Source organism: Callospermophilus lateralis, chromosome 4, assembly GCF_048772815.1.
Source record: "Callospermophilus lateralis isolate mCalLat2 chromosome 4, mCalLat2.hap1, whole genome shotgun sequence".
In the NCBI taxonomy this organism is placed as follows: Eukaryota; Metazoa; Chordata; class Mammalia; order Rodentia; family Sciuridae; genus Callospermophilus; species Callospermophilus lateralis.
The window spans coordinates 95,724,173-95,796,261 of record NC_135308.1 but is presented as its reverse complement, the minus strand read 5'-3'; the positions used below and the strand labels follow the sequence as shown (position 1 = coordinate 95,796,261).

General features: G+C 33.7%; 1 protein-coding gene across 2 annotated transcripts; it reads left to right on the top strand.

Annotated features, from left to right (window-relative positions):
* The first annotated feature begins 31,250 nt into the window (after positions 1 to 31,250).
* On the top strand, positions 31,251 to 71,109 carry Ergic2 (ERGIC and golgi 2). Of its 2 annotated transcripts, none has more exons than XM_076854244.1 (14): positions 31,251 to 31,330; positions 40,553 to 40,695; positions 42,006 to 42,060; positions 43,995 to 44,041; positions 45,584 to 45,654; positions 47,628 to 47,668; positions 50,839 to 50,940; positions 52,158 to 52,253; positions 56,939 to 56,994; positions 57,873 to 57,971; positions 60,813 to 60,910; positions 65,665 to 65,827; positions 67,468 to 67,550; positions 67,726 to 71,109. In XM_076854244.1, exons 2-14 carry the CDS (start codon positions 40,590 to 40,592, stop codon positions 67,786 to 67,788), a joined length of 1,080 nt encoding a protein of 359 aa, XP_076710359.1. In that variant the 5' UTR covers positions 31,251 to 31,330; positions 40,553 to 40,589; the 3' UTR covers positions 67,789 to 71,109. The 2 variants fall into 2 exon arrangements, with proteins under 2 accessions (XP_076710359.1, XP_076710358.1); XM_076854243.1 differs by having other exon boundaries at positions 41,952 to 42,060.
* The last annotated feature ends 980 nt before the right edge of the window (positions 71,110 to 72,089 follow it).

The following is a 72,089-nucleotide window of genomic DNA, read 5'->3' as shown; positions in this document are numbered from 1 at the left end:
GTTGAGGTGTCCCAGGACCCAATCCTTAATTCTCTTTTCTTCTCTCCCTATACCTACTAAGCGATGTCACCTAACTCCTAACTGTACATGCCAGCTACATTCAAGTAGCTCCTGAATTTATCTCTGGCCTTAACTTTTTACTGAATCCTGGCACTGTATGTCCAATTGCATCCCTTTCTACACAGTTATCCACTGAGTATCTCAAACTTAACATCACTAAAATTGAATTCAATTTCCTACCTTTGCCTCCAGATTTTCCTTCCACTAATAGTTCTATATCAGTAAATAACAACTCCATTTTAGTAATTAATTGCTCAAGCCATTAAATTTGGTCATCTTTGACTTCTCATAGTCCCTATTAAATGTAGTCAATGTGTGAGTCTTTCAGCAAAATAGATCTAGAACCCAACCACTTCTTAACAATTCCCTTACATCATTCTGGTACAAACCTTCCTTTAGTCAACAGACTAAAATATTCCTCATAATATTCAATTTGATCATTTTAAATGGGAATAATTCAGATCATGTTACTTCTCTGTTTAGAATCCCCAATGTTTTCCCTACTGATTCACAGCTAACGTTCTTACAATGCCTATCCATGCTATATGATTTGGCTCTTGACTGCCTCTTTGACGACTTCTCCCAACATTTTCCCCCAAATTCTCACTCTATACCAGCCATGCCAAACTGGATTTCTGTTCAGCCACACCAAGCATGCCCTACTGTTGAATCTCTGAAATCTCACCTATGCCTGGTAAATAGCCAGTGCTTGATATATAGTTGTTTGAATGAAGGAAATAATGTTTCAATTGAGGTTAGGAGTAGAGAATAGGAGGTAGTTTCTTAGCTAAGAAAATCGGTGAGAAATGCACTTAGCTTATGTGAATCCCCTGACTGCTAAAGCATGAGTTAGGAGTTAACTCAGGAAAGAGATTGTTACTACATATATTCAAAAATTTTTTTTTCAGATAAACATAGAAAATCTTCAGGGCAGGCAAGGTGTGGTGGTACCTGCCTGTAATCTCAGATACTCAGGATGCTGAGACAAGAGGATCACAAATTCAAGATCAGTCTCAGCAACTTAGTGAGACCACATTCAAAAATAAAAAGAGCTGGGGATGTAGTTCAGTGGTAGAGTGTTCCTGAGTTCAATCCCCAGAACTGGGAAAAAAAGAAAAAAAAAACCTTCAGTGCAGACATGTTTCTCATGACAGAAGAAATTATAATGGACTTAAAACCCCATGTATGAGGTTTATTAAAGATCTGAATTGTTCATATTTTTAGAATTGCAGATTAAAATATGCATTAAAATTATGGTATATCTGTGTGAATAAGAAATAGATGGGACTGGGGTTGTGGCACAGTGGTAGAGTGCTCACTTAGCACGTGCGAGGCCCTGGGTTTGATCCTCAGCACCACATAAAAATAAATTAATTAATTAAAGGTAATGTGTCCAAGTACAACTAAAAAATAAATATTTAAAAAAATAGAGCCATTAAAATGTATATGTAATTTTATTAGCATGGGAAAATAGTCATAATAAAGTAGGGGAAAAGGTTATAATAGTGAAAAATAGTATACAGTGTTTAAAAAAATGTATATATAAAATAGGAAAATGCCTTATAAGATTTACTTAAAAAACACAAATATTCATTATGTAAAGAATGGGACTACAGGAGACTTTTTATCTTTTTTGAAATCTATTTTCAAAATTTTTCTAATTAACATGTGTTAACTTTATAATCAGAATATATATAATAAATTTTATGTAAATAAATTAGATGAATTGACTCTGAATAATCTTATTCTAGATTCCAAGAGAGTAAAAGTCAATGGTAATGATAAGGGAAGACAGTAGGAAATAAGAAATCCATGATACAGAATTTGACTTGGCTTTGGTTACCTGTTTTTATGGAAATATAGTTGGGACTATCCCTGCAGGTATACATCATCTAGTAAGTAGTGTGATCTGACTTTTATCAGAAACTTTCAAATGTTTATGGCCTGAAACTTGTTGCTTTATAGTAAAATAGGAACTCATACTAATTTTCTTATCAACTTCGGGGGCATTGAAGACCTGAGGCAGATCAAGGAGTAGAGAATAAGTACTAAGTACATAGCTCTTTTATCTAGTGAATGGGTAAAAAAGCTCCATCATTTGGCCTACGGGAATCTTTCTATTTGAAGTCTGTTCATTGCTATGCTTTTCTTATCTCTTATACCTTTCAGATTAGCATACAATGTCTTTTTTATTTTTTGTTGGATCATTGCATTATGATAATTCAGGTTTTAAGATTATAGTAAGTAAGTCAATGTTTCAATTGGGACTAGCCCAATATATCACTGAAGTATTCAATTATCTTTCCTGGTATGGTTGCCTCTTGGCACTGTGAACCGTAATATCCTAGTTTCAACTGTCTGTGAGAGATCTAAAATTTCATTACCTTATAAATGTTAGAAATTTGAATTCTACATGCTGTTTTAATGGCCACATGCTGTGAGGCTGAACTTTACCAATGTGTGACTTAACCCAGGGAATGAGTTCAACCAAACACTGAGATCTACTTCTCAGCCTTCTTTCCTTATTCTCTACTCATTTCTTGATATTGAAGTTAGCATTTATTGCATTTGTGGTATTTGCAAATTTAGGGAAATCTTAAAGGTCTTAGGACACATCTGTTGAATGTCAAGTGTTCACTTATCTTTAGACTGAAGATAATATATATTTCTCGTGATTATGAACATTAAATAATACAGTGTATTAAATATGAGCAATAAAACTACACTGAAATATAGATGTGGGGTGATTTATGATGTGGGGCCACAGTCTATGAGTTAAAGTCAGAACTTGAGATTGTTTACTTTTGGGACATGAGTGTGTCAGCTTTTCAATAAAATTCAAATCCAGTATCAAAATACAGAAGGAACTGAATAATGGGAAAAGTAATAGAAATTTATAAAAGAACACTATTGTTCTGGTTTTAATAACCTAGTTGTAGATATTAAAAATAGACACAAGAAGGATTTCAACTTGTTCATGGGGTATGTGTGTGTGTGTGTGTGTTTTCATTTTTGCCTCAAGGATCTCCAGTTTTGTTGAGATCATTGTCTCCCAATTATCCTAATGCTGTTTTCCCAACATGCTGATTATATTTGGACTTTTTATTCCATGTCAGGATATGAAATGAAGCCTTAATGATAGAAGAATCTTGGAACTGTGAATGGGATGTCAGTACTTATGATGGACCAGATCAATAATCAAGATTATTTGGTAAATTGATCTTCCTTAAATCTATATTGTGACACTAGTAATTTATAACTTATATGTATATAACTTATATGCACCTATATGGAAAATGTGACCTGTTTTCCTTGAAAACAATACCATTTATTGTCAGTGATTCCAACAATTAATCAGTTTCCTTCATTAGAACCCCAGAGCATCTTGAGCACAATGTGATAAGCATAAACTCACATTTGCTGGATTTAGACCCCCTAATCCCAGCATAAATTTTACTCTATGTTATTTTATTATCAGTAGGCACTCTAATTTTGTTATTCTCAAGGTCATATGTTTAAAGAGGTTTCACTTCCTAAATTGCATTTTTAGGTAACACTTTGAAAATTTGTTTATTAAATGTTACCAGTATCCAGTTTCATTCTCAAAGAAGAGATGGGCCTTTTTAGACCCAAGATAACTTAAAAAGGAAAAACAAATAGACTAATTAGTTGAATAATCTTTGGAAACTTACTGACTACATAGAGTCTATCATGCTTGGTTATCAGGCAGTATTGTGTTCTGAGACTGATTCACAGAAATTTTTCCAAAAATGTTGTAATCTAATGGTATCCTTCTCCAGTTTCTTCCTGTTTCTGCCATTTAGGACATCATCTAAATGAGACAGTATCTCTCACAAAGGGCAGGTTTTTGATGTTTTTTCCAAGGACCTTGATCCCTCTAATAGTATTCCAAGATTAGAACATTGATAAGTTCATCATTTTTTTGAAGTTCAATTCTTTTTAGGGATTCTAAAACAATTAGAGAATAAGGAAGAGGAAGATACAAATGTTCAAGCTATTAGTTTACCTTAAGGTCTCCTTAGCATCAGATTTCACAACCCCAGTTCTTGTCGGTGGTCAACCTGAGGTTTATTTATCACTTCTGGAGAGAAGGAGAACACACTCTATGGAACACTATGGGGAATCTCAGTTAGAAGGTGCCAGAACCCCTTATAGGATTTGGGCTTTGGAAAATTCTGGAGAGGATCTAAGGAAATGAATTTTGAGCTAGTATTGGCTGTTATCAGGAAGTGGATCAATTTTATGAGAGGCTATCTCTGTCATAGGGAGACCTGATTAGAAAAGACAAATCTGTAGTTGCTAAAGAAGTAGTACTCCCTCATTTTAGCTGAGAGGGAGATGCTTGGTATTTAAATGATTATACACAACCTTATTTTTAATTTCACCTTATCATGGACCCACAATGTCTTATCTGATGTTGATGTTCTGTGAGATTGTGTCCAACAGGAGAACAACATGGTCTAGCTGTAAATATCAGAATGATTTCTGTAAAAGTCAGAAGCTACTTTTCTTTATTCTATTAAGATTCTCCAAGATTCTATTAAGATTTCACCTTAAAAGTTTTAATAAATCAAAAATTTCATAGGTATTTACTTATTATAAATGAGACAAATTGCAGTTCTATAATTATATAACTCCATGGATTTAGAATTTATTTGTGAGTTCATGTAATTTTATTTCAAGTATGTGAATTTCTATAATAATTTTTGAGGTATTGAATATTGAGCCTGGGGCTACCCTCCCAGCTAGTTAGAAAATCTGTTATCTTGTCAGTCTGTTCAGTCTAGTATAACAAAATACTATGTACAAGGGGACTTTAAAAGAGCAAATGTTTAATTCTGACAGTTCTAAAGGCTTTCAGTCCAAGTCTAGGCAGTGGCAGATTAAGTGTCTGGTGAGGGCCTGCATCCTGGTTCATAGGAAAGCTGCATTCTCTTGGGGTTTATATGTCAGAAGGGGCAAGGCAGCTCTCTGGGGCCTCTTTTATATATAGTTGCTCAGATTAATGAAGCACATTCATTTTCTGCCCCCAAGGAAACCGCAAGTTTCAATTCCTAAATCATTTCAAGTGTCTTATTCAAATGTTTTCTTATATAAAGCCTCCCCTATCACATGACCTAAATAGCTTTCCTCCTTCACCTTTTCCTGGCATTTAGCAAGGCCTGGAAAGCATACACAGATGATCCCCATATATTTGATGGCTTGACTTATGATTTTTTTGATGGTTTAAAAATGATAGGCATTCAATAAAAGACATGCTTTGAATTTTGATTTTTGGCTAGTTATTTTTTTAATTGACACCTAATATCCCAGGTTAAGACGATCTCTTGCAAGGCTATGCAGCAGCAGTAAGCTGCAGCTCACAGTCAGCCCTTTGATCAAGAAGAGGGTAAACCACCAATGCTCTATAGCATCGTTAGGCTGTGATGATTGGTAAGGCAGGTGTTTCAGATATATTTCTCACTTATGATATTTTCAATTTACCATGTCATGACCATGTGATATTTATGCAGTTTCCCCCAGCGAGGGTGATGAGTCAGATTAGAAATATTAAAGATATGGGAAATTTAAGAAATAAAGACAAGATACAGAAATAAGTGAAAAGTGGGATCTGATAGGGAGCAGCTCTGATGGAGACTGGGCCTAACAAAGAACAACAGCCCACGTTTTATAGGTAGGATCATCAAAGGGTTTCAGTGTGACAGGCTTCTTGATGAAGATGGGAAAAACAAATGTTTGGGGCTTGGCAGGTTATGTCCACCTCCTCTGTACCTCACCAAGGCTGCATTTGAACCTACGGTTGTCAGAGCCAAAGCAGGGTGTCTGTATAATATGATCAGTAGAATTTCACCAAGAATTCCCAGAAAAGCAACCCTCTACCTTGTAATGGCTCAAACAAACCTATAATTTGTACACAGCCTCCGACATGACCATGCATGGGTTTATCAGGACATGACCCATTTGCATGTAGAAAACACCTTTATTTTGGGGACAATGTGTCTCCTCTACCAGAATGAACTTTCCTGAGCAGGATTTGATCTTTTTGTTGCTACATCTCCAGTGTCTAGAGCACTGTCTGCCAGTAAATATTAAACTAAGAAAGAGAGAGAGAGGGAGAGAGGGAGAGAGAGAGAGAGAGAGAGAGAGAGAGAGAGAGAGGGGGGGGGGGGGGAGGGGTTTTGAATGTGGGAAGAACTTGGCAGTTTAGGGACTATCAGAGGTGAGAGGTCTTGGAGGTTGAGTGAGTAGAGACCAGGATGAGGTGAGGTGGTGAAGGGAGGGTTTGCCATTTATGCAGCTCATACTAGGGTCATGCATTTGGATTTGATTCCAGTTCAAGAGGTGGTCATTAGAGGTTTCAAGGGCAGTAATTTAGGGTTGCTTTATGGGGCAACAAAATAGAATGCATCCAGAGAGTATAATGACCAGAATGCTGAAGGGAATGGAAACTGAGAAGAGAGAAGACAAAAAAAATCATAATTATTCTTTTAAAGTGTTTATGGAATTTCCATGTAGAGGCTTTTAGGTTTCATGTATGAAATAATTACTAATAATTATTGAATATTAACCATTATTCAAGTATAGTTCAAAGAATTTAGAGCTCCTGATCCTTGTAACAATTCTATAGTCGCATTACCCACAATTTCAATAGGAAACCAAGTCACAAAGAAATTGAATAACTTATCTCCAGTTAAATAGCGAATAAGCAGAGAAAGTAGAATTAAAACCCAAGTACTCTGTGTTCTTGGCCTCCATACCAATCATGTGGTATCATCACATTTAAGCCTTTTGACTCAATGTGAGGAAGAATTGTACAGCAATTGAAACAGTTCAAAAGGAGAAAATGCACATAGATCCATGCCATATCTTCAAGTCTCATAATCATTTTTGGCATATTTTAGGGGGACTCTGTTAGACGTCAGTTTGAATCTGTATTTAACCTAGACCCTACCTTTTCACCTAACCATCCATCTTAAACATATGTATTTTATAAATGTGTTATCTGTATTTATGTATAAATCATTAGCAGAATATTGTATTTGGAAGAACCAAGGATAGAATCATTTCTACATCATTAAGATCTTCTCCACAGTTAACATTTCTTGTATAGTTACTAAATCAGCTGTGAAACTTCTAGTTATATAATTACTTACCATTTTCTGTTAACAGGGACATCATAAGATGCTTTATTAAGTGCTTCACTGAAGTCAAGATTCATTAAGTTTATCCTATTCTCCCTGCCATCATCTAATTAGCTCTTTTAAAAATGAAATTAGGTTAATTTAATATGGCATGTTAAGGATCCCATGTCAGCTTCTCATGATCATCACCAATTCATTCTCCAAGTGTTCAAAAGCCATCTGTCTAATAATTTGGCTTTAAATTTTTTGAGGTTTAGTTTTATTTAACAAATATATTACTTTGTAAATTTCCAACTGATTTAATACCATAAGTGTCGCCATTTTACAGGTGAAAAAACTGAGGCACAGAGAGAGGTTAAGTAAGTTGCCCAAGACCATAGATTTAATAAAAGGTAGAGTTTGTCCAAACCAGCAGTTTGATTATACAAAATGTGCCAGTGTGTACTAAGTTATGTTCCTTTACTGCTTTATGAATTTGGAAATCCCCTATGTCTCCTTATTTTCTATTTTTCTGCTTTTGAGGTACAGAATGAAAACTCTCTAACTCCTACCATCACTTCTCTCCACCAGCAAGCAGGCAGTTCCATAGTAGAAACCAGTTAGGCAATCATCCTCTAGTTCAACTCAATTCTGACATTATCAACCTGTAAATAGAAATAATCATTACTTTGAGGTAAAATGAAACATAAGCCTATTTTGCTTCATGTTCAGTATCCCCCCCTAATGAGGATCTGTCATTGTTGCATCTGGACAAACCCATTGAACTAGCTCAGCATGGGTAACTCTCTTCCATATTTTGAACTTTTCTCATATAATTTATGTATTTCATCTTGTATATATACTTTTGAAGTTAAACAATTATTTCATAACTTTTTTTAAAATTTAAGCTACTTTCTCTGAAAGCTGAAATAACTTTCCAGAAACACTTTTATGTGTTTTTAATTGATGGAGGGCTATACAGGATTTCAGAGAAATTCATTTTTAACTGTATCCTGTTTAATCTTGAAATTCTTTGTCATTTTAAGGTTACTCCAAATACTTGGTACAGGAGTTTGTACATCAAATGTTCAATTTTCTCTACCTTCATAATTTAGCAAAATCTTACTTTTGTTTAGTGATAAATTAACCCAAATGTGAAATTTTTGTGAGGGATTAAAAATCCTGCCTCTGTTGCATAAAATAGTCATGCAATATTGGGCAGGTTATTTAACTTCTATCTGCCACAGCTCTATCATTTGTAGAAAGGGAATAATAGTACCTAGTTTACATACTTAGCACAGGGGAGCCTTTAGTGAGAAAGCGTATTTGGGGAAATGTAACAAAGCCTCCCCACTCTCCTAGTCATACTTTTCCACTGAATCACAAGGCTCTGGAACAGGCTTCTGCTGCCTTCTGCCAATAGCCTTGCCTCTTTATTTTTGTCTTAATACTTTCATCCTATTAACCCCAGTCATGGTTTAGCCCATCATTTGCTTTCTGTGCTTTTTAATCAAATGAGTGAGAGCATCAAGAAAAATGCTTACTCATGGCTACATATTATAATCCCAAGCTGCTTAATCTCTCTCTCTCTCTCTCTTTCTCTCTCTCTCTCTCTCTCTCACACACACACACACACACACACACACACACACACACACACACACCCTGCCTGCATTTTGGACTAATTAAATATGAATCTCAGGACTGGAAAATTTTGGCATCAACATTTCCCCACTTCTTAACTTATTCATGTATTTTAAACTTTTATGTTAATTATAAATTCACTCATGGTTTAAGAAATACTAAGAAACACCCAATGTATCCTTGCCCACTTTCCCCCATTGATAATATCTTGAAGGCTATTGACATTGATGCAATGAGGACACAGAATGCTTATATTACCACAAGCATCCCTAGTGTTGCCTATACCCACTTCCCCAGCACCTCCTTACCCCACCCTCCCTCCAAGACCTCTGGCAATCACTAGTTTCTTCTCTATTCCTATGTCTGGTCATTGCAAGTGTTATGTAAATAGAATCATATAGTATACAACCTTTTGGGATTGACTTTTTCCACTTGGCGTAATTTCCTGGAGATACCACAGTTTAACTATTCAACTGTTAAAGAATATTCATTGAATAATCATTCAAGTATTAAAGAATGGACAACCTTTTGTCCATTATAAGTAAACTTTCTGTGTACATTTATGTATAAGTTTCTGGGTAAACATGAATTTACCTTTCTGGGTAATAAATTCCCAAAAGTACAATTGCTATGTTATATGGTGGTTTCATATTTAGTTTTACAAAAACAACTGTCAAAGTGTTTTCCCAGACTTGTATTATTTTACATTCTCACCAGCAATGAATGAATGATTCAGTTTTTCTGCATGCACATTAGTATTTGCTATTGTCACTATTTTTTTTATTTCAGCCATCCTAAAAAAATATATAGTGATACTGTATTTCCGTGTTGGCTGCTGATATTGAATTTTTTCACATGCTTATTTGCCACTTTTAGAACCTCTTCTGAAATGACTCTTCATGTCTTAATCTCTTTTCTAATGGAATTGTTTACTTATTTTAGTTTCCTTAGCAAGAAGAGTGAAGCTGGTGGCATTACTATACCAGACTTTATACTGTAGAGCAATAGTAATAAAAACAGCATGGCATTGGCACCAAAATAGACTGGTAGACCAATGGTACAGAATAGAGGACACAGAGTCTAACACACACAACTACAGTTATCTTATATTAAACAAAGGTGCCAAAAACGTACATGGGAGAAGACAGCCTGTTCAACAAATGGTGCTGGTAAAACTGGAAATTCACTTGTGACAAAATGAAATTAAACCTGTATCTCTCACCATGCACAAAACTCAACTCAAAGTGGATCAAGGACCTAGGAATTAAACCAGAGACCTTGCACCTAATGGAAGAAAAAGTGGTTTGAGATATTTTAGATACTAGTCTTTGTCAAATGTATGGACTGCAAAATTTTTTTCCTAGTCTAAATCTTGTCTTTTTTATCCTCTTAATGGAATCTTTCCCAGGCAAAAATTTTAATTTTGATGAAGTCCAGTTTCTCCCTTTTCCTCTTATGGAAATGTTTTGGTGACAAGTCTGAGAATTCTTTGTACTTCAGATCCTTGTTATGTTGTGGTATGGATCTTAAATGTCCTTCAAAGGCCCATATGCTAAAGACTTGGTCATCATCCTGTGTCACTGCTGAGAGGCAGTGTAACCTTTAGGAGGTAGAACCCAGTGGAAGGAAGTTAGGTCATTGGGGTATGCCTTTAAAGGGGATATTGAGACCCCAGAACCTTTTCTTTTGCTTCCTGGCCACCATGAGGTGAAGAGTCTTCCTCTGCTCCATGCCCTCACTGTCATGATACACTGAGTAACCACAGACCCAAAGGAACACAGACAAGCAACCATGAACTGAAATTTCTGAAACCGGGAGGCACAATAAACTTTTCCACCATATAAGCTTTTTATCTCATGTATTTATCACAGTGACCGAAATGTGACTAACATAGTCCTGAAGATTGTTTTCCTTTGATTTTTTCTGAAAGTTTTATAGTTTTAGGTTGCTTTTTCCCCCACCTGGCATTAGGCTATCCAAATGCTCCAGTACCGCATGTTGAAAAGCTATCTTTTCTCCATCAAATTGCTGTTATGCCTCTGCCATAAGTCAGTGGAGTCTATTTCTGGATCTCTGTTCTTTTTATCAATAGCACACTGTCTTGATTACTGCAGCTATGTAGTAGTTTTTCTATCAAGAAGTGATTCCTCCCAACTTATTTTTTTGTGAAGACTGTTTTAGCTATCCTTAGGTTTGTGCCTTTTCTTATGAATTTTAAAATATGCTTGCTTATATCTACGCAAAGCTTGTTGTGATTTTCACAGGAACTGTATTAAACCTGTAGCTACATTTAGGAAAAGTTTATGTCTTTATGATGAGTCTTCCAATCCATGAATATTATGATTTTCCGCTTAGATCTTTGATTTTGTTTCATCCTATATGCAATTCCTATGTATATTTCAGTATTGCATTTCTAATTTTGCATTCTATGTGAAATGTAATTGGCTTCTGTATTGACCTTGTATCTTATTTCCCTTCCTCCCTTTCCATTTTCTTTTTGGAGTAGGGACTGAACCCCAGGGGCACTTTACCACTAAGCTATATCCCCAAGTCCTTTTTATTTTTTATAGCAAAACAGGGTCTCGCTAAATGCTGAGGTTGGCCTCAAACTTGCAATTCTCCAGCCTCAGCCTCCTGTGTCCCTGGGATTACAGGAATATGCCAACATGCTGGCTATTGCAGTCCTTCCTGAACCTGACATTGGCATTTTATAAGTTCCTGGAAATTAAAACATGCAAACACAGTTGAGATCCAATGGCTCTTAAGAAATAACAATGATGAAGTTTAGTGTCCTTAAAATTTCATGATTTGTATCTAGAATGTCTCCACAAAAGCTCATTTGTTGAAATCAAGATCCCCAAAGTGGCAAGGTTCAGAAGTGGGACTTTTAGGTAATGATTAAGGCATTGACCTCATAGCTGAAATGACTACTGGGAGGTGGGACTTAGTTGGAGAAAGTTGGTCACTGAGGACATGCTCTTGAAGGGTTTATCATTTACCTGGTCATCTTGTTTCACAGCTGCCATGAGCTGAGCAGCTTTCTTCTTCCACATCCTTCTGCCATGATGTTCTGCCTCACCTCAGGCACAGAGCAATGGAATCAGCTGACTTCGGATAGAGACCTCTGAAACTGTGAGTCAAAATTAAACTTTTGTTCTCTAAGTTGTTGTTCTCAGGTATTTTGGTCAGTGACAAACAGCTGACTTACACAAGCATGCAACAATCCTTGTGTGCTTGCATTATTATTTCTTCTAAAATCTGTAAATTATAAATGACTCTTTTTCTCTAGCCTGTCTGCCTTAGCCTCCATCTTGATCCCTTTTTCCTATTCTCCAAGGACCTTGCTTACTACCACTTAATGTCAAGAACACCACAAAACTTTCTATTCCCTTTCCCCCACGAATACTCAGTATCTTTATATCTGTACCCATACATTTCAAAGTTAAGAGTGAAAGATATCCTTCTTCCCATTATAGATAATCAATTTCCCATTACAGATCTATAATTTCCATGCCTGTACCTACGATTTAGTCGTTTCATATGAACATTTGAGTATATTCATGTATTTTCTATACTATTCTGTGTATTTGTATTGAAATTTTTGCAATAATAAATATTGTATATTTTCCTACTCTGGATTATTTGCATTGCTTTATATTATTAAAGGCTGCTTTAAAATACTATTTATTTTTCTGATGGTACTGGGAATCAAACAGAGCCTCACGCAAGTGTTCTGCCACTGAGCCACACCCCTAATATATAATTTTAATGACCATATGGTAGACTTTCCATAATTCTCATAAAAATACCGTTTCCTTTTCTAAACTTAGTGTTGGATTCACTACCCTTATATATAAATATTTCCAGATTTTGGATTGCCTTCAGATAAATTTCCTAGGAGTAGAATCACTGGATTTAAGGCATGAATATTTTTAATATTCTTGACATTTTTCTAAATCAAGCACAGTAGGGTATAATGCAAGTTGTTGCAACCCTTTTTTCCAAAAATAAGGCAATTTAGCAATATTATTCAATTAAATCATGCCTCATAGTCCAGCAATTCTACCTTCCAGGGAATACTGGCACAAATGCAGAGTTGTAAACTGAGATACTTAATGCAGTTTATAAGAAGAAAAAATAAAAATAGCCAAAATGTTAAACAGTGAGATTTATCTATGGTATGTTTATTATTTGAATACTGTGCTACTAAAAAGAATGACATAGAAGATCTATATGCAGTGATAGTTTAGTAAATGAAAAAAATCAGAATAAGAAAAGTGGCCAAAATATATAATATATTGACATTGGAAAAATTTTATATCAAGGAGATTTGGCAGAAAATATGATAGAGCAATAATCATTTGTGAAAGCAGTACAAATCTTGCTACAGAGTTTATACAATTTTATTAAGATATTACAATAAAAATAAAGAACAAATCATTGAAATAAGTGAACCAACATAGCAGATATGTTTAAACATTTAAATATGTAAACAGTCTGGCTAAAAATGAAGTGAAACATCATTGAAAAGTAAACACAACTTTGTATGTTGTTTCTGGGTGTTGTACATACACGTTGAATACAAATAAAATTTTGGTGATAAGAAAAAAAGTGAATGTTTACACACATAACTATACCTATGTAGAATTAGACATACAAATATCTTAAAAATTTAATACAAATGTGGTTTCTTCTGCATTCCTCATGTAACAACGGTGAATAAGAAACATAATTATCTCCATTGCCACTTCAGATTCAACAATGTGATATCCTTGAGGCACATAGACAAAAAGACAGATGCACTGTAAAAGATGGTCATGAATGAGAAACATCTCCACATCTGAAGGTAGGTCATATGTTCCTATCGTCCCAGGATGGCATAGTAATATCTGGACCACCCTGACAATACGTAAACTGGGAAGATCCCTTATGAATAGTAATAGATAACATCTTTTTTGGAATACTTGTTAAATCAGATTTTTAAAAAGTATAATTTAGTCAAAGTAGATATTCCTAGAGCCATTAGAAGAACAAGCGATATAGACAATATTAATATCAATAATGAATAAGTGCCTTTCTCTTTCAAATCCTTTTAATTAGGAGAGTTTGTATCCCTAATACATTTATCAGGGGAAGATTATAAAATAAAATTACTCTTCAAATGTATGACATGACTGCTGGATGAAGAACAAGTGAACTACAAACTATACTCCCACCTCTACCATTATTAGATTCTAAACAAATATGTGATGTCTGAGAGTATAGTGTTTACTGATTTTCAGTTTTCTCATTTTAGTAGGAATGATAGTAGCAAAAGTTTTTATAATAATGGGTCTAAAGGAGACTACTCAGTTTTTAGGCCATTATATTCAATAATACTAATTTAGTGGTATTGCAAAATCTTATGTATTAGGGAATATGTAATTTTATTACCTAATATTTATATATCTCATTTATATGTAGTTACTTTCCAGCTCCATGGTAAACACACACAGTTGTTTTCATATCAGTATAGATGCTACCACTGGGAAGACCCATACTGGAAGATATGAGCTTGTTCCCAGAGAACAAAGCATTTTTCTGAAATGATAAGATGGTGTAAATAGGTGAGAATATTATGTGAAAATACCTAGCCCATACAAAGATCAAAGCATGACTTTGGTCTTGCTTCCACTGTACTCTACCACTGAGTGGACAAGTTACAAATAAACTATAAATGAAATTTCAATTGTCAGCCTTCAGATAGTACTTAAACATAAAGTCTGTTCAGTAAAAGTAAAGTCAAAAGAATGAGAGGGAGCACCATGAAACTACTAGAATAAAGCACAGACATACATATATATGAAAGAGAGAGAGAGAGAGAGAGAGAGAGAGAGAGAGAGTACACACACACACACACATACATTATATATATATATTATAAATAAAACTGGGGATATAACCCAGGGGCACTTTACCACTGAGCTATAATGTCTGCTCTTTATATTTTTAATTTTAAGATAGAGTCTCACAAAGTTACATAGGCCTTTTCTAGACTGCTGAGGCTGGCCTCCATCTGGCAATCCTCCTGCCTCAGCTTCTCAAATTACTGGGGTTACAGACATGTGCCATTGCATACAGAAGGACTTAAAATTTAAAAATAAAGTGTACTGGTTGTTTCATTTGTATCTGATTTGAGTATAAACTTGGTCTTTTCCTTCTATAAAATAGTGTTATTTTTCTATTTTAGGACTGTTGTAAAGATAATAAATAATCCACATAAAATATTTTTTGGTTTTTGTAGTATAAGCCAAAGTGGAATCAAATTAGTTCTTTACAAATAGCCTAATATCAGATAACTGCTCAGAGATGGATGGGTGGGATTTACCTCTTCAATGGGACATTTTAAAAAAAATTTATCCTTTAATAGCATTTTTGTAAACTGGTATATAAAATGGCTGAATAGAGGTGCCTGGCAATCACCTGATCTTCCACAAAGAATCACCAGAGCAACAGATATACAGCTGCATTTTGAAGTAGGTAATTGTGGGAGAACACTGGAAATTAACAGAAAAATGGATCCTCCTAAGATTCAGAAACCTGGGATAATAACATGGTAAAAGAAACAAAATATCCTGATATCTGCTGGTCCAATTTCTTTGCTAGAAGAAGGGAGGTCTCCCCTCTGCAGAGTAAGGGTGAAAGCAAATCCCAGCAAATGCTATTAGCACCAATGCTGGCAATCCTAGCTCTTGGAATGTTTCAAGACCTTCACAGACTTGCAGCCTAATGAGATAAGTAATCTGAAATCTGCACAGTAACCTTGCTTTGGAAATGACTTCACATTATCTCCTAGTGAATCTCCAGGGTGCTATAGCCAGAAGTCATCTTAAGAAAGGACCTACTGTCTGAATTTGAATTACTTTATGGGTCAGAAACCCCTGCATATTCCCATCTCTGTGAATATTCCCATCTCTGTGAATATTCCCCAGAACATTTCACTGCAATGGCTCAGCAAACCAAACCTGGCCCAGTTGAGTGACTCAAATCTGCTGACTGCCCTGAACTTTAGACAATGGCTGTTATGACACAGAGGGCACCACCCTCTGAGAGTTGCATGTGGATTCACGACAGTGCTAGGACTTAAGGCAGTCATCCAGGAGGTTCCCACCACCCAGCCCTGCATACTAACAGGGTAGGGAAAGAACCCCAGGGGTTTCTACTATTGCTCCACCCACAGGGGCTTGTTGCAGGCCACTGGGGAGACTTGAGCCACCAGGTTCTCTGGCTGTCATCCTGTCCCTAGAACACATGGGCTGAGAGGGTTTACAGAGAACTGTTGCCCAGCACTGGCTCCCTTCCCTTCTCACTCACTCCTTAATCACTTCACTTGAAGGAGCTGAGGGAAGAAAACCCCTAACTGTCAGTCACCCTGACCTGGTGTCCACAGAGCCAGTGGAGGCCTACAGGAATTTTGTCTGGCTCCAGCCATGACCTATTACTGCTTGTTCTCTACTGGGTACTACAGATGAAAGAACTGGGGAGAAAAATCCTGGCTTTTGTGCTGTCCCCAGGCATGCCAAGACTTGGGGGATGAAATCCTGTTCCTGGGCAGGCACACCCAGAAAAGCAGCAAAGGAATGCCACTACTCCTGCTGCCACCACACCTACACAGTTCCCACCACCAGCAGCCTCTGCACATTACCTGATCAAGCAGTGCTGCCAGAATTTGATTTGTCAGAGAGGGGGTACTGTGATTCCTGCCACCAACTCTCCCAGGGAAACACACACTGGAGGCATCAAAATGGCTCCTTCAAGACATACTACAGAGCATCACCAAAACAGCAATTATATGGGCATAAAAGCAGTATAGAGAGCCAACCCAAGAACAAATCCAAGTGTCTGTAGACAACTGATTCTCAACAAAGAATGCCAAAAATATACATTCAAGAAAAATCATCTTCAACAAAGGGTGCTAGGAAACACAGATATTTGCAAGTATAAGATTGAAACTTAACCCTTATATCTCATCCTGTACAAAAATAAACTCACAATGGACAAAGACCTTAATGTAAGACCTGAAACTATGAAACTACTAGAGGAAATTATAGAGGAAGCACTTCAAGATATTGGTATAGGCAATGGTTTTCTGTATAGTAGCTCTAAAGCACAGGAAACAAAATCAAAAGTTGACAAGTGGGATCAAAAAAGCTGCTGTACTGCAAAAGGAACAATTAACAAAAAATACCTGCCAGCTGCTATTCAACTAATAGCAGGTTCATATCTAGAATAAATTTTTAAAAATTTAACTAAAAAACCAAGTGATTTAATTAAAATATGGGCAAATGATCTAGATAGTCACTTCTCAAAAGAAGAAATATAAATAGCCAACAAATTTATGAGAAGATGCTCAGCATCATTAACTGTCAGGGAAATACAAGTCAAAACTACAATAAGATAACATTTCAACCTGGTTAGAATAATTATTACAAAATCTAAAAATAACAAATGCTGGTATGTAGAGAAAAAAGAACTCTTATACATGGTTGGTGGGAATGTAAGTTAGAAAATTCAATGTGGAAAATGGTAAGGAATTTCTTTAAACAACAATCCAGCTATCCCACTTCTGAGTATATAGCTAAAGGAAATGCAGTCAGCATAAAACAAAACACACATGTCTGTATACCCATGTTCACTGCAGCACTATTCACAAAAGCTAAGACAATGAATCACCGTAGGTGCTCATCAGCAGAAGAATGGAAAAAGAAATGTGCTGTAAATACACAATGCAGTTATTATCTGGTGAAAAAAAATAAAAGAATATTCTAATATTTGGAGCAAAATAGATGAAAATAGAGGACATTAGGTGAAATAAGCCTGACACAGGAAGACAAGTATCTCATGTTCTCTCATGTATGAAAACTAAAGAAAAATTAACCTCAAAGTAGAATAGTGATTACTGGAGTCTGGGAAAGATGTGGAGGAGTGGGACTTGGATGTGATCAATACACACTGTATGCAAATAAAACACTGAATCACATTAATATGTACAATGATTTGTATTAATAAAGCATTTGCCTAGATCATGTCTTTTACTCTCTTTCTACTGGAAGATGAATTGTCTAAAATTGTACACAAGCTAAGGTATTGCTGACAGTACATTTTGTCAAAACTACCAGGGACTATATTTTAAAAACATCAATATATGTGGAGAAGCTGCAGAATCATCCTTATGCATGGTAGTTCAAGGACTGCATTGATGAATCCAAGAGTTTTCTTCTCAGCGTACCTCATCAATTGGTATTTGCTGAACATAATGAGGTATAAATGCATGGAGTTTTTAAATGAAACATGAAAAGAATGATTTTAACTATGTGAAATTATTGATAATCAACTGTTTTTGGCCAAAATGATTTTTAATGACTAAAGTTCATAGTTTAATTAGGTACTATTTATTTTTAGTAGATGCTTGAAATTTTCTGCATAGCAGTCTCCTGTCATTATTAAATGAAGCTGTACTAAATGTATCTTTCAGCCTCTCCTTGAAAGTATTGGATTTTAATCCAATCCAACAATCCATAACATTAGTCAACTACCTGAAAGTCATCCCTCAGTATACATGGGAGACTGGCTCCAGAAACCCCCTCTACCAAAATCTGCAGATGCAAATGTCCCTTTTACAAAATGGTGTGGCATCTGTTCTGCTGTACACAAAAAAACAGAAATCCGAGACATAAGAGAGTTGATGTGTGTATAGTTTGGTCACTCTACGTAGTTAGGGTTAGTGTCTGCCATGAATCAGACAGCTGAGAGGATTCTCTGCTGGTTGCATGGGAATTCTAGAGGATCGCTGTAGTACTTGCAGGATGGGCACACCAAGTTCATGAGCATCCTGAGCCGGAGCAGCAATAACTGCCACCCCACTGCAGTCAATTTTCATGAGCATTTCTGCCTATGGGGACTTAATTACATCTGACACTGTTCTGTGTCACCACTGAAAGAGCAGCACAATGCCCTTGTGTTTAGAAACAGGAAATGTATAACAGTATACCATAAAGAAAGTCTCTTGTCACTGACATTGAAAAAATTTAGTGTCACTTCCAACCACCTTTGTCATTAAGGAGGCTGTATTCAGTATATGTGTATGTTTAAAAATATCAAATTCTCTTACAGAAGTTAAATGTTGTTCATGCCTCCTGGGAACTCACAATCTGAACTGTCATTCAATTTATATCTTGCATACCACATGTAAGTCATCACATTCATTTTTCTTCTTTGGCAAACACTGGAAGATAAAAAAGGCAGATTATTCAATACATAAAATTCTTGATTTACAGGGATAGGCCCTCTGCAGTTAGACAGAAAAGATCCCTATCAGTTTCACAATTTCATTGGGCAGTGTACATTAAAAAAATTATAAGGTAAATCACTTGATTTTGAGTTTTTTGATAAAATTTTACAATATTATAATGCTTATAAGTTATTTAACCTATCTTAAACTAGTTTGCCAACATCCTCATCTCTCCAAACTATAGCCACAAATCAGTGAGAAAGGAATTAAGGAAGGCCCCTAAGCCAAAACCAAAAGACTAGATGCCAATGTACATTGTAGAAATGTTCAGAGTCTCTTTTCTTATTTAATACATTTTGACCAAAATTTGTCATTTGGTTTCCAAGATTACAGTATTCCAAAAGCATATGATCAGTAAGCAAATAGGTATGAGACAGCTACTCATGAGGAAGTAGGCAAAAAAAAAAAAAAAAAAAAATATATATATATATATGTATGTATGTATGTATGTATGTATGTAGTCATCCCTCAGTATACATAGGGGACTGGTTCCAGGAACCCCCTCTCCCACTACCAAAATCTGTAGATGCAAATGTCCCTTATACAAAATGGTGTGGCATCTGTGTATCACCTATGCATATTCTCCACTGTGCTTTCAAACACATCTAGATTATTTACACTTAATACAACATGTTATAGAAATAGTTGTTATACACTAGGGAATAATGACAAAGACTGTTCATGTTGAGTAAAGATGCACTTTTTTCCTGAATATTTTCCATCTGCAGATGTTGAATCCATGAGTCTAGAATCCATGAGTCTAGAATCCATGATATAGAAGGCCAACTATATACACAAATAATTTAAAAAATCAGGGATTCCCTATTTAACTCACAATTTTACTATAAAAGTTTGATTTAAATGATACTGAAATTTCTGTTGATTAAAAAATCCATTTTATATGAGTCTTATAACAATTGATTATAACATCAAAATGTTCAGTTTAGTATGTGCTCTTTATACAAAATTTTCCTCCAAAATTAATAAAATGAAAAATCTCGTATACTTAAGTTAGGCACCCTTAGTTCTCTGAAAAAATATTAAGTTCTTAAAATGTGTCTTTCCTTAAAAAAATCTGAAAGTAACTGAGGCTTCACTGAAATTAGTTGATAGTTGTCTAATGACTCTTCATTTGAAAACTGGATAGCAAGTATGAGCACAAGATATTTCTGTAATTGTATTAGAAAATAAAACTTCTTTCTTTTCTCAAATTTTCTTAGCCTCTCTCTCCTACCTATTTTCCTTTAACCCCTTTGTCCTCTTTTCTGCCCCAACCCCCTTCTTTTCTCCCTCTTAACCTTTCAATCCTTTCTCTTTGAACCAACCTCCTCCTTCTCCCTTTCTCCAACTCTCTCAATCCCTTATACTTTCAACCTCACTCTCCTCTCTGATCCCTCTTTCTCTGAACTCTACCTTTTTTTCTTCAATATTGCCTCTCTTTTGCAAGTGCTACAAAGAGGAAATGTTTTCAGTGTCTTGGTATTTACTAAAAAATCTCTGACATGAATATTAGGCTAACAGTTCTGCCTTCATTGATCTAGGTAATACTTTTTGATATAGACTCTGAGGAAAATGAAAGATGAGATTTGCAATAAGGATTATCTAATTCTCACATTAATATGGTTTGTGCTAGTTTTACTTTGTCTCTTATCCATCCTCATATTTTGATCAGATGACATTAAAGGGGATTAAAGTTGGGTTGTGTTAAAGTGTCAGACCTGTCTGTCTATAGTATCCGCCCCTGTTGTTTGATCTTCTGGCAGTTAATTTTGGCGCTAGCACAATCTACTGTGACCTCCTGTAGGACAAGAAAAGCTGCTGAATTTCCCTAAAAGTTTCAGAGAGTTATTTGGTTCTCTGTTTTTGGCTTTAGTTTGGCTGTGATTTTAGAATGCAGTGGAAGCATTCTAAAATTACAGCCTTTATTAAATAGGGCCTACTACTTTAGAGGTGTTTAACTTAAACTTCCTCTACCTGAAAGCCATTTTAACCAAGAAGGGGCATAAAGCTTTATTTCTTTCTTTGACTTTCTTTCCAAGAATCACTCTCCTTCTTACATTTAAATGTGGAAAATATGTTGGTTCAATATATGTATTAGACAGCAATATATTGTGCAAAATGATCTAAGAATCATGTAGCCAAATTTAAAGAAATAATTTTCAATCGTGTTTATTTTCAAAAGCCTTCTTGAGCACTTTCTGTGAATAGATAGAGGCACCTGGATAGAGGAAGTTTCTCTCATCTTTAGAATCTAATTCCAGTCCAGAAGAACAATAAATAAGAATAATTATCATTCAACATGCTATGAGAGCTGGCAGCCTAGAAACAACCATCACTTCTGCAGGGATGGGTGAAAGTTTTGCAGAAGTAATATCTGGGCTGAGCTTTAAAGTTCAAATATCAGTTGATTTGGTTTTTGCATTTTCTACACCATTTCTTATGTTAAAGAAATCTGCAGTGAGCTCTTTCCCTATCAACAATTTCATATACTCTGAATATCCTGTCATTTGGGTAATTGTAATTTTTTGTTTATTCTTATGTCATAAATTGCCTGACTTAATTTCTCCTAGTCCTCTACTTTATCTTTTAGTTATAATTGTCAGTGATGTAGTTCTGAAATGGGCTAAGTACAATCAATTTAAAGATATCAATTCCTTAAATAACACAATTCTTTCAGAAAAAGTTTCCAGATTTTCCACTGATTTTCATGGGATAGGATGGGCTTTTCAAGAACAAATATGAGCAGAAAAAGCCAGCTCATCTGGTCAATGACATCACAGCTCATATTCTCCATGCAGAAGAGAAACATGCAACTCATAAAGAGGTATGTCACCCAACCAGCAACTTTTCCCATCTTCTGTCCTGTGAACTCCCCTACCACCAAATGATCAGGAAGGCACATTTTAGCTCATGGCCTCCTTGCCAGCTGACCACACAGTAAAGCTCTTTTCTTGTAAAAACCCAGTGCCTTGGTATGGGCATCTAAGAGTGTCAAGGCAGTGATCCTGGCTCAGTAACAATTTATGGCAACCCAAATGTGAATCTAAGACCTTCAACTACCTGCCCTAGGCAATGTGGTTCCTCACTGGGGTAGAGTTCTGTGTTTTGACCTTCAGTGGCCACTAGGACTGATGATCATCTGAAAGGCTCGGCCATCTGAACCTGTTCCTGCACTGTGAACACTACCAGTTCTTGGTGCTAACTTCATTTTAACTAGCAAAAACAAACTACTCCTAGAACAAGATGTGTCCTAGTGAGTAAACCTATTAAGGCAACTGGGCCATGAATTAATTTTCTCTCTGGTTTAGAGGCATAAATTATTGTTCTGGTTTTGACTTTTGGGAGTAAAATAATCCCTTTGGAAGTCCTGGTTTATTCTAGTCTATGGAATCCAGGTCTAAAGGGAGAATAATAAGGTTTCACTTGTGGGCTGTCATTGTTCACCTGATTTGGTGTGGTTTGGAAATATACTCTGGTTTAATGTGTTTTATGTGTTCTTTTGTTTATTAGTTTATTAGTCTGTGCTTTAGGTATCTAAACTCTTGATGAAGGTGTCAGGGGAACTTAGCTATGCCATGTAATGGTCTTACAGGGAGCCACCTCAGAAGAATATACTCCTCTCTTAGACTGGAATGAACCCTAACAGCTCATCCGGGAGGTACACATAGCAAGTCATAACTCCATACTTTGAGCTACCCTGCACCCCTTAGTGTTTGGGGGCTTTCTGAAATACATAAAGGGGACCATCTGGCCTATAAGTGACTCTCTGTGAGGGAATTCCCATACCCAGCACATTACTGACCCCCAACATTTCCTCACCACTGACTTGCTCCAGATACCTTGCAAAATTGATCCTTGAGATAGCATTGGGCAGAATTTAATTCAAACCCATCAAGGTAAACTGATTCAGCATTCCTAGGAATAGTTTTGGTGGGAGTTCCCACTGCTGCTTCCCTCTTTTTAATAGAGATTCTCCTGCATTTTTAACTAATTAATCTCATGGTAATAACTTATGGCCTTTTCCTGCTAAATTTGCTTATAGTTATATATATCTACTTTGATGTTTTATTTGATTGACATACTTAATTAAATTTTTCTTATAAACACTTTTAAGATAATTCTTAAAACTGTAGTTATAGATGAATATGCAAGGGCTCTTAGTTTTCTGTCCAGTTTCTTTTCTCTACCTATTTTAAATCTGTTGGTTATTCCAGGTGGCTTATTAGAAGGTTATTTCAGCCAGTTCTAATTAAATAATAAACATTTAGGATTTAACTCCTGGACTCATGTGAGACTGAGAAAAAGAAAAACGATAATAGTTTTTTGAAACAAAAGTCACACTGACTATAGAGTCTAACACATGGCAAAACTGGGTTCTAGTATGTGGTTGGTGTAATGATCCCCAGAATAAAAAGAGCCTATTAAAGACCACAATGGAATCTCTGGCCCATGTATCTTTGATTAAGAGAATGGCTCTTGATTTCCTACTGTCCTCACAAGGGTGAATCTATGATATAATAAATATAGCTGTTGCATATATAGTAACACACCTCAATAGATAGAGAGGCCTCCCTTACCATTTTTCAGATATCTTCATTTGGTTTTCTACTAGACTAGGTTCCTTTTTATGTTCTGACCTTCAGTTTAAGGTAATACTTATTCTGTTTTTGATTGGTCACAAAATAGTGGCCTTCCACTAGTGATTCTTATCCTACCTGAGAGACTCATTCCTCCAGCCAAAACTTAGGCCTAACTATATCCTGGTTCAGCAAGGATATAGCCACAATAGAGGTTACCCCAGCCTCTCGAGATTAAGAATGAAGAAACAAAGGGGGTACTGAAACTGGCTGAGACATGTTCATGTCTGAACATAAAGTAATTAACAAAGTTCTTAATTTGTTTTTCAGGAAAGCCTCCATACATCTCACTAATTATTCCTAGTGTTTGGAACCAGCTTTTCATAGTGGACATGAGCAGAAAAAGCCAGCTCATCTGATCAATAACAACAAAAGCTCAAAATCCTCTATGTAAAACACACACACACACACACACACTGCAAAGAAACATGCCATCCATCCAACAAGCAATTTCTCCCATCTCTCTTCCTATAAATTTCCCTGCTACAAATTGATCAGCGAGGCAGATTTAAGCTCCTTTTAAACTTTTGGCCTTCTTGCTGGTTGACGATGCAATAAAGTCTTTTATTTTTGCAAAAGCCTGGGTCACAGTAGTGGTTTTTATGTGTACCAGGCAGCAAGCCCTTGCTTAATGATAGTTTCAACATTTAATGTTCTTTTGTCAATTTAACATATATTCAACATCTGAAGGCTAATAAATAAATAATTCTCACTGACGATAAACAGCTTTTAGCACGTACCCTGATGTCTATTTCAGCTTTATTAGCAGTACCACTTTCATTTTTCTATTTCCCACAGATATTTATAGAAGTATATTTTAACCAAATTATCAAATGATGACAATATAAACAACTACTGAGCCCAAAATATGAGAGACTCTTGAAAAGGCAAAATAAAGAAAAGGAACAAGACGGCTGAATAGAGGCTCCCAGTTCTCACCTGCTTCTCCACACACACACAAAAGAACCAAAGCAACAGGCATATAGCTGCATTTTGAGGTGAGTAATCATGGGGAAACTATTGGGAATCAATGGAAGAAATGAAAACCTTATAAGATCCAGAGACCTGAGACAAAAGCATAGTTAAGAGAACCAAAATATCCTGGCACATGCTGCCCTGGCTCAAGGTGAGGCAGAACACCGTGGCAGAAGAGTGTTGACAGAGGGAAGCAGCTTACATCATGATTAGAAAGCAGAGAGACTACACTCTCCAGATACAAAATTATACCCCAATGAACCACTTCCTCCAGCCACACCCCACCTGCCTCTAACTACCATCCAGTTAATCCCATCAGGGACTAATTCACTGATTAGGTTAAGATTCTCACAACCCAATGATTTCTCCTCTGAACTTTCTTGCATTGTTTCACACATGAGATTCTGGGGGGATACCTCACATCCAAACCATAACAATAAGTTTAAGTTGGATGTGGTTTTATAGATGTTTATTACCTTGCTCCATAACTTACATATATTTCTGTTTAGATCAGACAGTACACAAAATAAAATACTAAAACCCTTTTCAATAATGCTAGCTTCTCATAGCGGCATGTGCTCTCCTCCTATATGGGAAACTGGAAGTTCCACACACACTCAAAACATCAAACTCTTCCACTCTTTAGCCTTTCCCACTTCCTAGAATGTCCAAAGTGTCACTGTAACTCATTCTTGCTGATGTCACTTATAACATTGAGCCTATTCATCAACTGCTTAGTGGACACTGGCAGTTATACTTTCTCCCATCCATTCTCTTGAGGGGAAATGGGTTTTATAAGTCTTTGTATACCTTCCAGGAGCTAGATATTGTCTGACATTTCCATTTAGCTAAGTTAATCATTAAATATAATCTCATATAATATCCATAACTTTGGTGCATGATTAGGGATCACGAATGTTGATTCTGAATTCAGACTTCTTGGGTTCAAATCCCAGTTCCACCATTAGCGAGTGTTAAATAAGACTTTGGAAAAATTGTTTAGCCTAATTGCACTTTTATTTCCTCATCATAAAGGGCAGGTAGTAATAATAATTTTAAAATAGTTATAGTGATATTGTGAAGATAAAGGAGCTCAAACCACTGAAAACACCTACAAAGTTTCCAATACATGTTAGCTAGTATCCTGTGAATTTTCTTAGAATAAAGCTTTTAAATAAGCTTCCCCCTTCTCTGGATCCTTAAAATATTTTTGAACAAATGAGAATAGTTACAAAAATACTTTAAAACAGGGGTGAACCTCAAAATCTACTCAATGAAAGAAGCCATTCATAAAAGGCTATACATGTTGATTTTTTAATCATATAAAATGTCTAAAAAAGACAAATTTATGAAAATAGAAGACAGTACAGCACTTACCTAGGCTTCAGGTAAGAGAAGGTGAGTTTTCTCTTTCACACCATGACAACACAGAAGACTTCCATGAGGTTAAGGGTGTGGGGATTTCTCCAAGCCAGTCAGCAAACAATTCTGCAATGCACAAAGCTGCCTTAGCAAATTAGCAACACCCTGTCTCAAAATAAAAAATAATAATAAAAAGAAAGGATTAGGGATGTAGCCTAATGGTAAAAGCACCCCTGGGTTCAATGCCCAATACAAAAAAAAAAAAAAAAAATAGCCTCCCATGAATTCTATCAAACATTTAAAAATCTAACACCAATTCTCCTTAAGGTATTATAAAAAATAGGGGAGGAAGGAATTCTTTCAAACACATCTTATGAGACCAGCATTACCCTAATACCCAAATCAAATAAGGACACACACACACACACACACACACACACACAAAACAACAACAACAACAACAACAAAAACTAGAGGATAACACCCTGAAGAACACAGATGCAAAAATCCTCAGAAAATATCAGCCAACAAAATCCAATTCATATTATTAAGATCGTTCATGGAGACTTCTGAATAAGATAATAGAATACAAGTATCCTTTGCAAGAAACTTCCAGTGAAAAGTTAGGACAAGCTATATTTCAAGGAGAAAAAAGAGAAGCTCCTGAAATCAAGAAAGAGGTGGTGGGAAAGCTAAAAGCATGAAGAAGCAGAAAGGCAACTCAGAGGACAGTATGAAGCAGTCTGCAACTCCAACCCTGGCTTCCCAGGGGAAGAGGAACCAATGCCCCAAGGCCAAGCCCAGGGTAAGCCTGGAGGGTGTAGGCAGCCTCAGCAATAAACAATGACTAGCATAGAGCTTGGAAGCTTTAAATCCAGTGCAGGAAGTGAGGCTGGAAACTACTCTTCCATAATAGGCTAGCTCAGGAGAAAAAGCTACTGCAGTACTTGCTATAGGTATCTGGAAGTGCTTCAACCAGAAGCCATCCTGAGAGTGGGCTTATTATTTGGAACTTATCTATGCTGGATCAGAAAACAGAACAATCACAATTCAGTATCCTAAGGACACCGTGCCACCCTGGTAGGGGGTGATTGGCACAAAAGACAGTCATGAAGAGGGTGAGTGGCATACCTCCTGAACTCTTTAAACAGTAAGGAGATCAGACTGCAGAGGACGCTATAACCTGTGATCAGTGACTGATTGTACTGCCCTCTATGGTGAGGAGCAAGAGCCTAGCATGTGGTTTATTGAGGATGGGTCTGAGAACACTAGGACTAAGCTGGTGGATTGCTCTGTTTCCATGTTCCCATGCTTTGTTCTCTAGTGCAGTACTCAGTGAACTGTTTGCTTCCCCTACTCTCCAAAGCACTTGTGGAACTACCTCAGCCTAATATTTGTGTATTTTCCTGGTATTTGCCATGACCAGGGACAGACCTGGGGACCTCTGAAATAAGAAGGCACATGACCAGTCTACATTATACAAGGATAGTTGGGACGGGTAGCAGCTCCAGGTGTATGTAACCATAACAAGTTGTTGGTGGGGAGCCTCTGGAGTGAATTAAGCCCTGCCCCAGAAAACATGCCACTAAACATGGCAGGGCTCAGCCCATATACAGCATGAACCTGTTTGATGGAAACATAGGGGAATCACAATAGTCCTTATCTGTGACTCATTATCCCTCACATTTGATAGATTCCAATAATCAAGGACCCAAAAAGAGTATTTTTCAATCCAAGAACCTTGGATAGAAGGAATTTTTGGACTCAAAAAGATTAACACCAATCATCCACCCACCCACCCAATCAATAAATTGGCAAAGGAACTAAGTAGACACTTCTCAAAAGAAAAAAATATGAATGGTTAACATGAAAAAGTGCTCACCATCTCTAGCAATTAGAGACGCAAATTAAAACTACACTGAGATTTCACTTCACTCCAGTCAGAATGACAACTATCAAGAATACAAGAAACAGTATTGATGAAGATGTGGGGAAAAGGGTACACTTATACATTGCTGGTGGAACTGCAAATGGGTGTAACCATTCTGGAAAGTACTATGGAGATTCCTCAAAAAACTAGGAATACAATTACCATTTGATCTGGTTATACCACTTCTCAGTATATATCCAAAGGAGTTAATATCAGCACACATTAATATCAATACACATTATTAATATCAATACACATTATTATTAACTATCAAGGTAAATAATACCAACCACAGTCATATATTTTTGTGGGGTTACTTATTTGATGCCTATTTACCTCAATATAGAAAATATTCCATGGGCAAGGGTATCCACATTGTCATTACTTCCTACTTGGTACTTAGCATATCTCTTGTCATATAGAAGGTATGCAATGAATATTTGTTTGAAGAATGGTAAGGCTACAGGTTCAACTGATTGACCTATAGTCCCTCAGAACCTACTAACCATATTGAACTATTGTACATAAATGATTTACAGATATTAGTGGATGATTACTGAAACAGAGGTATTAGATGGCAGGTAGTGCCTCTGTGCATGGACCAAAAGTATCCATCAGTGGACATACAACATATAAACTTCTGTGAAAAAGAAATTTAAGACTTTCAATTCCCAAGTTGGCATATAGAAAAAATGATCCAGAAATGTAAACTACAATATTTGAAAATTTAAATACATAATTTGAATACAACTTGACAACCACCTATGGATAAAGAGGTAATGAGGCCCTGGTGTGTAGTATGAGGGTAAGAGAGTCTCAATGGATAAATGACTGGCCATCGGGATTGGAATCTATAGAGAGGAAGGAGGAGACATGGGATTCTAACCTGAATTTGAGGTTTATGGTGATATTTTCTAGGCACAGAGGGGAAGACAAGATTGGGGATAATTTATACAATCCACTTGGGAGATACTGACTTTGAAGTGTTTGTGGACATATGTTAATTTTGCTTCTTACTTGCTAATACTTTTACTCAAACTATGGAGAAGGAAAAAAAAAGTCACGAAAACGTGGTGTTGGAATAGTCTAAAATCTACTTCTGCAGGTAATACTTAATAAAAATTTTTTTTGAGGGGGGGCTAGCGGGGATTGAACTCAGGGGCAGTCAACCACTGAGCCACATCCCCAGACCTATTTTGTATTTTATTTAGAGACAGGGTCTCACTGAGTTGCTTAGGATCTCACTTTTGCTGAAGCTGGCTTTGAACTCATGATCCTCCTGCCTCAGCCTCCTGAGCTGCTGGAATTACAGGCATGTGCCACCCTGTCTGGTTTAGAATGTTTGTCTTTTAAAACAAAATTTTTTCCAAATATAATTTCACTGATAACCTCTCTTTAAAGTTGAGTTCTGTTCAAGTGAAGTTCAGTGGCAGAGCATGTGCTTCCACAGATCCTTGATTTGAGCCTCAGCACCAATAAAATAAAACAAAGTCCAGTAGGGTTTCAGTTTTCAGATAAAATAGTTTAGTCTTGTTAGATAAGATAAGGGTGTTTTATTTTTTGTTTTGTTTTTTAAATAGAAGGGTCAAGTTAGTTTTGCTATACTGGGAAACCCAAATTTCATGGGGTAGTTGTTATGCAAAAGTTGATTACTCTGAACTGCAGGGATCCGGAGGTATTTAAGTAAAAAAATTCCAGCATCCATCCAAGCAAGAGCCCATCCAGTCTTAGACCCACAAAAGGTGGGGGTGGGGGGTGCAGTGAGGAAGGATCTTTTATGGCTGGCGTCTTTATAGCCAAGATAAAGCATTTTAGGTATATATTAACTCATTTAATCCTCATAATAACCCATTTTACAGAAGAGGAAATGGAGACACAAAGAAGAAATAATATGCCCCACATAAAGTTAGTTTTTTTTTAATATTTATTTTTTAGTTTTTGGCGGACACAACATCTTTGTTTGTATGTGGTGCTGAGGATCCAAACAGGGCCGCAGGCATGCCAGGCGAGCGCGCTACCGCTTGAGCCACATCCCCAGCACTAAAGTTAGTTTTTGAACTGGAATTTTAGCTAGAAAATCCTTGCTTCAAATCTATGATCTTACCCTTTAAAAAATGTTTCTTCTTAAATGTGAAGGAAGTGGGAACTTTAAATCCATTTACCTTGAAATTATTGAAATAGAAATGTCTCATTAGAAATTTTCATCTGCCCTTCTTTGGGGAAACTTTCAATGTAATAAGATTTCATAGTTCAGTAAAAGTTAATTCACTACATGAGACAGTTTTGAGAGAAGCAGAGAGCTGTGAACTACCTTGCTACTTCTTAACTCAAACGCCTTATCTTTAGCAAACAAGTAAATAAGGGTATTACTTTACAGGAGTGTTAGGATTAAATGAAAAGGCAGATAAAACATTTAAATAAAATAGTGCTGTCCTATCAGTTGCAATTCGGCTTTCGATAGCCTTTTTTGGTCAATTAATCAGAAAATTAAAATTTCAAAGTTTGCTTGTAACATTTGACACAAGATGGGTAAAAAGGGGCCCGGGCCATGCTCACTCTCCAGCAGTTCCTAATTAATCTTTCTTCCAACCCCCGCCCCTTTCTTTCTTACTGTACTATGAAGCGATAGGAAATGATGAATCATTAATTTTCTTTCTGAACAAATATTTAAGGGAAGAACAGATGTTGGCGAAGGCCGTGAGGAAGTCAGGCGTGCTTTTTTTTTTTTTTTAACAGAATTTATATCGTAGAAAACGTTAAAAACACTGAACGAATTTAAAACATTAGCCATGCCTTGAGAGGTTCAAGTGTTCCTGATTGGGGGGGGGGGCGATAAGAACGCAAAAACAAGGGACACGGACCACGCAGAGAATGGAATCCTACGCGTTAATATTGCTAGGGATAATCTGCGTCCAAAATTCTCACCAGTACTGAGGTCTGTTGCGTTCAGTAGTGGAAAGCAACCTCTGCTTTCCGGCAGAAGGAGATTCCGATTGGCCAAGCGATTACACCTAAAACGCGTCTTCGTCTCCTTTCAGTTTTGGTACGCCCCTTGCACCGTGACCACGCCTCTTGCTTCACCAAACAATTCGTAAGCACAGGAATTATCGCGAGAATTCCACATGGTCTCCCTTCTGACGTTTTCAGTGGTGGTAGTCGCTTTTGTTCTCGCGATATTTCCGGGTACACGGGAGCCCCGGCGGCCCGGGCTTCTGTGAAACATGGCGGTCGACTGGGACCGTAACACAAGGTAAAATACTGAAACCCCATTGCGTGGTGTTCCCTTGATTGTTTCAGGGCCGCTTGGGCATGAATGCGGTTAAGGAGACTGAGAGCCTGGCGTTAGTTTAGGTGCCTGTCTTCATCTCTTTCTGGAGAGCAGGCCAGACCAAAGAGCCTCTCCACCTCTCCCGGGGGCGTTACTGGCAGGACCCTGGGCAGCGCTGTGACTAGGAGCTCCGCTCCATCTGTTCATGGTGTCTCCGAGCTTTCTTGCAGTTAGAAGTGGTTGCGGTGCTTCCTCCATAGCTCCGACCCTGACTCCTTGCTTCTCACAGTGCCAGGTGACTTCTTGCGTCTCCAGGCAAGTAGGGTCCCGCTTCCTCAAAACCAGCCTCATAGTGTTCCTAGTTTTATAGGATTTCTGGTTCCCTACTCTCAAATAAATACTACATTCTTGGTGGCACGGGGCTCTTTTTAAGAAGGGTGTTTTAGCCACGCCTTCGCACGCAGCTTTGGAAAATGAGAAAGGGGCAGGACAAGGCAAGATGCTAGGGGAGACAGGTCCCAGAGCGTCTACTTTTCTCAATTCAAGAAACCTGGGAAGGTAATTTGTCAACTCGTGTAGAGAATAGCAGTGGTTAACGCAGTATAGAGTTGATCATTGTTTGAGATGAAAAAACACGTTTAAATAACTTTTACATTTAGGATTTAGTGCCCTCAAAATTTAAGGTAAATTATGTTTGTTAAAATGTTGCAAGGCTGGCTTTCAGAAGAAATTAAAGATACATTTTAACAAAATTTTTCTTTTGTTTAAAATTATAGCCTAGTATTTCAACTAATTGCTTAACCTGTTATATTGAATTTTAGTGTAGTTATAAAGACATGGGTCTAACGTGTTCACTGAAGGACTAATTTGCCTAATTTGTTTATTGATATCTTTAAGTTAATGCAATTACTCCAGTATTAGAAGAATAACATGAGAAACAGAAATTCCATTTTTTCCCCTTTTCTGTTTGATGGTAAACTTTAGAACATAACTGAGTATTGTAATAGCTTCATAGCACAAAATTTAAAAATATATCAAGTTTTCAAGACTTCTCTAAGGAAATCAATCTGGAACTAGGATAACAACGAATTAGTAAAAAACAAATTTTTCTGGTAGTTGATAACTGAAATGGAAGAAATGAAATTCACTTTTAATAGACATCACTTTTACCACTGTAAATTTTATTTAACAATTTTCCAGTGTTTATTTTATTTCTGTCTTTTACAATCATAGTGAGCCATTATTTAACCTCTCAATGCCTTAGTTTCCTCCTAAGTAAAATGGGAATGATAATATAGTCATACTTAATTCATAAGGAGATTGTAGGATTAAATGTTTTAAAACAAAGCACTTAGACAATGCCTGCTATAGGGTTAACACCCGGAAATGTTAACTCTTTGTTATTTTTTAATTTCCACTTTCTAACTTTTTTACTTGCAAATGTTGCCTTGGTACTTAATCAAAATATAGACTGAGGAAGATACTTTTAAAAATTTCTTTCTGACTTCTCCAAATTCTCTAAACACTCTTCATTATATGTACATAATATGACCTTAAACTCTTCCAGTTACTTTCTTAAACTATTCTTCTCTCTTAATTACTAAGGCACAGATTATTTCTTTCTACTTCTTCTTCATGTAGTTTTATTGCAGTCTAGGTTCCTGCTGCTGTTCTTGGTTCTTAAAAGCATGCTTTTGCTTTTAAGAACATTCATTTTATTGTGAATATATTTCTTGCATTGTTGACCTTCTTTCCTCATTCTTAAGTTCCTTATACCTCCTTACTTTGATTTTGTATACTTTTTTAAAGTAGCTACTTTAGTCAAGCTGTTTTTTGTATTGATCTTCCTCTTCTTGCCACTAGGTACTTCCATATTTCTGTTGCTGTGACTTTACAGTCACTTTTCCTCAGCTTTTATTCTATTAGTTTATATAGTTCTCTATGAGATTATCTACTTACTTCATATATTGTCCTACTTTCCTCTGAGTTTAGCATCTAAATCTCAAATTTTACTTATAAGTTTTTCCTTTTTTTTTTCCAATTAGAAAACATTGACTAAATGCCTCATTTTATCCTAACTAAAAATTATGAGGTAACCTCCCTACCTTTTGAAATAATTTTGTGTGTGTGTGTGTGTGTGTGTGTGTGTGTGTGTGTGTGTGGTGCTGGGGATTGAACCTAGGGCCTTGTGCCTGCAAGGTAAGCACTCTACTAACTAACTGAGCTATATCCCCAGCCCTGAAGTAAAATTTTTGAGAGGATTCTGAAACATTGAGGCCTTTGCAAGTTTCTCACAGAACTAGTAAGTATGTAGATGACAATCTAGGTTTTTTTGGATTGAAACTTACATGTGTACCATCTTACTTGTCTCCCAAGTACATCTTTTTATTACCAAGAAAGTTACTAGATTATTTGAATTATTTTGAAGTAAATAACTTTTAAAGCATAATATTTATCTGGCAAATCCACTGTAAAGAGAGACTAAGCTATTTATTTTATAAAATTGTTCTTACTGTATTCTAATACAGTATGGTCTAGTAATAAAAAATTTGTAGATAGATTGTACTTTTATTTCTGAAACTCAATGGTGGCCTGGATAATATATCTTCTTTCTCATTCCTATGAATGGCTCCTATTAGTTTTGGGGGGCTGTCTTTACAAACTACCATAAACTGGGATGCTTAAAGAAATTTATTCTCACACAATTTTGGAGGCTGGAAGTCTAAAATCAAGGAGTGGGTAGGGCCATGTTTCCTCTGAAGATTCTTGGAGAGTCTTTAATTGCCTCTTCCTAGTTTTAGGTCACTCCTTATAGACACCTTACTCTAATTTCTGTCTTTTTAATTTTAATTTTCTGTCTAATTTCTGTCTTTTTACATGGCATTCTCCCATGTGTATCTGTGTTTTCACATGTTCTTATAAGGGCATCAGTCTTTAGATTTTGAGTTACCCTAATCCAATATGATTTCATCTTAACCAATTATATCTGAAAGTCCCAATATCAAATTATGCACATTCACAGATAGCAGGGGTTAGGATTTCAGCATCTTTTGGGGGTACACAGTTCAACTCACATGATGGACATATGTATTAACTAATTAAATATTTTTCATTTTCAAATATATATTATAAATAGACATTGCCTTATAAAACTTGGATAACAAACTGTCTCAAGAGGTAATGAAACTTGAGCAAACTATAAAAAGTTTCATGAATGCTGTGTTTTAATTTTGGCAAAGCATCTGGTATTTTGATTCAAATGAATACAATGATAAATTATAGGCTATATGACACTGCTTAAATTGGGTGTTGATAAAGTCTATTCTCTTGTGAAAGGAGGTTTCTTATTATGCAATTCTTCAAAGTATTGTCTTTATCTCCATGTCAGTGACTTCCTAGAGTTTGTTTTTGTATTGCTTTTTAATATACAGGATAGTTTAGGCAAGACAGCAAAGAAAATAGATGTGGTACTAGAGATGGTTAAGGTATAAATAACTGCACCAACCGTTGGACAAAGAAGTCTAGTGTAATTACTCCTAAATTATTGGATTTTGTTGACCAATACAAAAAAAAAAATGGAAAAAAAGCAGGGAGAAAGGCCTAGATTTGAGGACTGAGAATACATTTTACATTTTGCTAAATGAGGATATATCAAAAAACAAAAAGACTCCTCTCCCTCTATATATACTTACGAATATATTTTTATGATTTTAGTATATATATATATATATATATATATATATATATATATACATATATACACACACACACACACGCACACCTCTGTTTACTTTTATCATTTCATAAAGGAAAGGGTATTTTGACACATAAAAAGGAAGACAATAATACCAGATACCAAGGACAGATTTTAAAATTAAAAAAGTTTACCTTTTGAAAAGTTTTCTATACTGTCCTTATGTTTTTCACTTAGGTAGAAATAACAAATTTTGTAACAGAATGGCGTTGACTTCTAAGAAGCATTTATAAGTATATTTTTGAAAATGACCAAACTGAATAAAAAGGCAAATAGAGTGGGTATGGGAGCAATGGGATTGGGTAACTGGGAGGGGTTCAAGGGTTTGAGAACACCAGTGAAAATGAAGAGCTTGAAGGATTATTTTTCATTCAGAGAGGAAAATGATGTTTTGAATTTTAGAGGTGAAGCAATTGTAAGAGTTGAGAGGAGCCAAAACATGATCTTGCTTATGAGTGACTTTGTATAGATTAAATGCACTGGAATAGAAGAACAATTGAGTTTACATAGTAAAAAGATTTTATTGTGAATGAATGGCATAGGATCATGAGTTCAAAGGATATGATGGAATGGGGAAGAAGAGAAGCATATTGAATGACCCAGGTGCTAAAGTCATTAAGGAAACTATATAAACACTTGCAGATGTCAGTGGACCATGGCGGCATATAATGAAATAATAGCATATACTGTGGTTTGGAGCATAGATTTTGGGCCAAGCTGCTTGGGATCAAATCCATGTTATTGCTGTCAGTTCTGAGGGCTTGGGAAAATTATTCTACTGTTCTGTGCCTTAGTTCCTCACGTCTAAATGAGAATGAGAATAGTATTATAAAAGATTAAATAAATGTAAACTGCTTTTTTTTTTTAGAGAGAGAGAGAGAGAATTCTTTAATATTTATTTTTTAGTTTTCGGTGGACATAACATCTTTATTTGTTTGTGGTGCTGAGGATCGAACCTGGGCCACACGCGTGCCAGGCAAGCGCGCTACCGCTTGAGTCGCATCTCCAGCCCGTAAACTGCTTTTAATAATATCTAGCATGAAACATAAAAGTCACACTTTGTTGTATGGTGTTAACTTATCTTTTCAGCAGAAGGTAGACCTGAAAAAGGGAAAGAAAAGTGGTTGAGAAGTATGATTAAAACACATTACTTCTTTAATCTGTGAGTTTCCTATGAAATGAAGTGAAGGATTAGAAAGGAATTACCACCAGGAGAAAGTCGGGTTTTATAAAGAGAGTGGGTAAAAGGATTGATTTTAGAAAATCTAGAAATTATTGAATAACTTGTTCATGTCAGAACAGTGACTTTATAGAGTGTTAAATACTAGAGGTAGAATGAATTTCTTGGAAGTAGGTTAGTGAATGAACATGAATGGGATGGGAAGATTTTCAGATTGGCAGGGCGCTTCATTCTATAATGATAATAATGGAAAATGGTTTGGAGGAAGCCAGAGACTAGGTGGTAGCCAAATGGGGTATATAGGCTGAACTTTGAAGGGTAGAATAGGTTGTGTGTGGTCTTAAGGGGTTTGTGAAACGAACCAGCTGCTTGCCGTATTTTTATACTTATATATAATTTAAAAGAAAGCATTTACAAAGCTTATAAAAATATAACATAGAAACTTTTGGAAGTAAAATTTACTGTTTTATTCATTTGCTCAACAATGCTTTACCAACTATGTCCACCCACTGGTCTAGGTGCTAGGGATACTGCAGTGTACAAAATTGAAAAATGCTCCTCCTATTGACCTTAGGTTTTTATTTATTTGCTTACCTAAGTGTGACACTTGGTGATTTGAAATCTGTGCTAGTATTGGTGTTTCTCAGGAAGTTTCCTTCCTTCCCTCAATAAATATATATTAAATAATTGCTGTGCTAAGCATTAGAGATACAAAGATCAAGTTAGACATGATTTCTGCCCTAGAAAATAGAAAATGAAACCAGTAATTAGAAATAGTGTGATAAAGGTATAGTGTTGTAAGTACTCATAAATTTTGAGGATTGCAGAAAGCTTTTTCCCCTCAATACAGAAATTAATAGACTGGAACTTGAGGAGTAAATAGTCAAATGAGAGTTGGGGAGGGAATAGAAAATATTTAGGGGAGAGAAAACAGCATATTTGAAAAGTATAATGTGATTTTTCTTGAAGCTGAAACTTGAACTGCGAGGAATTGGGTTTGAAGAAAGGTAATCAGGACTTGGATTTTGGAGGGATTTGTAAACCGTGTTAGGATAGAGTACATACTCTAAGTGCAATGGAACTTATCTAGGTATTTCAAGAGAAATATATGATCAAATTTATGTTTTAAAAGGGTAATTCATAGAGTATGGAGAATGAATTGAGGGGTTGAAGGTTAGAATTTGTTGAAGCAATGCAGTGATAGATTGTAGCAGTTGGGACTAGGTTTCTGCTTAGGAGCTTCTCAGTGGACCCTCAAGAAGAGAGAATGGACCATTTTGAGAGAACTTTAGGAAAAGCCTAAGTCTAATGGTACCTGTTTCTAGCTTATGCAGTTGGATACATGGTGTTAATAATTAACTAAGAAGATATAGGAGAAACAGTTTTGATAGGATGAAATGATCATTTTTTGGACTTGCTGAGTCTGGGTTGTCTTTGGGATGTCTAAATGAAAGTGTAAGAGAAGACAAGAACATATATCTGTCTGCAGAGAGATTTGGGCTGACTGGAAAGATTTGGAGGATTCAACATGTAAATGGAAACTGAAGGAATAGGAAATTACTTTAGGAAAATGTGGAGGTTGGGAGGAAGGCCTAGTGTAGAGAATGCAAGAGGAAAATAAATCTGCAAAATTAGCCAAAGAGGTAAAATGAAAATCAGGAGTGCAGTATAGGTTGAGTATCCACTATCTGAAGTGCTTGGAACCCAGAAGTGTTTCGGATTTCATGGTTTTTCTAATTTTGAAATACTTGGACGGTCTTTATCAGTAGAGCATCCAAAATACTCCAAAATCTGAAACTTTTTGAGTTGGCATGTCTGTGCTCAGAAGTCTTGGATTTCAGAACATTTTTGATTTTTGGATTGGGTTCTCAATCTGTATCACTTAGGCCAAGGTAACTATTTCAAAAAGAAAAGAAGTTTTCCCAGGTGACATTAGGTAAGAACTGAGATGTGTTCTTGGGCTTAGTACTAAGGAAGTTCTTAATGACCTTGCTGAGAGCAAATTTAGTTTTACTTTTCTGAAATTTTACTTTTCTGAAAAAGGGGGTTATCAAAGAGTCCCACAATCCATGGGCCACAGTTTTTATAGATTCTCAAATGAAAAAAGTACATATGTTTGGTTAAAGATATGTTGCTAGAAATCTATAGAGTTGGACTTGAGTTTAAGAAAGGGTTTTATTCTAAAGATAAGAGGCATGAACATATTTAATATTTAGCTAATCAAAAAGGACAAGTAGAGATCGAAGAAAGGTTAACCTTGATGCAGGTTAACCTTGATGTGGTTTTCCATACCACAAAGCAGGTATGGAAAATTTGATTACTTTCTCAGAATAGAGGAAACTCAGGGGCATGACTTATGCCCAACAAATGCTCAAGAAGCTTAATTTACAAATAAATAAAAGTTTTATAATTGATATGGAGATTAGAAACTGCCATCTCTTGTCCACATCATCTATTTTACTAGATTTTGAAAAAAAATCATAATCTGAAGGTCACGTTGTAAGCAAGGAGTCAGCAATGGAAGTTGGATGTTTTTAAGAGTAAATGAAATTAAACTATTAATGCTTTCAACCCCACTTTACAGCAGTAGCTCAGTGGTAGATTGGTCAAAAGTGTCCCTGGTTGGGGCTCTCACTTTTGGGTGTTATTTGTGATAACTGCCAGTTTTTCTCCATGAATGCCCTTTCTGTGGCCTATTTATATATTAATTCTAGTCATTGCATTTCAGAACCAAAGTCTGTCTTCTAGAGATACTTTTTCTTACAGTAACTTCTGCAACCATCTAAAATTCATTCTGCTATTATGTGTTAATTTTACTAATACACCATTGATTTCTGGGAATTCTTTGTTATCATTTGTAGTATTTACACATGGATACAGCTGGCTGTGCATATCATGGGCTTCACATCCATGGATCAACAAACCTTGACTGAAAATATTCAGAGAAAAATAATATATTAACTGAAAATGTACAGAATTTTCTCCTTCTCAATGATCCTTAAGCAGCAACAGTACAACTATTTACCTAGCATATATATTGTATTAGGTATTATTAATTATCTAGAGATTATTTAAGATATACAAGAGGAAGTGCTTGGGTTCTATGCAAGTACTACACTATTTTATATAAGGGACTTGAACATCTGAGGATTTTGTTATCTCCTGGGGACTCCTGGAACCAATCCCCCATGGATAGTGAGGGATGATGATATTATTAAAATTGCAGAATATCTGAGAATTAAGTTCTCATTTGTTTAACTTTATAACATTTTAGATATAGTTGGCATACTGATCAAAAAGAATGGCAAGCAATCAAATTTTAAATAATATTTTATTTTATAAACAATTTTGAAACTTTGCAATTATGTAAAAAAATGAAAATCCTCTAATGATCTACTTTTAACATTTTTATGTATGGACTTAAGTTTGTTTCTTGTATCTTTTCTTGTCTCTTAAAATTAGAACCCCTAAGGCCTTTGAATCTTCTTAATGTATCATAAGTGTTTTCTTTTGTCATTAAATGTTTTCTTTTATGCTTTTTAGTAGTTATAGAGATTAAGACCAGTAATTTCACCATAATTTGTATAGTGGAGACCCTGAGTTTAATTGTCTTAAATATTTAACAAAAAAAAAATAACATAATAGTTGGGTGCAGTGGTTCATGCCTATAATCTCAGTTACCAAATTCCAGGCCGGCCTCAGCAACTTAGCAAGACCCCATCTAGAATTAAAAAAATAAAAAGGGCTGCAAATATACCTCAATGGTTGACTGCCTGTGGATTCAATCCCCAGTACCAAACAAAACAAAACGCTATAGGAAATATTTTTGTAATCAAATTTTTGTTCTTAACCCAGATTCTTGCCTTAGGATCCATTTCTAATGAGGAATTCATTTAGTGAAAAAGGAAGTGATGACATTTATGTCCTTGTTAGCAATGTATGTCTGTCTTATTTCATTTTTATTCATTGCTGGGAATATTTTATTTTTATTTGTCAATTTAATAACAAAATCATTTTTATTTTGATTTGTATGTTTGAACATTACAGTGTGACTGAATTGTTTTTGTGCTATGTATTGTTTGTATATGTGAATTGCCCTTTATTGGTAGTTTTTTGTTAGGGTGGAGTGGGGAAAGGAATGGGGTATGAGTATTATTTTCTCAAGGAAGGATAAGAACACTGAATTTCTAAGGACATCTTACCCTAAACTAAAAGAAACCTTTTATCATTTTATAGAATTCATTTAATTATTATTTAATTTATCTCTCAGCATGACTATATGAAGGAAGAGGAGGGTTTTCCTGAAGATGAGGCGACTGAATCGGAGAAAAACCTTAAATTTGGTGAAAGAGTTGGACGCCTTTCCAAAGGTTCCTGACAGCTATGTAGAGACTTCAGCCAGTGGGGGAACAGGTGAGTTTTAGTTCAAATAAAATTTCCTCAGTAAGTAGTTTCTGATAGATTCAATCAATCAAGAACATATAGAAATGTAGCCAAGAGGAAGAACTCATCAATGAATTGTGCAGTAACTTTGTAATTCGTTTGTCTGTCCTTGTGTCACTGTTGCCCTGGTTTTATTCTTGTTTTTATTCTGTATAACATTGAACCCAATTCCACATATACATTTAACAGTGTCTGTTAATCAATAAATTAATGCAATTTTACTATTTTGGTACTCTTCGGTTATGGTATTTACATTAACAAGATATTAATATATAAATGGAAAAAAATTTCAAGAAATTATATAAGGATGTTGACACTGACTCATTCCTATTTTGATTAAGTTAATATAAACGTTGTAGAAATTTCTTAAATTTCACATTAGTGTTTGAGAGGCAGCATGAGGTAATGCTTAAGAACTTAAACTTTAAATCCAGACTTAAACTGTCTGGATTAAGATGCCACCTCTGCTGCTTCCTATAAGGAAGTTACTCAAAACTAGTTTTATATGAAACAGGTATATCAGTATTTACTCACTAGGGTTAATGTATCGAATAAGCTACTATATGTTATGCTTAGAGTAGTGGCTTGCAGAGATAGAAGGGTTTGTTAAATAAAATAGTAACAACTGTAAGAATAATATGACTTTAATAATGTTACTATTTATTTTCCCATGAAGAGGTAATGAAATAACATATTTCACATATGATTGTATTTTATTGAATAAAATGTGTAATAAAATGCTTAATATTTCTAATCTTTTATGTTTTGTTAATGAAAGTAATACTTTTTTGTTGTAAATTGGGCTATTTGCATAGATGGATTTTTTTTTTTTAAACACTGAGGGGAATATTTTCAAATTTGGCCAGTAAGGATGCTTATTTTCATCATTTATTATATCTCACAGTGCTATATGTAACAAAATAGTTTATGTCTTGTAAAATTATAGCAAACCTATTGAGTGAGAGATGCCCTTAAAATTAGAGCAGAAAAATGCTTTCTCAGTATTCAGTTGTTTGTGTTCATATTTGTGCTTATTAAATTTCCATTTTAAACTGTTTTAGAAAAAATATATAGTAAACATTTTGAAGAAAAACTTTTTATAGTATTTATTTAAATGGAAATCATATTAGACACATTTTTATATTGCTACTTTTAATCTCACTTAAAATAGTTTACTGTTGTGTATTTTTAAATTTTTTTTAATTTGGTGGTATTATATTTCTCAGTTTCTCTAATAGCATTTACCACTATGGCTTTATTAACAATAATGGAATTCTCAGTGTATCAAGATACGTGGATGAAGTATGAATATGAAGTTGACAAGGATTTTTCTAGGTAACTGTTTTCTTTTTGAAATACTTTTAGATTCAAGTTATTTTAAAAGTGGATCTTTTGAAAAATGTCTAACCTTTTATATTTGGTTTTAGTTTTGAAGAAATGGTCCTGAAAAATTCTTACTAATTACATGCATTAAATTGAAACATTTGGAATCATTTAGATACTGGTTTCTGATTAATTTGTACTTGTATAAAAAATTAGGAGAATATATGTTTTTCCTTAGATGTAAATAGCTGTGAGAATTGTTTGAAACTCTATTCTTTATACTTTGAAATATCTTACTGACATATATGGACTGAAAGATAAATTGTGTATACTTATAACTTGACTTCTATGAATTATATCTAAGATAAATTTTGATATGTAGATTTACTTTTTAACCTTTGAAAATATAGTACTGTAGGAGACAAAATATACTTTTATCATTTATTCTTTTATTTAGATTTTTTTGGATTGCATATAACATGTTTATGATATTAAGAGTACACTAGAGAAGAAGACACATTTAGTTCTCCATTTAAATTCCAGCTCTGTTATTCACGAGCTTTGTGACTTTAGGGAGTCACTAAATCTGTATCTGCATGTACTTCAGTTTTCTAATCGGTAAAAAAGAATAACATTTATTGTATCTTTCTCATGGGATTTATAATTAGGTCAACATATATAAATTGTTGTGTAACCTTGGGCAATTCATACAATTAACCACTTTTGGACCAGTTTCTGAATCTGTAACATGAGTTACTATTCTAGATGCCATTAATTTTCAGGACATTTTTTATTGTTATTTTGTTTGTTTATAGCATAAATTAAACCGTTTTTATTTTCCAAATGTAGTCTAGATTAAGCATGTTATCAGTGTGGTAGGGGCACCCCAGAATCTGCTTATGTGGCCTCCTCCTCTGATTCCTACAGTTTTTCCTGGAACTAAGCCTCAAACTTATTTTGAGCACAGTTTGAACTATAGACAACTTTAAGGCACTATGAAGTTTTAAAATTTGTAATCCCTATAGAAATTAGATGAAAATTATTAGTGATAAAGTTTTTATAGGAAATGCAGGATTGAATTTGATGGTCTCATTCTACTATTTATAATGCTTAATTAATTTTTGTATTGTAAATTGATTCAAACAATCATTTGAAAATAATCAAACCTTTTAAAAGGCCATATAAAACTTTAAGCATCTGATGTTTGTTTTCTGATAATTTGATTATATTTATCCTGAGTTATGCAGACCCAGTTTCCAGTATGCCACTTTAGTAGTTATGTGATTTTATGCCAACATTAATGCTACTTTGAGTTCTGGTGGTTTGTTAGAAAAAAGTTAATTGGAAGCCATTAACTTTATAGTTTCATGATATAGGATAAAAAAGAGGGCTGAGGTTGTAGTCCAGTGGTAGAACGCCTGCCTAGCATACCTGAGGCACTGGGTTAGATTCTCAGCACTGCATATAAATAACTAAAATAAAGATCCATTGACAACTAAAAAATATTTTTTAAAAAGAAGAGAATATTTGTATATTACATTATACAAATATTATATTACATTCGTAATGCATGATATAGATAGAGAAAAAACAGTATACTTAATTCTTAATTTTTGGTGTTTATATTCTTAAAGGAATATTCTATCCAAAGTTTATATAAACAGAGGTTAAGACTTTGGATTACTTATTGTTATCATCTATTATGGTAGAGTTGCTATTATCATTATCTGAGCAATTGTGTTAAAAATCTGAACTCAAGTTTTTGGATTAATCAAAATAGAATTTTTATTTTTAAAGTGCCTTTGTTTTGGCCATAAGAAATGCAATCTAAATTCTAATTGATATATTTTACTCTGTTTGAAATCTAGGTTTTTCATAATTGATTTATACTTTTGATATTTTGTTGATTAACTATAGATACTAACATTTACTTTTTTGTCTTTTAGCAAATTGAGAATCAACATAGATATTACTGTTGCCATGAAGTGTCAATGTAAGTACATCTTAACCTGATGAATCTCTATGTAGTTTATGGCTCCATCAATTGCCAGTAGAAATTAAAAGCTATTCATTGTATTGTAATCTTGTTTTTCCTTTATGAAATTAAACATTTATTTTGATTTTATTTAATAATGAAAATAGTTTCACCTCGGTTTGTATTCATTATATTTCATCTTCATAAAGAGATTTAATTCACATAGTATAATTAAAATGAAGAAAATTGGAGGGAAGTTTTAACAGAATTCTAGAATAGATATATTCTTTTTTGTTTGAAGTAACAGGTTCTGTACTCACATTCCACAAACATATCCTATTTCACCATTTTAATTTGTCACATTTGCTATACTTTTATTCATATATTTTAAAATAGAAATTCAGTTCATTTAAGGGAATAGTGATATTTACGTTTTTTTTTCTCTTTTCTGACTTTCTGTATCGTCAGAAGTGGAAAAATACTAATATGTCAGATAATATTTGAATCTGTAGTACTCTCAAAAACGAGGCTGCTTTTATATGAAAATGGTCTTTTAAGTTATTGCTTAAAAACGTGGAAACCAAGAAATCATTAGTTTAGATAAAATTGTTTAGGGTGAAATAGTTTTATCCAATGTAACAGATTAGTTTCTGGAAGATTTTATCTCAGAACAACTTTAAATCTCTTTTCCAGGGCTGGGGTTGTGGCTCAGTGGTAGAGTGCTTGCCTAGCAAGTGTGAGACACTGGGTTCGATCCTCAGCACCACATAAAAATAAATAAATAAAATAAAGGTATTGTGTTCATCTACAACTAAAAAAAAAAAAAAAAAAAATAGTAAAAAAAAAAAATCTCTTTTTTCCGTTTATTTATTTTTCCTTATGTTAGTAATTTTAAGAAATAAGGAAATACTTTATATCCCCAATTTTGAGTTCTATAGTAATCTTTTCAAAATACGGTTTTCTATTTATTGACTTTTTAAAGATGTTCACAGCTTTAAGATTCCTTTTAATCTTGAAAATTAATTCTTAGTTAATATTTTGTTCAGCAGCCATTTATTACTTGTGATGAGGTTCTTGACGATTTTTGCAAAGCTTTTTAATTCAGTTAAAATTTATGTTATTTACCATGCACGTCTTTGTCATCTACTTTTCTGAGCAAGAAATAAAAAAATCGTTTTTCAGTTTTGGAATAATATCCACAAAAGCTACATTAATGGTACTGTTTTAACTTTTGAACAAATAAACACTATAGGAAAGTGATCATTTTAATTTATTTATATCTGATGTCATTTGGCTCTGAGCATAGAATGTAAAAACTTCTAATTTTTTTCTTTTTTTTATTTATTTTTTATTTTATTTTTTATTTTTTTTTTCATCTTTCATACGTTTGATTCAAGTGAGTTATGCACTTCCATTTTTACCCCAAATACAAATTGCAGAATCACATCAGTTACACATTCACAATGTTTACATAATGCCATATTAGTGACTGTTGTATTCTGCTGCCTTTCCTATCCCCTACTATGCCCCCTCCCTCTAATTTTTTTCTTTTTAATGCAGATGTTGGAGCAGATGTATTGGATTTAGCAGAAACAATGGTGGCATCTGCGGATGGTCTAGTTTATGAACCAGTAAGTTTAATTCATGTAATTTTTGAAGTATACAGTTTGAGGGATTACACACTTGAAGACCAGTTTGACATTTGCTTTTAGTTTTCTCTGAGTTTTTAATGTAATTTTTCTTATTACATAGGTAATCCGTATTTGTGCAAAATTTAGGTGGAGGGCAGGAGAGAAAAGTCTAATGTCAAAGACTTCGCATAGCCATTGTTAACATTTTGGAATGAGCCTCTAAAATCTGTTTTATGTTTAAACTTTTTTATATTTTTTGTTAATGCTTCCTAATAGTTTCCTTGTATCTTTGCTTTTAGTTGCCATAGTGATAAAATTTTCTACTTTTTCGCTAATAATTTAGAAACTTTTATGTCCTATTCTACTTGTATAAAATTTTAGTTTGAAAATATTTGAGCTGAATTTCTCTTATCATTATCAGAAATGAAGCATTAACTAAGAGAAATTTCATAGGCATGTATTAATTTATACCTCATTTTCACTTCTCAAGCCTTAGGAAATGCTGACATTCTCTTATTATCTTCAAAGCACAGTTGTGCAAAAGCATAATTGGTTTATTAGCAGACCCATTATGGGGATAGGTACAGTGATAACAAGACCTAATCAGGATTAGCCCTAAAGAAGCTTCTGAGAAAAGGGATGCAATTGTCAACTACTTTTTAGTTGCTGACTGCCTTTTGGTATTGTGGTACTTGTGTTTACATATGTATTATTGAATTCTTTTTTGTTCACCACTGGCACTTGTGAACCCTTCTTTAAGGAAAATTGCAAAATGATAACTCAAAGTGGTAAGTAGAGGAAGACTTGAAGTAACTGAATGGAATTTTGATTGCTGAATTCATATTAGTTTTTTTTTTTTTTACAGCAGCAAAACGTACTTTTGGTGTACACTCTTTTAAGTAGAAATTTGTATAGAAAAGTGAATTTGTTATTGCTACTCTTTCCCTTTCTTCCTGACCTCTATTTTCCTGCTGACACAATTGACTTTTTAGTAATTTTTATATGAAGCTATATACCTTTCAGTTCAGCGGATACTGTTACAACATATTGAGCTATCTGGAAATATTAATCCAGATGATTAGACACTTTAACATTTGCATTATGTTTTATACTATTTTAAGAACAGTTTTTCAAATTTTTTTTTTTGGGGGGGTACTGGGAATTGAACTCAGGTTCCCTCAACCACTGAGCCACATCCCCAGCCCTAATTTATATTTTTATTTAGAGATGGGGGTCTCACTGAGCTACTTAGTGCCTTGCTTTTGCTGAGACTGGCTTTGAACTCAAAATCCTCCTGCCTTAGTCTCCTGAGCCTCTGAGATTATAGGCATTAGCTACCGGGTTGGCTAGTTTTTCAATTTTAATAATGTTTCATTGCTTTTAATTTTTACCATTCTTTTTTTTTTTTTTTTGTCATTTTTATTTTTGTTTATCATTTTGTAGAGGGACTTGAGATTTCTTTTTTTGGTAAAAATGTAGGGGTTGATTTACAGATTAGCATGAATTTCTGTGCCAGTCATGGAGGAAGCTATTTGGCCTGCAAATGCAGATTTGGCTGAGGATAGAATTCTTATTGCCTCCTAGCAAGAATATGGGCTTTGAATCCTCAAATTTTACACTTAAGCTATATGCCTTCCCACTCACCACCGTAGTTGTTAGTTTCATCCTGCCGTGATTTAAATGATTTAAGTCCCAAAATACCATTTTATATCCTGATAGATTGACTATTTATATCTGTCAATAAAAACAGATAACTTTAACAGGAACCTATTTGTGATTAGTAAATTTTATTCTATTTTTGAATAGAATTACATTAAAATTTTATAACTTGACTTATAGAAGATTAAATATAAATCAAGAATACCTGTTTTTAGTAACACTCTGAATTTGTTTCTTAGAGAATTTTTAAAAATTGTGCTAGAAAAGCCAAGAATATTTGGCAGTGCCAGTAATTATGTTTTCTTTTATTTCAGGTAATATTTGATCTTTCACCACAGCAGAAAGAGTGGCAGAGGTAATAAGTGAACAAAGTATTATTATTCATAGAAATCTATATCATGTTTTGGTATTGTAGAGTGCTCTGTGTGCATTTTTATCAGGATTTACTATATAGTTGCTTCCAGAATTTTAGTATTAAAAATTATATTCACTAAACATCTGTGAACGTAATTCTTTATGTACTTGTGTTAGTTTGTATGTGGAAAATTCCTAGATATTTTCATAGGTGGTGAGGCATATCCTCACAAAATATTTTGCTTATACTTCAAAGTTATATGAGAATACTTATTTCTGTACAATCTCATTGAAAATGGGTAATAGACTTTTTTAAAAAATGTTTGCCAGTTTAATGGATCAAAATTGGTATTGTATTGGTTTTAATTAACATTTTTTTATGAATCAATTGAATATCTTTGTGAATTTTTTTCCACCTAGTAGTTCTTTTTTATGAAACTACTTGGTCATGGTTTATGCCTATTTTACTTGGTTGGGTTTTTTTTTTTTTTTTTCCCTTAAAAAGGTGTTACATAGTTTAAGATTACTGCAAAGGAAGTTTTTTAAGCCATTTTGTTTTCTAGTCTCCCAAAATATGTTTCAAGGGTATTTCTTTTTTAATTTCTTATTTCACCATTTGGGGGAATTTTAATGTGAAAATTGAAATTGAATATGGTTGAACAAAAGCAGTAACTATTAGATGTCTTAGGGTTTCTAGTGTTCTTAGTGAAAAGCTATCCAGAAATGAAATATTTCACTTTTATCCAGGAATATTAAAATGAGGTGACTCCTTTCATCTGGAATTTTATTTATTTATTAAGATTAGTAATAAGTGGAAGAAGAGATTGTTTTTATAAAGATGATAGAGTTTTTTCTTCATGGTTTTCTACATACTTTTCTATGTAGAATATAGGCTTTATTGATTGGTATAATCCAGGCAAAATTTACTTGAACATACACTTTATTGTCATCACTGTCTTTGGTCACTGCCTAGCATCAAAAGTTGATGTAGATCCACAAAAATGTGAAGCTGTCAATTTCTGCTGGGCTTGGATCCAAAGATATTAAGTCTTTAAATGTATGTATCTGAAGATGGGATTTTTTTTTTTTTGAAGCTTTTTAGATGATCATGTTTTGCTTCTCAACATATATTCTTTACTTACTCTTGAATGGCCTAGAGATTTCCAAGACCTTATGTCTTCCAGAATAGTGTACATATGAACTTGTTTTTTACCCTTATGTACCATATTTTATTTATCCATTCATCTGTTGAAGGACACTTAGGTTAGTTCTCTAGCTTAGCTGTTGTGAATTGGGCTCCTATAAACATTGATGTGCCAACTCTCTATATTATGCTGATTTTAAGTCCTTTGGTTATATGCTGAGGAGTGGGATAACTGGGTCAAATGGTGATTCCATTCCAAGTTTTCTGAGAAATCTCCATACTGCTTTCTATAATGGTTGCACCAATTTGCAGTCCACTACCTTTTCCCCCACATCCTCACCAACATTTATTGTTATTTGTATTGTTGATAATTGCCATTCTGACTGGAGTGAGATGAAATTTCAGTGTAGTTTTAATCTGAATTTCTCTAATTGCTAGAGATCTTGAACATTTTTCATATATTTGTTGAACGATCATATTTCTTTTGTGAAGTATCTGTTCAGTTCTTCTCTAATTATTAGATTAGTTGTTTTTATAGTGTTAAGGTTTTTGAGTTCTTTGTATATCCTTCAGATTAATGTTCTATCTGAGGTGCAGGTGGCAAAGATCCTAAAATATTTAGGATCTCAATTATTCTCTTTTGTAAAAAAAAAAAAAAAAAAAAAATCAAACCCTGGACATAGTCTTTCTGAATTTCTACTTTTTAAAATCTGATTTAATATTTTGTTAAAAAAATCTATTTATTTTTGCATTACAATTCTTAATACACCATTAATATCATAATTTATCATATTTCTGATTATATATAAGGTATCTTGACACCAAATTCACATCTTCATACATATATTTTGTATAGTGATGAGAGTCTCCTGATTTAAGATTTATTCTAAACTAAATTTATAGTGTAAATATGAATTATTTTAAGTAGCCCTGTTATACCAGTATTTAGATGGGTGGTACATACATATTTTATTACCCACTTTCATTTCAAGAAAATGCTTATTTTATCATTTAGTGGAGTGTGAATTATCAGATTTACATTTACATTTTTAAGTGCCTATGTTTATACATACCTTATTCAAGTTCAGTGATGCGTATGTTTTTGTGTGTGTGTGTGTATGAACAGATTTTTATCTTTTAGCGTAGTTTTAAGTATACATTAGGGTTCACTCTTGATATTGTACATTCTGTAAGTTGACAAATGTATAATAAAACACATTGTAGAAGAAAAACTTCCACTGCCCTAAAAATTCCATTTTACTTAATCCCTTTTTCCCCCACCATATTTAATTTTTATACTTGCTAAGTTTGAACTTTACTACAAATGACTTGGGATGTTAGTTATTTAAAGATGTTAAAGGAAATTAAAACCTAAGTATTTTTTCTCAAATGTATGCTTTGCTTTCTATAATTCTATGCTTATATGTTGATATTACTTTTGAAATTGTGTAGGAAGAAATATATTTTATTTAGAATGATCTTGTCATAGAATAAAGTTTAACTGTCTTGGGAAGGACACCAGGTAATATTTAAATGGTCTCATTATTTAGTTTGAAATGAAAAGTAGATACTGGTGATGTGGGTTTATATCCTAGTAATCTACCATTTCCAATTCCATCAAGTCTATTGTATGCCCTTGTTTGTCTTGTTTTCTGTATCTGTGACACTTAATTCAATGCCTGACAAAAAGTTAAAATTTTGTAATTGTGGACATATGTATGAAAGATGAATTTAGATATTCAGGTAAGTAGAACTTTTTTGGTAATCCTGACTGCATGTTCATTATTGATGAAATCAGATGGATTTCTTAGTACTAGCTATTAGACCACTAACGACCTCACCTCATTTTTCTTGGTTCTAAAGAAGTAGATAGAGGAAACTTTATATACTTTATTTTGGAATAAAATCTTGTATAATAAATATATATGGTTTAGCTAAGTCAGCTAACCATTGCTATTTTTGAATAACTATTGACTATCTTTGTTTACCTTACTATATTTCTAAATTATTATTTGTGTTTAATTTAGGATGCTGCAGCTGATTCAGAGTAGGCTACAAGAAGAGCATTCACTTCAAGATGTGATATTTAAAAGTGCTTTTAAAAGTGCATCAACAGCACTTCCACCAAGGTGAGATGTGCATTTTAAATCTGCAAATTTCCTATACTTACTGTGAATTTAATTTGACAGTTTTACTATTGGTTTAGTTTTATAAATCTTATTTTTTTCTCAGAATGGAATAATTTTTACTCTGAAAATTTTTATTACTGATTATCATTATGAACCATTAATAATTCTATCATGAATTATTAATTATTAAAGATACACTGTTAAATATTAGTTTTTATTATTATGTATGCAGCCTGTAATTTTGATTAGGACTATTACAGTATATTATTTCACTTTTATTTATTTACTTTATGTTATGCCTTCATAGAAAATTGTATTAGGGTCAGGCACAGTGGCGTACACCTGTAATCCCAGCGACGCAGGAGAGTGATGAGAAGTCGAAGACAGTCTCAGCAACTTAGTGAGATCCTATCTGAAATAAAAAATAAAAAGGCTGGGGATGTGGTTCAGTGGTTAAGCAGCCCTGGGTTCAATCCCTAGTACCCCCCACCCCCCGCCAAATTATACACACACACACACACACACACACATATATATATATATATATATGTATATATATATATATATATATATATATATATATATATGTATGTATGTATATATATTAAAATTAGGTTTTATGAACAAATTAATTGCAGTTATTATTATGAGGATGCATAAATTTTGGTTAGGATCTTTGTTTACTTCTCTTATTTTTATTTTAAAGGTTAGAATAGCTGATATTAAGAAAAGTTATGATTATGAAAAGGATACTTTAAAAATATTCAGAGGTTTTACATTTTTTAGGAAGAAATTGTTATTGTCTATTCAAAGTTAGAAAGGATTCCCTTTCCTTACCTTGGTTTTATTCCTGTCATCCCCTTTCTCCCTCAGTGCCAGAAATAGATGAAGAAAGTATATCTTTGGTTGGACTGTTTCTTTTGTTTTAATCTTCTGTCATTGAATTTAATCCTTTGGTTAGATTAAATAAACATGTAATTTGAGGTTTGTGTAAACATAGTAGATATGTAATAATTATATATATATATTTTTCTATTTTGTAGATGTATTGTTTTAACTTTGGAGACTTTAGGAAACTGCTATTCTATTTTTGACATTTAGGATATTATCTAGAAATTTATCTTTTTGGACTTTTATTCCTTCTATATGTAATTTTCTCACCACAGAATGATTAGCAAATGTATTTTAAGTAATCTTAATATATCTTGTTTTAATAGGGAAGATGATTCATCACAGTCTCCAGATGCATGCAGAATTCGTGGTCATCTATATGTTAATAAAGTAGCAGGGAATTTTCACATAACTGTGGGCAAGTATGTTCTTTTCATTTACCAAAAATACTTTTAGACAAGGTTGCAGCTTGGTTAAAAGTAAATTTTTTTTCCCCTAATAAGATAATATATAGCTAGCTAGTAAAGGACTGCTTAAAATGTTTTGTGTCTATTTTTAATGTCTTGAGATTGCTTTGCAGGGCTTTATTTTCAGGACATAGAAGAATATACTAACTTTAAAAACTACCTCAGGACAAAAGTAAAACTCATGTCATATTTTATATAGTAGAATAAATGAACTATTGGTAAATACGAATTAAAACTTTCTGCTTGCTAAATTTTAGTACCCAGAGAACTCATATTTAGACATTTCATTAATTTGGTCATGTTGTTAAGGCTTTCATTTTGTTTAAAACCCTGTAGTATCCCTCACCAAAATTTAGTCCTTGACTAATTCTTTTTTTTTTTTTATGTTTATTTTTTAGTTTTAGTTGGACACAATACCTTTATTTTATTTATTTATTTTTATTTGGTGCTGAGGCTCAAACCAGGGCCTAGCATGTGCTAGGCAAGTGCTCTACTGCTGAGCCACAACCCCAACCCCATAGTCCTTGACTAATTCTTGACAAATATTTTGATATAGTTAGAAGCCAGCAGTATTCTGGAATAAAGTTAAATTAGGCAAAACTTAAGGAAAAATATCAGATCACACCTCTTATGAATTGCACTTAGCATAGAAGTTGTAGAATAATAAATTTTACATAATTTCTGAATGAATAAATAAATTTCCTCCCTCAGATTTTGTTATTTGTTTGCTATGGCTAGAACCCATTCTACCCATTCCCAATCTGTTATTCAGAACCTTAGAACTTAATATCATAGAGGCAATGACTATTAGTCATTGCCTAATAGTTGGCTCAAAGAAATTTAGAAGATTTTATTACACCTTTGCATATATCCTAGTCCAGTATGAAAACTTACACTCTCATGATGATAACGTATATTTTCAATGAGAGAGGCCCCATGGAAAAGCATTTGGTTTGTATCTTCTCAACTCAGTGGTGTCTTTATGTGAACACATTCCTAACTTTTTGGTCTTGTATTTATCAAGTACAGAACTTATCATTTTGAAAATTTTGTATTATCTCTCAAACATAGTGCCATTTCTGATTGTATAATATATACATAAGAGAGATTTATATTATGTGTAATATAACATAATTTATATTATGTGCCATTTCTAATTGTAGTATAAGAAAGATTTATATTATGTATAATATAACATAATTTATAATATGTATTCAGCATGCAAATGAATATACTAGAAAGTATAAGGAAGCAGGAAGATGTTTGCAACTTACATTAACAGATTGTGAAAGGTGTATTAGCATTTTTGTTGATGAGATGTTATTCTGGAATAAAGAACAACTCTCTTTAATGTTGTGAACAAAATAGTATAATATTCACTCAGTTTCTTGGGAAATTTAGTGTATATTGAAATTCCCGCATTTGTGAAACTAAATGGAATTAGGTTCTAGTCTGAGGTAATTATATATAGGTTTTTCATGTATGTGAATGTCTCTTAAAGCATTTTAAAGTTAGGTAAGATGTAGAACAAAAATTTTTTTTTTAATTGATTTTCTTTGCAGTTTATCTTGTTTCTCTGGCTGTTGTCCACAAATGCCAGTAGCAACCCCTTTCCAATAATTGTCACAATCAGAAATGCATCTCCCCAACCCCTACCAATTTTCAGAATAACTTTTTCTCCACTGAAAGATCATTTGGGGTAGATTTCCTGTCTGATGGGGTAGAAATTACAGTGTCCAGGAAAGAAATAGGTAAATTGTTAGTTATTTAACTTCCCTAAGAAGAGCTTTAACAAGGGTCGGAGAACTGCTATCATGTACTAGGAATGATTGAATTTTATTTATCTATCTATCTGTCTGTCTATTTATTTATTTATTTATTGTAGTTGGACATAATACCTTTATTTTAACATGGTGCTGAAGATCGAACCCAGTGCCTCGCACGTGCTTGGCTATTGCTCTAGCACTAAGCCACAGCCTCAGTCCTTTAATTTGATTTTTAACTTTTAATTTTTTAAAGGGAGATGTATATTTATGCTATTACTTCATAAATTTTTAAGTGTGTCTTAACAAAAATTTAAAAAGGAAATAAAAAAGAGGCATAATTTAAAATTGTTCTCTTTTCCTCTCAGAATAAAATACTGGTTTGTGAGACTGTGTGAGAGAGAGACCATTGAAGTCAGATATGATGCTATAATGTGATTATTCAGAAATTTTCCTGTCTAAAAATTTGTTTAGAATTTTAGTAGGAATACTGTTAGAGTGATATGCTTTGTGGGGATAGGAATAGCCTACAACGATAGACTTTTGTTTTAATAGTGAATCTGAGGTAATATACATTACCCTGAACACACGGCACTTTACCAGACTAAACTATTAGTTATTTCAGTGCATAGGGAGTTGCTTTGTTGCACAAAATTTTAATTTTATTGGATGTTAACCTAACTCATAGAAACACAATGGTCAGAAAAATTAGAAAATAGAATATCTAGAAATTCTTCATAAAAATAAAATATGAAAGTGAGGTTGCAGTTAAAGTAAGTTTCTGAGTGTCTCATTGGTTAGCCAAGGAAGGAAAGCTATGTACTGATAATTTAATGCAGCTGAAACAGTATATTCAGAGAAAATAAATTTGCTTTAGGTAATTAGCCTTCAGCAAGGAAAGTGCTATAGCAGTTGGACCTCAATAGCAGTAGCTAATAGTCAATTAAAAAAAAAGGCAAGTGATTTTGAGTGGTTTTACTAAACGACTGATGAGTAGATAGGAGTTACCAGTACTGTTTGTTTTTTTATTTGAGTAGTCAATGTTGAATTTAAAACAATTAAAAATTAGAATCTTTGATTAGTCTATGTGGAATAATATAATATTTTTAAAGGAAGCAAGAAAGCACAAATTCAGTACAATATAAAGTGAAATCTGCTAAGATGTGTTACAACTGATGATGTAAAAATAACGTAATAGCAGGAAAAGATTTGCTTGAGTAAATTTTCAAATTGTGAAAATACAGACTTTTTTTTTTTTTTTTTTTTGAGAGAGAGAGAGAGAATGAATCTTTCTTTCAGATGGACACAACACAATGCCTTTATTTTTATGTGGTGCTGAGAATCAAACCTGGATCCCGCCTGTACTAGGCAAGTGCTCTGCCGCTGAGCCACAATCCCAGCCCCAAAATACAGACTTTTTTAAAAGCCTATAGTTATCCATTTTTCATCAGTATTTTACAGAAAATATTTAAATTTGTCATGTATTTTTAACTGGTAGTGGTAAATTTAATTTGCTTTCATGGACTTAAATATTGTAATTTCCATGAATTTTTGTTAAAAATAAAAGCTGAATATTCTAACTTGCCCTACTATACAGGAATTTGATGGCTTAGCGGAGGTAAAAGTTTATTGCTCTTTTTTTTTTCTTAAGCTCACTACCAAGATGGAAATTTTTTAGTGAGAAAATACCATCTACCACTATGACCAAACAGAGTAGCTTAGGAAATTTAGTTTTGAGCGTGCTCAGTAAGGTTACTTGATGAATTTAACCTAAAGTCGTTAAGGCAAAAACAGAGTTTATATATGAAGCTTATATTGTGGTAAAGGTTATTTTGATACAAATACTATTAAGTGATTTTTGAGTGATTTCCTTTGCTCTTAATGCTTTCACAGGTTGTGTTGTTAAAAGTTTACATAGGAATTAGATTTCTATTCTTCTACTTGGATATATTTTCTTATCTCAAATTGTACTTCCAAAAGTGTTTTCAAACACTTTTAAGTGCAAAGGAAATTTCTGTGTTTTAAAAATCCTTGTAACTATACAGTTGAGTAAATTCTGCCTTAAATTATTAAGCTGTTATGTAATGACATGCTTAAAAGCAAATACCAAGAATCTAATAAGTATTGCCGAAATACCTTCCAAGTAATGAATATGCCCAATTCAAACAAGTCATGGATTTATATTTTCAAATTTGAAATATATAAGATTTCAGTATAGATCATCATTAACAGGTAAACACTTGTAATCAGGTTGGAAAATAGGAACACTAAGGAAAAGTAGCTTCCCTGTTAAACACTTACTTTACAAAAAGTAGTACTGTTATTATTATTTTGAGTTTCAGCAATAAAAGTGTATGAGAATTTATATTCTATGTAATAGCTTTGATATTGTATCTTGGCCACAGAGCCTAAAATATTTATTACCTGTTTCCTTATGGAAGAATATTTGCCAACCCCAGTTCCTTATACTGCCAAGGTGATAAGACTTGTCTTCTTAATCATAAGCCACATACATTCTTCTGTTTGTACTACAAACAATTATGTAACTTGGGAAAGATCCACTTTCTAGTTTTAGTTGTTTTATGTGTATGTGTATATGTGTGTGTGTGTGTATGTGTATGTGTATGTATATATATATATATATATATATATATATATATATATATATATATATATATATTTAAGTTGGTTTTTTTTAGTTGTAGATGGACACGGTACCTTTATTTTATTTATTTATTTTTATGTGGTGCTGAGGACTGAACCCAGTGCCTCACACATACTAGGCAAGTGCTACACCAATGCGCTGTTACCCCAGCCCCTTAATTACTTATATTTTTTTAAGTGTTATTACTTTAATTTTTTTTTCCTTCCTTTCAGGGCAATTCCACATCCTCGAGGTCATGCACATTTAGCAGCACTTGTCAACCATGACTGTAAGTAGTTTCTGAAATTTTTTCAGTGTAGATGTCTTTGAAGAAAAAAGTGGAGTTTTTATTTGGTGTATGTTTTTGTTTGTTTTATTGCCGGTGCAAAGTAGGGTTTTGAAAGTAAGCTTTTTAAAAACAGATGTTCTTCAGAGGAGAAAATTAATTATTGAATTTTTTTACTCTAATCCATTTTTAATCTGCTTTTACTTCAGTTTGCTAATAGCTCAGATACTTCTAAGGTTGGGGATGAAGGCCTAGATGTACTTTGTAACACTTTGTATGCAGTTCCACTAATTTTTATAGACAAGAGAATATATTTGAAGTTTAGTTCAATTTTTGTATCTAAATGTGGCCATATTCATGTGTATGTATAAAGTTGGTTTGATATAATGATTGTGAGAAGAGTTACTTTTAAAGTCAGCTATAGACAACAAAATAAATTCTATAAAAATATGTTTAGTTACAGCAATGATGTATGTGAAATATATATATGATCAGCTTCATCATTTAGCCAGACAAACATCATCCCAATTCATGTAAAAACAGAATCTTGTAACTGTATAATTTATCGGATCAAGAAAGATGTAAATTTTTTTTGCTCTCAGGATTAAATGTAATACTGTTTCTTAGAATTTAATTTGCATGTAAATTATAAAACTTAAGACAGTATTTTATCAGAATTTACTTTTACACATTTAATCCTGATGCATTTTCTCAACTTAATGTTGTTTTAAATAACTTATTATTATATTTGTAAAATTTAGATATTTTCATTTGAGAATAGATAAAAATGTAAACCAATCTGTAACATGTATTTTTGAATAATATAACTTCTCTACTTAGTTTTTGTTTTGTCTTTTTTTTTTTTTTTTTTTGTCTCTTAGCTTACAACTTTTCTCACAGAATAGATCATTTGTCTTTTGGAGAACTTATTCCAGGAATTATTAATCCTTTAGATGGAACTGAAAAAATTACTATAGATCGTAAGTATTTATTAATTATTCTTGTAATTTACATGTAGGAAATGGCTTTTATAACCTTACTATTAGTAGGCTTTTAATTATCCTTTTACCCCCTAGTAAAGATAATCTTTAAATGGCCGATGGATTATTTATGTAGAGAGAATTTGTCCTAGAATTGCACAAAATTTGAGTGCTAAAAAATAAGTGATAGTACAGAGCCAAGCGTGGTGGCACACACCTGTAATCTTAACTACTTGGGAGCCTGAGGCAGGAGGATGGCAAGTTGGAGGCCAACCTGTGCAGTTTAGCAAGAACCTTTTCAGATTAAAAAAAAAAGTCTAGGGTGTAGCTCACTGGTAGAGCATTTGCTTAGCATGCATGAGACCCTGGGTTCTATTCCCTGAATTGCAAAACAAATAATGTCATAGAACAGAATAAAGAAATTAGAGTTATGAGTAGGCAGGGGAAAGAGAATTTTAACAGTCAAAATATAGGAAAGGTTGATAAGTTAATTGGGCATAAGTGCATTTTTCTATATTCACCAACAAAAAGAACAACAAAAGAACATTTTGGTGTTAGTGACTTATTAATATAGTCAAAAGTACTACATTATAGGACAGATAACTTCTTTCAGTGTTTTTTTAAACATTGAATTTCAATAGAAGTATCAGTTTATTTTCTTAGTTCAAGTAGTCTATTTCCATGTTTTATTGAAAATGTTTGATTGCCTTTCTTATGTGGTCATAGTAAAAAATAAAGAGTTGGGATATAGCTCATCAACTGTACCTTTTAAAGACCTACCTTACACTTTTGGAGCACAGAGTGTTATAATTGCACTAAATATTCCCATTCAAAACAAGCGAGGAAGGAGTGACACATATGAGTCAGTGGTCTATAGCAGTTTTCTAATTCATCTGGACAAATGTGACATTTCCCTGCTCTAGGAATGGAGATGTGCGTTGATTTTGTCCTATTCTGCTTCTAGGCAGATTTCCCTAATCCCCCATGCTTTCTTCATTTCTCTTTGCTTTGTCCTCTGAAAAGTATTCCTACTTTCCCATATCTTTTTTGGCCATATCTAAAGAGGGCACGGAGGATATCCCTTTCTTAGTAGCTAAATACCTCTCTCAGCCTACATACAGTTTATAAAAAAGTTGTGAATCCATAAGTTTTTAAATTTTTAGCTTAAACATGTATTTTCTTTTAATGCACACTCACAGACTTTGTTGGTCTTTAAGCGTATCTTGTTTTCATTTAATTCTGTGTGCCAAAACTTACAGAATTCTTTATGAGATATGCCTCATTTTATAAACTTAATTCTACAGAATTTGGGCTTATCAAGCTTCCATGAAACATGCCTAAATTACTCCAAATCAGTGAAGGGAAGTACATTCTGTTCTTGGTGAACTTGGGCAAAGGCAGGGAGGAAGAAGTGTACACAAACCATACTGTCTCCCGTGACTCATATTTGTCTTGCGAGTTTATTTTGTTTGTAGTATTTTAAAATATGTTTAATTTGTTACTACATTTGATTTTCTAAAGATCACATATATAGATACCGATTCTTGGATTCTTTTTTAAAATAGTGCTTCTGGTATTACATGGGGATGAGTAGATGTCCATTTTTAAGTAGGATATGCTCTGTCCAGTTTGTGTTGTACCCTTCTTGAAAATTAGAAATTGTGGTTAATTGACTTGTCTGAAACTGTAAAGCTAGTAATTGGCAAAACACTGATTAAAACTCAGGTTACATTCCCACTAACTTTGCTTTATAGCAAGATTTGTTGAGGGTTCCTGTTACATAGTAATTTAACTCTTTATTTTTTACTACAATATGACCAGGTAAGTAAATATTTAGTTTTTCTTAAAGTATTCTTGGGCTGCTCTCTATCACAGTTATTGAGGTCTTTGTGGAAAAGTGCATATTCCTGGGCATCGTATCCATTTAAATTAGAGTCTCTGGGGAAATGGCCAAGGACTGTGGGGTGGGGGTGGGGGGCGGGGGAGGTGCTGGGGAATGAACTCATGGCCTTGTGCATGTGAGACAAGCACTCTACCAACTGAGCTATATCCCCAGCCCACTGGACTAGGATTTTTATTTTAAAGAAGCTATTCATCTGGTTCTTTAAAATTAATTTTAAATTACTGTATTTATACATAGTTAGTTTTCAGAAGAAAATTACTATGCTGAGTGAAGTACATCTATTTTCATTTGAACATAATGTGGCCTCATTGCTCATCTACAGACACACCTAATTTTTTAGAATATACCTAGAGAATGAAGATTGCTTCATTACCAGTATTACCAATTATTAAGTATTACCAATTACTGACAATGATGGAGCAGAGTTTTAGAATTGAAAAGTTTAATAGATTTCTTACCTGCTTTGTTATTTGGTATTTTTTGCTTGTATTAAACCTAGGCATGCCATAAAAATGACCCTCTTAATTTCACAGTAGTCATTTAGAAGTTTGTTAGTGTATCTTAAGATAGAAGGAGAAACTGAAAATTATGATGATTATACTATTGTAATTTTATTTTACTCATATTCCTGCACTACAAAGAAATGTTACCTTTATTTTTCCATGTTTCATATGAGAATGATAATGATTATAAGGGCTACCTAACTAAATCACTAGTTCATATTTTTTAACATTGTATGTTTGTGTGTTGTGTGTGTATGTGTAAGAGAAAAAGAAAGAGCAAGAGAAAGAAAGTGCAACCATGAGTACATTTTCATTTTATTGGACATTAAGTCAAATATAATATTAAATTTTAAGTTTAATGTATTTTCTAGAAGAAGGATATATCTGGTTCTATTGCTATTGGATTGATAAAAAAAAAATTTGTTTTTATTTTAGACAACCAGATGTTCCAATATTTTATTACAGTTGTGCCAACAAAACTACATACATATAAAATTTCAGCAGATACCCATCAGTTTTCTGTGACAGAAAGGGTAAGTTGATTCTGATTGGTAAAATTATTTTTAAATTTTTTTGTTAGTGTTTTATAGCCCCCCAGGTACAAGGTTCAAATTTAGTTGGTTCCTTTTCTCATTTTAAAATTTGTAGGAATTTTGAAATGAATTAACATTTTATTTTAAGCCGAAAATTTATCAGAAGTATTAGTATATTCTAGAGTGAGAACAGAATTTTTAAAAAATCTGAAATGTTTCTATTCAATGAAAACTTTGAATCATTAAACTATGATGAAATCACTTATTCATAATGTCTTTAATCTTTTTAACATGTTTAATTTTATAATATTCTTTCCTCTATATTGTTCTTAATTGGCCAGCAGATTTTCTGATGTCTTTGCTGTTTATTTATTTTTAATATTTTCTTTTAGTTGTAGATGGACACAATATCTTTATTTTATTTATTTATTTATTTATTTTTATGTGGTCTGAGGATCAAACCCAGTGCCTCGTATGTACTAGGCAAGCACTCTACCACTGAGCCCCAACTCAGCCTTCTGTTATTTATTTTTTAGTAAATGTTCCTACCAAGGAACATATGTGGTTCTTATAGATCAGATAGCAAATTTAGAGGGCTTGCCTCCTCTAAGTTAGTGCTTTGTAGTTATCTGATAAAGTGTTGTGGAACCTCAGAATAGTGTGGTTTTATAAATAAATACTGACAATGGTGGAGCAGAGTTTTAGAATTGAAAAGTTTAATAGATTTCTTACCTGCTTTGTTATTTGTTTTTTGTGGAGTTGGATATAAAAATCAGGGCCTTGCACATGGTAAGCAAGTACTTTTACCATTGAGCTACATCTCCAGCCCTTATTTTCTTGTTTTTATGTTTATGAATGGTAAACATTCAAATACTAACATCAAGAAGAATTGCAAGACAAAAAATAAGTGCTTTTTAAAATTTTTTTTTCTTCATTTGTAGTTTTCTTTTGGTATACTTGTAACTTATTATGACCAGGTTCTTAATAATTGTAGAATTTTCCATGTTCTGAAATTAGGTGGGTTTTTTTAGGGGTGAAATTTTGTGTCTAACTTTTCAAGTGGCTCAGGGAGAAAAACCAAATATATATAATTGTGTGTATTTGTTTATTTTTGTGTGTATATACAAACTAGGTAAAATGTATATAAGTATATATTGTGCTTTTCAACATTTCTGTAAGGATAGGGAGATATTTCTCACCGTAAGATTAACAAACATCTGGAAGACACTATACATGGTTGACAAAGCTTTGGAGAAAACAGACACATGTATTGCTATGGGAATGTAAAGTGTCATAGTCTCTGTAAAAAGAAGTTTGGCACTATCTGCACAATGATGTATCCTTTTATCATTTAACCTAGCAAACCCTTTCCTAGTAATTCTTTCCCAAGATACAGTGAGAATAATACAAAAGTGTTGAGTGTAAAGTTTATTTGTTGTATTGTTATTTATAATAATAAAGACTAGAAACAACCCAAACTGTACATCTATATAATAGAAGAACACGTATCTTCAAAAGGGTGAATGAAAAAGATCTCTATATACTGATATGAAATTATACCAGAATATATTTAAAAATAACAAATCCAAATTAAAAGTATAAAAAAATATAGCTGGGCACGGTAGTACCTGCTTATGATCCCAGCAACTCGGGAGGCTGAGACAGGAGGATGGTGAGTTCAAACCCAGCCTCAGCAACAGCGAGGCACCATGTAACTCAGTGAGACCTTGTGTCTACGTAAAATACAAAATAGGGTGGGAAACTGGCTCAGTGGTTGAGTGCCCTGGGTTCAAACCCTGGTACCCCACCCAAAAAATAGGTATATATTAGAATCTCAGAGCATTTAATATTTAGAGGGATGTGTGAATACTGATATGATGACCAAATTAGTTGTGTTTCACTTGAGAAAAGAAGTGATGAGTTGGTAAAGTGCAGGATTGAGGGGTAGGGAAAGGGGGCTGATCTTTGGTCTTAGAACCCAAAATAAATCATTTGTCTTTTGTTACATGGACATCGCAGTCCCTAACATATCCATATATGTGGTAAACTTCAACACGATATTGAGCATTTCAGAGCTTTAAGGTAAAGTCATTATTAAAAATTTGATCAGTAGCTTGTAAGGTTCTATTGTGCTAATAATAGGGGAAAGGGTTTTGTAATGCTTCACATAAAAATGTTTGAATTTACCTTGATAAATAATTATATCACTTGTATTCCTAAAAGCATACAGTTTAGTTAAAACTTACTAAAAACAGAATCTGGCACAAAAGTTATAACAATGCGCTATGGTAGCATAGTTGTTTGGAGCCATAATAGAAAATTATTAGTTTCCAAACTTGAGTTTTGAAGTATAAGCAGGATAGAACGAAATAGATTTTTTTTTCCTTAAGGTTTACACTGGTAGATCTATGATTCTAGTGGCATTCCTTTTTGTTTGTTTGTTTATTTAAATCCTTTTAAAACTGAAACCGTTGTTCAAATATTATCTTTCAACTTAGTGCATTGTCTTTTTCATGTTGTGTAGTTCAAAATGAACAGCAGAAACTGAAATTATTTGCTTTTTTAAATTTGATGACATAAATGACAGGAAAGAATAGAGGACACAGAGACCAATCCACAAAACTACAACTATCTTATATTTGATAAAGGGGCTAAAAGCATGCAATGGAGGAAGGATAGCATCTTCAACAAATGGTGTTGGGAAAACTGGAAATCCATATGCAACAAAATGAAACTGAATCCCCTCCTCTCGCCATGCACAAAAGTTAACTCAAAATGGATCAAGGAGCCTGATATCAAATCAGAGACTCTGCGTCTGATAGAAGAAAAAGTTGGCTCCGATCTACATATTGTGGGGTCGGGCTCCAAATTCCTTAATAGGACACCCATAGCACAAGAGTTAATAACAAGAATCAACAAATGGGACTTACTGAAACTAAAAAGTTTTTTCTCAGCAATAGAAACAATAAGAGAGGTAAATAGGGAGCCTACATCCTGGGAACAAATTTTTACTCCTCACACTTCAGATAGAGCCCTAATATCCAGAGTATACAAAGAACTCAAAAAATTAGACAATAAGATAACAAATAACCCAATCAACACATGGTCCAAGGACCTGAACAGACACCTCTCAGAGGAGGACATACAATCAATCAACAAGTACATGAAAAAATGCTCACCATCTCTAGCAGTCAGAGAAATGCAAATCAAAACCACCCTAAGATACCATCTCACTCCAGTAAGATTAGCAGCCATTATGAAGTCAAACAAGTGCTGGTGAGGATGTGGGGAAAAGGGTACTCTTGTACATTGCTGGTGGGACTGCAAATTGGTGCGGCCAATTTGGAAAGCAGTATGGAGATTCCTGGGAAAGCTGGGAATGGAACCACCATTTGACCCAGCTATTGCCCTTCTCCGACTATTCCCTGAAGACCTTAAAAGAGCGTACTACAGGGATACTGCCACATCAATGTTCATAGCAGCACAATTCACAATAGCTAGACTGTGGAACCAACCCAGATGCCCTTCAATAGATGAATGGATAAAAAAAAGTGGCATTTACACACCATGGAGTATTATGCAGCACTAAAAAAGGACAGAATCATGGAATTTGCAGGGAAATGGATGGCACTAGAGCAGATTATGCTAAGTGAAGCTAGCCAATCCCTAAAAAACAAATGCCAAATGTCTTCTTTGGTATAATGAGAGCAACTAAGAACAGAGCAGGGAGGAAGAGCAGGAGGTAAAGATTAACATTAAACAGAGACATGAGGTGGGAGGGAAAGGGAGAGAAAAGGGAAATTGCATGGAAATGGAAGGAGACCCTCATTGTTATACAAAATTACATATAAGAGGTTGTGAGGGGAATGGGAAAATAAGCAAGGAGAGAAATGAATTACAGTAGATGGGGTAGAGAGAGAAGATGGGAGGGGAGGGAAGGGGGGATAGTAGAGAATAGGAAAGTTAGCAGAATACAACAGTTACTAATATGGCATTATGTAAAAATGTGGATGTGTAACTGATGTGATTCTGCAATCTGTATTTGGGGTAAAAATGGGAGTTCATAACCCACTTGAGTCTAATGTATGAAATATGATATGTCAAGAGCTTTGTAATGTTTTGAACAACCAATAAAAAAAAAACAGGAAAGAAATATGATTATTTTGTAAATTCCTAGCAGATAAATACTACAAAACTACATCAAAATATAAACTTAGTTCTTATTGTTTTGGTCAATGAGGAACATGCTATTCAGTTGTAAGCTCTTGGACTCAGTATAAAACTCAAATGTAAGCTGACCTATTTGAGAAAATAGGAAAGAATGAGCCAGGTGTGGTGGCACATGCCCGTAATCCCAGCACCTCCAGAGGTTAAGGCAGGAAGACCACAAATTTGAGGCCACCCTCAGCATTTTAGCAAGACCCTGTCTTAAAAGATAAAAGGCAGGGCTGGGGATATAGTTTGATGGTAAAACACCCCCACCCTCCACCCTAGGTTCAATCCCCAATACTGCAAAAAAAAAAGAAAAACTATAAGAAAGAATAATTTTGCTCTTTTGATAGTTTCAGAAGCTAACCACACAAAGAATACTGAATAACTGTGTCTGAAGAGTTTAATCTGGTAGAATAATTCATAAAGAATTTTGAATGTCTTGTATAGTAGAGTTGTACAACTTAATACTGTCAATATATGTTAACAATCAGATAACATAAATTTTGTTCCTCTCTTCCTCCTTTTCCTCCCCTTCCTTTTAGGAACGTATCATTAACCATGCTGCAGGCAGCCATGGAGTCTCTGGGATATTTATGAAATATGATCTCAGTTCTCTTATGGTGACAGTTACTGAGGAGCATATGCCATTCTGGCAGTTTTTTGTAAGACTTTGTGGTATTGTTGGAGGAATCTTTTCAACAACAGGTTAACAGTCATTTCTCTGTCTTAATTTCTAAAAAGTGTCTACTAATTACACTTAAGATACTTCTCCTTAAAAGGGGCAATATACACATTCTTATGTTTTAATATTTGAAGAACTTTTTGTTTAATGTTAATTTCAAACCTCTAAAATTATAGTGACTCACCATTAAGAGTAACTAATTTCACAGCATTCACTAATTGAAGGGATATTTGGTAAGCTACAAATATCCTGGGGGTTAACAGAAGACAGAACTAGAATTAAATCAGCCCATTTTCTTGGTGGTAGCCTTGAATGAGTCACCTACCTTTTCTGGAATTGTTTTCTCATCTGTGAAAATCACAATGAATATCTAAGTTGTAAGTGTAGTATGGAGTTAAATGAGAAAATGCATAGAAATAGTCACTTAAGTTCAAATTTCCTTTTCATTTAAGCTTTATACTGTGTAAAATCATATCTTATGCTACTTTCAACTTTGTAGTATGTGGGATTTTTTTCAATCAATAATGTTTTGATTTTTGGCCCTGAATTCTGAAATTCTTTTAAAGATCATTTGCAGAATTGTAATGATGAAAAATTGAGATTTAAGCATAATAGGTAAAGTAGAGAAAAAGTTCACTTCCTTTTTCATCTTTAATTCCTATTTGTATTACATGGAGTTGAATGGTTTATATACTTGGAATCTTTTTTTGTTTTTTTGATACTTGGGAGTGAACCTTCGGGTGCTCACCCACTGAGCCACATTCCCACCCCTTTTTATATTTTTCATTTTGAGACAGGGTCTGGCTAAGTTGTTTAGGACCTTGCTAAGTTGCTAAGGATGGCCTCAACCTTGTGATCATTCTGCCTTAGATTTCCAAGTCGTCATTATTTATTTATTTATTTATCTTTTTGGTACCCAGTATTGAACTAAGGGGCACTCAACCACTGAGCCACATCCCCAGTCTTATTTTATATTTTATTTAGAGACAGGGCCTCACTCTCTTTTGCTGAGGCTGGCTTTGAACTCCTGATCCTTCTGCCTCAGCCTCCCGAGCCGCTGGGATTACAGGTGTGCACCATTGCTCCCAGCAAGGCATCATATTCTTAAGCATATTTTTTTAACAAATGAATAACTTTTCTATGTAATTCCTTGTTTTTTGATTTATTTAAACATGTGTTGATAATTTATTTTCAAAATTATAGGGGAAAACCTTGAAAAGATTATGTCAAGGTCATGAATTATATGGCCTTGTGTTTTTGAAAAAACATTAATTTGTTTTTAAATGTATAACTATCTTCTTATTTATTTATTTTTTTCTTTTTAGTAGTGGGGTTTGAACCCAGAGGTACTTAACCACTGAGCCACACATTCATCCCTTTTTATATTTTTTTTAGAGACAGGGTCTTGCTAAGTTGCTTAGGGCCTCACTAAGTTGCGACGCTTAGCATTGAACTTGTGATCCTCCTGCCTCAGTGTCCTGAGCTGCTGGGGTTACAGGCATGCCCCACTGCGCCTAACTGTCTTAGTTTCTAACCATGAAAGAGAATAATACAAACAACTTTGTTTCCTTTCTTAATTTATTTCATTTTAGTTGAGTTTTTTATTCATGTATAGCAATTTCAGAATAATTTAATTTAAAAACATGAACATTTTTTGTTACAGGCATGTTACATGGAATTGGAAAATTTATAGTTGAAATAATTTGCTGTCGTTTCAGACTTGGAGCCTATAAATCTGTCCATTCTGTAAGTGATATTATATACATGGTGTTGATCTCTGAATCATAATATCATTTCTAAATCTAAATAGTCACTTTTTGTGCCTAGAAAGAATTATCCAAAATACAGCTTTGTGTTTAGAGAAAATAGTATAAGGAATAAAACTAATGATTTGGTCTTTTTTCTCCCTTTTCCCTTCTAGGTTCCCTTTGAGGATGGCCACACAGACAACCACTTACCTCTTTTAGAAAATAATACACATTAGCAACTCCTGAGGGAAGGAGATAAACTTTTTGCCTGAGACATAAAACCTTTTTTAATAATAAAATATTGTGCAATACATTCAAAGAAAAGAAAATATGAGAACCTGGAAACACACTTATTTTAAAAAAGAAAAAAAAAAAAGGGAAAAAAAAACCAACCCAAACTGAAATCCTGTGTATGTTGTGTCTGTTACAAATGTCCTAGAAGAAATTATGCAGCTAATCAGTGAATAAGTCCATCTGGAGTATTGGTTTGAAGATGACTCCTTCTGATACTTTCACAACAAATGGACAGTGTTGAACTCAAACCTTACTTCTTGGTAACAAAGCCTGAAGGAAGGAAATGAAACCACATCTAAAGGAAAAGGCATTGATAACTGCAAATGTTTGCGTCCTTTTGTTTTTAAGAGATATGATGTGAGAATAAAAATATGTAAAACATATGGAAAACTAGTCTAGACTTTAAAAAATTGTGATCAGTTCACAATGTTAATAAAGAAAACAGGGACTAGTCCCTATGTTATAGCCATATTAATGTTAAGCCATATCGACAAGACCATTTTATCCAGTACTTTGGTCTTATGAAAGTAACTGCTTTTCTTTAATTCTTGACGTTTATAACCATTCAAAGTAGAATCTTAGAAGACTAAGGTGAAATCTCCCAAGGGCAGATATGTAAGTGGTATGATATGTAACAGAGATATCATTCACAATTTGTATAGTGGAGACTCTAGGGAAAAGAAAGCACATTCTTTTTTTAAGATGCTGTTCCCTAATCTGATCATTATTTATTGGTATATTTTGAGTGATGGGGGTGAGAAAGAAAAAGATCCACTTCTGATGACAAAAATTATCAGTTTGTTAATAATAAGAGGAAAACCGGAATATTTTATACATGTGATAAATGGGGAGCAGGGTAACTTTAAATAAATTAGAAGTATGAAGCAAATTTTAAGTATGACAAGATAATGTCAGGTCTCAGAGGTGCCATATTGAACAATGTCCGTTAAACTAAAAGTTGGATTATGAAGGAAATATTTCATTCAGTATGTCCTGAATGTGATTGATTTGTGTTAGGTTAAGGTTTTTTTTTTTTTTTTTTTTTTCATAACCCTTTAAGGGCTTTAAATTTCTAGAATATAAAAGATTAAAATAATGAAAGGGAGCTATCATGTAGGTGCCATTAAAACCTGTACTTGGAATATGCATGTCAACATCAGTTTTCCTTTTGTAATACTTAATAATAGTAGAAAAGTCATCAATCATTTCCTAAAGTTTAAATCATTTAAGGAAATGGGGAAACAAGATTCCAGGTAGGTAATGAGACTAACAGAAGATTGTAGTCCTTAACAAATAAGACTTAAATGACTAGATTAAAAATGGTGGTTTTAGAGAGTGGCAGGTCACAAGTTATAGTTTTTCAAATGAAACAGTTTTAAAGATAAAATCTGTTTTGCTTTTTTTAGAGTCAGAATAATTTTTATTTTGGTTAGAAGTGGAATCAGTTAATAGGAAGATAGATTTCCTTAAAAAGAGGGTAAACCATAGAGAAATCCAGGACAAAACTATTTTGCAGTAAGGCTTATGTAGAATGATATTTTGGATATTTTGCCTAAAATAACAGAAGCATCTTTGTTTAAAATATACAGGATCACAGAGACCTAATGTTAACTGATTAATATAAGTGACATAACATGTTTTAAAAGATTTTTTAATTGAAAGTCCAAATAATGAACAAGCCTTCTCTGTGTTTTTTATTTCTTCTAATATTATTTGCAACAAAGGTGGGCTTGAAACTAATATAACATTTCTCAAAAGGAGATTAGTTGGAGAGAATTAGAATTTTTGCTACTGACTTTAGACTGGTTGTTGGTCTTCTTAACCTTCTTGTCAGAAAATTCAATCAACTTTTGAGATTTTTTTTTTTTCGATTTTTTTAATGGGAGGAAAGTGCTGATTTAGGGTTACTTTCAGGATCATAGCTGTTAAATATCTTTTTTAAAGATTTTTAAAAATTATTTTGTACTTATATGATTTTTTAACTATTTCCATGTTTTCTAAATACCACATTAAAATTTTAATGAAATTAATCTGTCCCATTAAAACTGACTGTAAAGGAATTTCATTAGTTCAAAATTCTGCTTTGCCATATATCTTCAGACTTAAGATTTTCATCTGAAACTCTTCAAATAGAGGCATATTTTTGGCACTGAAAGAATTAAAATTCTGTCCAGCTCTTCGAATGATGAAGTGTAACTATATATCAAGATTCCTTAGGTGTTTTTGTCCTCTCCAAGTGTTTCACTTTCATCCTGGAAAGCATTTTTCTGACCTACCAGTCATGCAACTTTCTGTATGCCTGTGGGTCCCTCTAGCCCTGATACTCAACTTTATTACTTAGTCCAATCCTCCTTTTCATTGTATTAAGGTATTCATAATCTATTATGTATATGTTCCAGCATACATATTTTAAAAATCAGGGACCTCAAATTATTTGAAATGTAATTTTTAAACTGTGTTTTCATATATTAGCTATGAGGAAGATTAAATATTTAGGTGAATAATTCACCTCTGCAGTATCTGTACACTTCAGAACTACCTCCTCAGAAAAGCTTAGCTCAATATTAATAATTCTGTAATTCATAAAATTACTTCTGATTCTCAGATGATTAATATACATTATTCTCCTGCACATTTTTGGTAGAAAGCATTGTATTTTTATAATAATTTACCTCCACAAACAAAATTTATAATCTTCTATAGTTTTAACTTTGGAATTCATAAAGAAATGATTAATATTTTAATATTGGAAGTAAAGATATACCATGCTTTTTAATCTTACATAATTTAAGTACTGGGTAGTAAATTTATATGTAACTCTTCTGAATCAAAATTCAGTTTATACTTGAGGTCAAGGTATTTTTTAACCATTTAAAAATTACTTAAACCTGGGATCTTTACAATCTCAGCATGCCATTTAACCTAGTACTTTCCCTTCTCTCTTGAATTCTAGCAAACCAAAGGGAGTCAACCTTTTTCACCACCATCAAAATAAAAATGGTGGTAAACCATATGTTTACTTCCTTGTGCTATAATGCCTATATTAATACGCAAATATTCCCTTATTGTGATGATATGCTCAAAATATATATCCCCCCCCCTTTTTGAAATATTTCTCAATGATGAAATCACCTTACATTATTTTAAGAGTGAAAAAAACTGCCTTGGATTTTTAAAAAAATTTATCCCAGGAACAGAACAGAAACATTTAATGTCTCAACTGCAAACATTTGACCCTAAATAAAATTACAAATTATAAAACATTTTCTTTGTTTTTTTAATCTTAGAAAATTAAGATCATGTACCTACAAATAAACCTCAATTCCTTATATTTGAACCTTTTTTCTCATAGGTAAACTACATGAATATTTAAATATCATTTGGTTTTATTTGCGTTTACTCTAGATGGAGCTAAACTGCTATGTTAAAAGTGGAAGAGTGACCAAAGTTGAGCTAATTCATATAGGTCTGTAAACCTGTAAAAAATTGAGTACAGATAAGATTACAATTGATAAAATATAAAACATTTAAGTAATTTTGTATTGCAATTCCAAATAATATTGGATGTTTAGCCAAAAGAATTAAGGTAACTCTTCCAAATAGTATAACTAATGCAATTTATGTAGTAATTTTAAAACTCAGAAGGCATAAGGAAAACTTACACATTAGTGAAAATTTTTTACATCAGCAACAGTTTGCATAAATATGTAATGAATATATTGCAAATTCTTTGTATTCTTTTTTCAGGTAGTTGTCACTTTAGTAACTACCTTTTTAGTTTTTAATTTTATTTATTTTGCAATGTTGGCAATCAAACCCAGGCTTTGGAATATGTTAGTCATTCCCTCTACCACTGAGTCATACCTGCCCCCAATCCCTACCTTTAATTTCTTTAAGGTATTTTTTATAATTCATCCAAGTTGCCATACCTCACATCTCTCCTCTGATATTCAATTCCAGATTAAAATAAGTGTTTTAGAATAGGGATTCACTAAAATGTGTATCAATAAAGATATTTCTGCTATTTAAACTCAATTTCAGTTAAGCTCCTTTGCTACAACAGTAGCTGTACTTCTAGGGGATTGCTGTCTGTCAAACCAATAACATCTTAAAACCAGCAAGTGCTACTCCTATTTTGTTAGTTTCTGGAAAATATTTTTTCAAAGTAACCTAGGCAGTGAGATTTTTAAAACTTTGTAGGCATATGGGACAAATATTGCTTCTTATCCTAAACAGTTGCTTA

What these genes read in the sequence shown, in the direction of transcription:
- Ergic2 (XM_076854243.1), top strand. Translation starts at nt 40,590, where the DNA reads ATGAGGCGACTGAATCGGAGAAAAACCTTAAATTTGGTGAAAGAGTTG. An exon ending in CAGCAGAAAGAGTGGCAGAG is followed by an intron (nt 47,669 to 50,838) that starts GTAATAAGTGAA and finishes TGTTTAATTTAG; the next exon opens with GATGCTGCAGCTGATTCAGA. An exon ending in AGGAATCTTTTCAACAACAG is followed by an intron (nt 65,828 to 67,467) that starts GTTAACAGTCAT and finishes TTTTTGTTACAG; the next exon opens with GCATGTTACATGGAATTGGA.